This window comes from Tursiops truncatus, chromosome 7 (genome assembly GCF_011762595.2).
Source record: "Tursiops truncatus isolate mTurTru1 chromosome 7, mTurTru1.mat.Y, whole genome shotgun sequence".
NCBI classification, from domain to species: Eukaryota; Metazoa; Chordata; class Mammalia; order Artiodactyla; family Delphinidae; genus Tursiops; species Tursiops truncatus.
In genome coordinates, this window is record NC_047040.1 from 65,924,057 (window position 1) to 65,988,646 (window position 64,590).

Consider the following 64,590-nt stretch of genomic DNA (forward strand, 5'->3'; position numbering starts at 1 on the left):
ACCAGTTTACGGTTTACAATCACACCAAAATGTTAACAATTCATTTTTGGGAAATCCTTGTTGTACTTAAAGTACTAAATGAACAACTCATGCACCTATTGTTAAATGGAGCACTGTACTGAGTTAGTTTTATACCTTCTTTTATCCTCCTGAGTTATCTAGAGGATCCTGGAATTCTCAATGTTTTGATTGTAGAAATCAGTGTGTTTGCTTTTTGGTATGACATTGTTTCATAGCATCTTTTTATTTATTTTAAGCAGATATTCATTTTTAATTAATTAACTAATTAATTAGTTAATTATTTTTGGCTGTGTTGGGTCTTCGTTTCTGTGCGAGGGCTTTTTCCAGTTGCGGCAAGTGGGGGCCACTCTTCATTGCGGAGCGCGGGCCTCTCACTATCGTGGCCTCTTGTTGTGGAGCACAGGCTTCAGACGCGCAGGCTCAGCAGTTGTGGCTCATGGGCCCAGTTGCTCCGCGGCATGTGGGATCTTCCCAGACCAGGGCTCGAACCCGTGTCCCCTGCATCGGCAGGCAGACTCTCAACCACTGCACCACCAGGGAAGCCCCAGAAGCTTATATTTAAAGAAAGATTCATATGAAACAAAATTAACAATTTTGGTTTTATTATATTTGAAGATATTTTAAGATTTATATGTGAAAAAAATCTTACTGCTTAATTTTTCCACATGTTATCATTACATGAATGGAACAGAAACTGTGAAAATAGAAATTGTCAACAAATGCTTAAAGACAAGCTGAAGATGCCAAATTATTCACCCTTGGATTCAAGGCAAAATGATTTTACAACTTCTCTGACATGATGTATTTTATAGAACACAGGTATTTGGGTCTGACAGACCTGCTTTTACATTCCAGCTCTATCAGCTGTGCATCTTTGAGCTATTTACTGAGATCTCCTCACCTGAAAGATGACAGGGATTTTTATGGAGACTAAATTAGATAATGCAGGAATAATTCCTGGTACAAAGATATTACTCAGTAAATGTTCTCCCTGCCCCACATCACAGGTCAAAGTAGGAAGTAAAATTTTTTCAGTACAAGAATATCAAGTCATTGCAACAGGTTATAAGCAAATTCCTTATCATCCAAAGCACTTACCAGTGTTTTTTTGTGACATAAACCACAGACTTCTGGATTCCTGCCCTACTGTCTCCTCCCACTAACGTCATACATGTTTTCCTATCCATCATTCTTTTTCATTTGAGGGGTTTGGGATAAGGGAGAGAAATGGTGTCTCAGGGAATGGAAAAACTTACTGTGGAGGGAAGGGATGGAACTAAAAAGGAATGTGTATTATCATTACCATCTTCATTGAAGAAAGCTTATAGAAGACATGAGTTGTGAATAACATACTTTCTATATGAAATGGCAATGACAGAATGAGCTTTTGTAAGATAAGAGACCAAAGAAAATCCCATGGAGGTTGAACATTCAATATAGATTTCTTTTGCATCATTTTGTGCTTATTACTATGGAAGGCCTTGCAGTGGGTGCTAGCTCTGAAGACAGAATCAGATATACAACAAACTTAATGTAAAATTATTTCTCCATATCTATACCTAAGGGTAATTTCTTTCTCACATCTATTCTTACTTATATTGAAAAACATTTTGGGGCCTCCCTGAGTCTTCCTGGGGCCCAAGAGGGCTTTGGGGCTGTACCAGGCCCGTCTGCCTCAAGATGCCTTTTAGAAGTGTTTTCTGTTCTTACTTAACATTAGGCAAGGAATAAACTTGGGGGTCTTTCTGTTCTCCGGGTTAGGGTCTATGAAGCCAGCTTCTTTTCTGCTTTCAGAGTTGCCTCACCAGTCTGTTGAAAAACATTTTGGGGCCTCCCTGAGTCTTCCTGGGGCCCAAGAGGGCTTTGGGGCTGTACCAGGCCCGTCTGCCTCAAGATGCCTTTTAGAAGTGTTTTCTGTTCTTACTTAACATTAGGCAAGGAATAAACTTGGGGGTCTTTCTGTTCTCCGGGTTAGGGTCTATGAAGCCAGCTTCTTTTCTGCTTTCAGAGTTGCCTCACCAGTCTGGCTCTTAGCGTCAAGTTTGCATTTCTGCACATCTTATTCTGCACACCATTCTGTGAATGGTGGCGCATGTGGTTGTGCAATATGGCATTTCTGTTCAGCCAGGTTACAGGGCTTCTTCTCAGGCATTCTCCCAATGCCCTCACCCCCAGCCCACCTCGCCTATCTTCTCTTTCCTCATTCTGCACACATTTTATTAAGATTTGGGGTGGGAAGAGAAAACTAGCTCCAACTGAGCACATATTCTTCAAAATATAAGGTTTATGGCATATGTTTTGCGCATTCAAGGTTTAGACTTCAAAATTCCAATAAATCCAAACCTTTGCATTTCAAAAGTTTTCTCTGTATGAACTGGGAGAGTACAAAGGGAGCAGAAGTATAAAAGGTGCTTGTTCCTGTTGAGAGATCAAATTTAGATGAAACTGTTAAATAACTTAAAAAACTCCCCCAAACGTAGTGGCTTAAAACAACAGCAAATTAATACTTCTCATGATTTACTGGGTTGGCCAGATGGTTCTTCTGTTGCTATCTGCCTGGGCTCAGTCACAAAGTTGCATTCAACGGGTGGTCGGCTGGGGTCTGAGCTCAGCTGAGCATCTGGGACAGCTGGGCCTCTCTCCATGGTCTTTCACCCTGGGCTTCTTCATGGCATAGCAACATTCCAAGAGGCTAAACACAAAAGGTAAAAAGTTTCTTAAGGCCTGGCCTTGGAAGTCACATAACATCACCTCCACCATATTCTATTGGTCAACACAGGTGGCAGAACACTCCATATGCAAAGGGTGAGGAAACAGGCTTTACCTGGTGGACACAAGGTTGTGTGTGCTGTGCCCTGCCTGCATAAAGGTATCCTGTCAAAGGACAAGTAGGGCTGAAATGCATTCTGGGCTCCATTCAGCCAGCTGGATGACTTGGAGTGAATTTATATCTGCTGGGAGGATGGGGTCATCCCCTTGCCAAGCCACGAGCCCATGAACTCCCTCTGCCTATTAGTGACATTTTCTAATTCACACAAAACACTGTTTAGGCTAGTAGAGGCCCAGCTGAATATCATCTTAGTGTGAGTCAAATACACACTGGATCTCGATGAAGGCTAAGGTCTTTCCCACAGGATTTAGGTAGTTATTACAAAGCTGCATAGAGTTTGCAGTGGGGGGAGAAGGGAAGAGGGAAAGAAATTGGATGTCGTTCCTAGTTTACCTCCTTTGCTCCCTATTCAATCCCAGGAGTGAAGCCACATTACCAGGCCTTGGAAGGGATGTGTTCCCAAGACTGCTCTTAAGCCTTCAGAGGATGTCCCACATGAATGAGTCCTTTGTGCTCTACTCTTCTCCTTCTTTATCATTTCTAAGCCCTTTAACCCCTTTTTGCAATATCTCCTTCTCCCCTCCCCTTTTCTCTGTGGTCCATCAACTCTTCTAACAGAAATAAGCACATTTCCTTCCCTAGCAGTGATTTTGTGTGTGTGGCTGCAAATGTCAGCTGCTTGTCAGGGACGCCTATTCTTGAAGCTTTGCAGAGGGGAGGAGTGGGCTGTGGTCTGTCTGCTGACTCCCTTGGGAATAGAGAACAGGTGCATTCTTATTCCGTGATTAGATGTTGGGAAGGAGCAAATGACTTTTCTGTTAATCAACTAAAAACAAAGCCACTGAAAAATATAATTTCCTTCAAAGTTTTCCTTCTAGTATGCATGAAAAAATCAATATTTCTCTCTTTAACTTAATTACAATGATGTTATTTCTTTTGGTATAATACCTTAGACCTATTATGCTAAAAGAGCATCCCTGTCTTCTATGATTTAAGTTATTTAACAAATTTCATAACCTATTTGGCAATAAATGATACCACGCCCAGGTAGTGTCTCTCCACAATTCTCTCTTCATGATACTGGAGTAAGGAGAGGGTAGGGACCAAGGGAGGAGGGTAGTTTATTTTATGCCATTGCACTGGAATTTAAAAGTATCAAGGTGATTTGGGCTGATCTTGGAGTCTCTGTAGGAGACTAGGGTCTTCAGCTGGGCTAAAGAGGTTTTGGAGAAGTGAAGAGAGGGAAGAATATTGTATCAAAAGATATATGGATTTTCAGAGGTGGGAAGCTGAGTGTGGCATGATGAGAAGATGGTAAAAGATCTGACTTTTCTAAAATAAGGGGGCACTCTACTTCCATATTTCTGAAGTAATAAGGTTTTAATCATAATGAACATCCTTTACATAAATGTTTGGTAACTAAGATTCTTACAAATAGAAAATGCTAAATTGTTTATTTTTTTACTGTTTGTCTTTGTGATATGATTCTTCTAGTGATATCGTCATTGTTTAGGATCTTGAATGATTGATACAAAGTGGCTTAATAAAAGTCAGAAGGAAATCATTACAAATGGTTCAACAGATGAAGAGCTTGATCATCACAGGATGGTTTGCAATAGCAAAATTTGGAGACAATCTTTATTATCCATAATAAATGACTGATTAAACACATCTATACACAAAGAAACCATGCAGTAATTTAAAAATAAACTGTAAAAAAGTGAATTTATTGATGTGGAAATATATGTTAAGTAGAAAACTTTGGATACAAAACAAGACCCCCAAATGATATACTTTTTATTTTAAAAACATGTCTCTGTCTCCCTTCATATCTCACATTCCTCTCCCTCCAACTTTTTCCAATAAAAAAAGATATCTGGAAAGATATATAACAGAAAAGGGTCTGGTAGTTAGTACTGATTTATCCTTATGGGAGAAATTTTGTATGTTTCAAAATTCGCCTGCATTTTTTGATTTTTCTGTAATGAACATGAATTGCTTTACAGTTTAAACAATCGTTTTACAGACAATAGAGAGATAAGTTGAGGAAAAAAGTGAGTCAGGGATACCTGGAGTACTTCTCTGAGGTCAACATCATGCAGGACTGTCCCCATCTTTTCCCACAGAATATCCTTTGGTGCCACTGTCAGAATTTAGAGCTGGCTAGATTGAACATAGCCTGACTCAGCATAGTATTTTTTTTTCTCTTATGCTAATGCTTAAAAGCTTGAAACTCTGCACTCTACTCAATCCATTTCATCAAATATTTATTGAGCACCTACTATGTGCCAAGCATTAAGGATACAAGATTAACAAGACATAATTCTGTTGCAGTTTAAGGCAATAGTGCCGTCATAGAAATTTGTACATCTTGGAAAGTCCCAGATGGTTGTGCTGATGATAGCCTACAGGGGAAAAAAATCATAAGTAAACTTCATACAAGACAATGTCCAAGAGAGTCCATACTAAAAATAATCTATCTATGTTTTCACTCATAATATTTTAAGCACAATGTAGAATTATGCTGAATCATTATTTTAAAAAAAATACCCACATATTTGTGGCTCTTCATCATGATACCAGCATCATTCCCCTTTTAAATCAATAGCCTTTCAATTCTTTTAGTAGAAATTATTTCAATCTGTTTAGTCTTTGAGCCAAAACTCTCAATTTGACTTTGAGATCCTGAACTGGAGACTCCAGTTCCCACATAAGGCAAAATTGTTTTTAAAAGTTAAATCAAGGCAGTACATTTCAAACTAAAGTTGCTAAACCCTGGGTGACCATAAATTAAACAATTAACAAATCCAAAACATTTAAAGTTGGACTTAGTGAATCTGAACAATTTCACTAGTTACATTATATATTATAATTTTTGAATTAAAATTTCAATCTCAAGTAATTTACATATCCTCATATTTGTTTTCCATTACTATTCCTTTACCTAGAGGTTTTTTTTTTCCCCTGACAATTATCATGGCATTTACATGAATCAGTGTGTAAAGGAATTGGCAATCACATTATACCATTATCTTATTTTGTGGAAGAGAAAATGTAAGCCCAGAAGTAACTCATAGGAGTGTAAGTTTCTTTGCATAGCGCCTTTTGAAACATAAGTATATGATAACTGGTAACTACTGTTATTAGAAGCTTGGCCCTCAGATTCCTAGTCCATTACTCTTACTTGCCCGGATTATTTCTCCATACTGTTTAAGGCATTAGACTTGTACTCTGCTCAAGACACTCTGCATATTGGTTTTTTCATGGTATTTAATGGATCTATTTATTCATTTAACAAATATTTATTGAGTACCTACTAAGTGTCAGATACTGGTCTTGGCATTAATTTACATGTTAACAGAAATGATTAAACAGTGAGTATTATTTTAAATCCATATAAACGAGCATTTGTGGTTAGTCCTGTGTGTGTGTGTGTGTGTGTGTGTGTGTGTGTGTGTTTTCCTGCGGGGGGCCGGGGGGAGAGAGAATGTCTGTCTTCCTTCCTGTATAAAATGTTTGGTTTTCTATCTTAACTGCCATTTTATGCCAAGCATGTAGTATTAAAATAAGCTTGTTTCTGAGAAGCATGTCTACACTGAGTCTCCTGGATTTTATTTTATGATGAAATACTAATTTCCCCTTTATAAAACAAATTCTCTATTCCATAATTTTGAATAGGATGATACTTTCAACTGATTGCATTTAGGACATTAAACATTTCAGCATGACAATATTTTTCTCTGGGCCTGCAGCATTTTAATTTTATTATTAAGTAAGTAACTTTCATTAATTTTAAGACTTTGCTTTCAGACGTAATGCTAATAGGTATGCCAGACACAGAAATATTGTTTTCCTTATTTAAATTATCCGTCTTCATCATAAAACTGACAGTCAATTTTTAGTAATTTCTGATTTTTATATTTTTTCCTGTTCTTTTTTCACTCATGCAGCATTTTGGTCCTATTTGCTTGTTCTCTCTTTTTATAGGTCTCCCCTAGCTTCTCTTTTCAGTTATTATTTGGCTTTACTAGTCTTGCTGTCAATGCATTTCAGTCCTTGGATTCCAGATTGCTATTCTATATTCATCTGCTCTGTTCTGCTCTGTCAGTGAAAATTCTGGCTCTTTGCTTGGTGGGACATCAAAAATCTGATAGGCTTTGGCTCCTGCTTCATTTAGGGATGAGTAGTACAAAACAAGAGATACAGATACTCCTTGGTTATACATTTAAGATTTCTCCCAAATTTCCCAAAGACTAACACTCTAGTCTCCATTTAAAAGCAAACAACAAAGAAAGTGGCAGAATATTTTTAAGAAGGAGGAGGGTGGTGTAGAATTTAGGTAGTGTTTAGCTACGGCTCTAAGGACAAATATTATCTAGTTGGTATGGTAATGCACATAAGTAGCTCCTGAACTTTTGGGGGGAAGAGGGGGAGAGCTTAAAAATTGCAGGTAAGTACTGATATTAAAATGTCATAAACATATTGATGCTTGCAATATGATGCTTCCTTGATGCTTGCAAAGTAACCATAATATACAAAACAAACAACTAACTAAAGTTTTAAATCCAATTCATGAGTGTAATATAAAATAGTACTGTGGATGCTAAAACCAATGTCAGACTAGCTGAGTCCTAAAGCTACACCTGTTGATACTGTACTAACCAGTATTTCCAAACCTTAACTTTAGGTCACACATAACACTAATATACCAATAAATGGGAACCATAAGAGCATGTGTCAAAATACAGGAGGAAGGCCACAGGCAAACTTTATGGACAATCTGCCAACATGTAATTAAGCATGCCACTAAAACATCTGCAGCTCTTTTCATATTTATATTCCTGTGAACATTGAAGATAGAGCCAAATAAATGAATAAGTTCATAGGAAAGTAGAAAGGTCATTTTAAGTCCTGGTTTCGAGTGTGTCAATGTTTGTTCAGAACAGCAGAAGGAAGACAAACAGAAAGGAATTAAATTTTTTTTTGTCTTAGAAACAACGGCAAACCCCACCATCTCCCTAGAGTCTGCGTTCTCACCTTGCCAATAGATGTTGGGTTTAAGCACACCACCAGGAGAAGCAAGCCCTCTCTAGGAAACCACAGTGTCTTTTCAAACAAGGACAGCGGGTTTTTCTCTATTGTCGCTGCTTTCCCTCTCATCTGGGAATTGGTTTGCCTTTCGATAGCAACTCAGGAAGGGGTGGTGCGCCCCAAATTCGCGAGGCTCTGCCAAATACCAGAGGCTCTTCTTTGGAAGAGGGAGGCTCCTCCTTTGGACGTGAGGCGCCCCTACCAGAGCGCGCGCTTGCAGAAACGGAAACCACTAGCTGCGCTGAAGTGAGTCAAGTGATGAAATCAAGACTGCATGGGAAGGAGGCTCACCCAATAGCTCACGAACCTAAGTGGTGACAGACGCTGCTGAACCCTGCTCGTGGAAACCCTACGAGCCAACCACTGCTGCCGTCATGAGGTGGTCCTCGGAGGCACGGGGCCCCCGGATCTCCGGGCAGCGCACCCCTTCATTTTGGCAAAACGCAGAGGAAGGGAAGTGTGTGTGAGGGAAATCTAGACTCTCTGGTTCCCTAAGGACGCAGACCGTGTTCTGGTTACAAGGTGACCCCTACCACCAGGTCAGAGCAGGACTCCCCAGGGCAGACGGGCTGAGACTCGCCTCGCGCCGAGAACCAGCCTCGCCTCCCGCGGAGAGAGGAGCCGCGCAGCGGCCGCGCCCGGGCAGGGACGGCGCCCTTGCCCCGCGCGCAGTCCTCGGTCCTCACCTGGAGCGCTCAGGTAGGGCTTGGGCGGGGCGGGAGGCTGGCGCGCACGCGCGGGACGGGGGCCTCGCCCCTGCCGACGTCGCAGGCTGGAGCTCACCTGGGAGACTCCGAGAGGAAGCCGAGCCTCGGTTCGGCCTCTCCCTGGCAACGCCGGAGGCCCCGCGGGAAGGCAGGAGGCGGCGGCGGAGGAGGAGCTGGACTAATCGGCAACTGTAGCTACAGTCACCGGAGCCGCCGCCGCCGCCGCCGCCACCTGCACCTGGCGCCCGGCCCACGTCCAGCGCCCGCCCGGCCGCCGCTTCCCGCCGCCTTGCCCTGCCCACCCGCCAGGTAACTCGGCGGGCCGGCGCTCGGGTCGGGGCGGGGGACCCGTTGCCCCTGGGCAGCGTCGGAGGTGTGTGTGTGGGGGCGGGGGGGGCGGACAGACGCGGGGGCTCACTTGGCGGAGAGACGAGGAAGGTCCCGGTGGCCGGTTTTAGATGGTCTCGAGAGCGATGTTTCAGTTGGCCCTCGGGAGAGGCCGAAAGGGACTCCCGAGACCGGGGAGGAGGTGGCGCTCCGGGGGTTGCCCTGTCCTGCCTGTCACTCGCAGTGCCCCCTGTCGGTCTCTGTAAGGAGGCTTCAGAAGAGCCGGACCCGGGCCGAAGTCCTGGGGGCCCCGAGCTGGTCCCTGCGAGGGTGGCCTAGTGGGGGGTGGGAGGGGCAGGGCCGGGCGCGAGGCTGCGGGCTCCTCTCGGGCTCACAGGTTGCTGGTCTCCTGCCGCCCCGGTGCGGGGGCCGGAGGGGCGAACCCGCGACGAGAAGGGCACGGCTTGGCCCGGCAACTTTCCCAGCCGGACCCCAGACCGTCCTAGGCTGGAAACCGCGGCCGCCCGAGCCGTTCAAATGGTTTCCGAGTGGTTTGGAAGGCGCTCTGCGGTCGGGACGCGGACATCCTTCTCTCTCTCTCTCTCTCTCTTTTTTTTTTTTTCTGGTCTCTGTACTTTTCCGGGTGCGCTCCCTAAGCCAGAGCTGCGCCCACTTTCCGGTTTGATCGAGAAGTTATTTTCTTCGTGGCAGGAGGAAATCTAACTGCCACTCACCAACCGCACACCATCGCGTTGAAGGACCTGTTGACTAAACGACCTGCCTATCGCGGCTTTGGTCTGCCTGTGGCATATGAGTCAAAGGTTCAAAAAAACTTTGTTTCAGGAACCTGCCACGTCTGAACCTGGGTGTGCCAGGCCCAAATTCCTTTCCCTGCCTAATTAGGCTTTTCTGAAGCCTAAGAATTGAGGGTGAAACTGGTGCTTACCTTAGACTTTATTTCCTTTTCTTTCAAAGCCCATCAAAGCACTTCCTTCTCTCTCAAATATTCACCCAAACACCTCACTTCAAATTTATCAAATAACTATTTCTGTTTTTAGAACTCCAAGGAGTTACCAATTTCTCTGGCTTCCAGAAAACCTTATTAAGTGAACATAACTTGCTGTAAAAGTTATACTACATAATGAAGACATTTAAATTCAAATTGTATTGTTAAAAATTCATTTATTTGAGAATTTCTGGTTGTGGGAAAATCTGTTGCTTCTTTTACTGTATAAATTTTTCTTTGAGTTTCTGTCTAAAATACATGAGGTTAAAGTCATACCCTACAAATAGACTTCTTTAAATTTAACTTTTAATATCTGAAGTCTAGCATACATATTAGTTAAAACATTCTGAAGAGTTTGTACCAAGCATCTTTCTTTTTGCAATGCTTTAACTAACATTTTTACATAGAAATTTTAATAATAAATGGCAATCTCACTGCCTATATTTGTTTAGTTCTATCTTTGCTAATTTTAAAAAATATATTTTAAATTGCACACTTAACATAAAATGCTGTAGGAAACACATATAGTTGTTTTTTTAAAAGGTGCAGTCAAAGTTAAAAAGTCAACCGCAGCACAAGAGGACATAATTATTTATGATACCTTTAACCAGTGCTTTCTGTTTTTCTTAAAAGAGCCTCACCCGTCCTCTTAATCGTGTCTCCATATGGAGAGATATATGTGCTAAATACTATTTAAAAATTAGATGTAGGTATTGCTCTCTGAGTGTAGGGTATTAATTTAATCTTCACTGATTATTGGGCCAGATGTTATTAGATTATCTTTACCCTTAATTTTAGGGAGAAATGTAACATATTTGCATTAGCTAGAGTAACAGGGTGTCTCAGTTAAACTATCTGTAAAATAGGAAAAATAATACTCCCCTAGATTAAGATAATGAGGACTTAAATCAGGAATCTCTTCTAGCCCTAGCATTCTTAGGATCCCCTTCTCACTTTGGATGTCTAGTCAACCCATCCAGTTTGTGATAACCTGAAGCTGAGAGAGAGATTCTAACTTCAGTTCACCCAGCAAGTTAGTGGTAGACATGGCATTATTATTTGAGTGGCTTGACTCACGACTCATGTTATCTGTACTTTTCACCACCTACATTCTCATTTATCATAAGATTTTTACCTTGTTGTGTCTCATATAGTTTGTAAGGCCTTTGTAATTACAGAATAGTCAATTGTTCTTTGTCCAGCTCTGATTTACCCTAACTTCTACTTGTCCAGATGATGCCTGACTCCAGGGAGATTGAGGCCATAATTCTTCTCCTGTCATTGTGGATCACATGTGTATTGAAGATGCCATGTGGACTGAGATTTTTAATCCTTTCTTGGTATTTCAGAGCCACAGTTAATTTTTTGAGTCAACTCGGACAACATAATTTAGTCTTCTGATCTTTTATTATATTGGCTTAAAATATATTTTATGAGGCAGCAACCCAGGGTCATCCTTCCATTTGCAACACTCTAGATTTTTGGTTGGCAAGCACACTTCCTTAACATCAGTGTTTTTTAAACTGTTTTTTGTTTTGGACTGCAATCCTTAGAAATGCATTCTATTCCTCAACACAATACACTCAAGTATGTGTACATATAAATGAAACAAGGTTTACAAAACAATACTTAATCCTACAGCATGGATGTTCTCTATTATTTACTTTTAAAAAACGTTGGTCTTAAAACACTACATTGATTTTCATCGATTTTCTGACCACAATGGGCTGGAACCTACAATAAAAATAGCGGTATCCTATTGAATTTACATTTTTTTTAAGGCTGATTTTTCTACCAGTTTACTGTGTCTTACACACACACACACACACACACACACACACACACACACACACCCATGCATTCACAGAATAGAAAATCAAACTGTACTTTTAAAAATACATAAAATTATACTATAATCCTTATTAAACATTTCTTGGAGGGCTTGAGACTCTAGGATCTGGTGCTAGACTAAAACTCTCAAACATTAAGAACTGTGTGAAATCTTATTGTACATTATTGTATCTTAAATGGCTTCTCAGCATACTGTAGTATTTTGGGGATAGAAAAAACTGAAAAGGTTTTTCTGAAGGGATTTTGATGGTAACTATTGAAGTTACCAAGTATAATCTTGATAATACCAAATATTATCAAGTGAAAGTTTGAGAGAGAAAAAATTCTGTCCAGCTCTATTATAAGTTCTAAATTTTATGGGTGAGTTATAATGCTGGGTGGAGTCTGAAAAAAATCATTAAACAGGCAAGTTTATTACTTGGTTTGTAGTTTGTTAATATATATTTTGCTTTCACAATGAGACAAATATGAGACATATTGTGGGAATCATACCACTCACCCCCCAAAAAAGATTGAGAAATTAAGAAATTAGATCCCTAGGACCTGTAGGGATGTAGGCTTGGAAGCTCTGATTGGATGATTACGCCTTCCATAGAAGCTTTTAATTTTAACATGCCTTCAGATTCCTGGTAAAAGGAATTTTTCTCCAAAAGAAAATATTGATGTATTTAATATTTTGGAAATGATCAATGCCCAAATCATCTTCAGACATATTCAATTTTCTGGTCCATAAAGTGTAAAAATACATTTGGTATGCCAGATCTTTTATGATTATAAAATTGAGAAGGAAGTATTTTCAATCACCTATCTAATTATGCATCTAGTTAGTATCAGAATAATTAGTTTTATATGATTTGGGTAATCTTAACACAATTAATATACTGCCAATAGCAACAATTAATTCAAATCAATGCCAGCAAAGGCAAAAGACCAAAGTGCATTAACTTATGGCAAAGCAGAGACAAGTAGGGCTCTGAATTCTAGGTCATTAGTGACTACTGGCAATTAGATGAAGTCTCCTTCAGTCATTCTCTAGGTTGGGCTCATATTTTTTGGCACTAAATAGAGATTATTTTCCCAGCTACACTTTTTTCCCTATAATTGTTTCAAACTGCCCAAACTAGTTTGCTCATCTCATCTATCCCGTTGCCTGCTGGACATCTTTAAGATGTCATAATTACCTGAGATTTTACATTTGTAAACCAGAAACTCTATCGCATCAAAACAGCAACAACCACAACAAAAAACAATGTTTTACTTCCTGTATTTTATTTATGAGTATTAGTACATTTACCGTTTCTTATCCACAATTCCAAAACCAAAAAATCTCTGATAGCAAAAATTTTTTTGGTTAACTCAGTTTTCAGCAAAACTTGAATGCATTTGCTGTAAAACCTGCGAGAACTGTCAGGAAGCTATTTATCATCTACTCTGCTTGGAGGATGTGTCTTACTGCAGAAATAGTTCTGTGTTTGATTACATGGTACCGTCCCAGGCCCTGCTGGGGGGTACACTGTTATATTGGGCATGTAAACGATATCTCCTTTCTAACATCCAAAATATTCTGAATTTTGAAACACATTAGGCTCCTGGGATGTTGGAGAATGGGTAATGGATCTGTACTACCATCCAGGTATCATGCCAGAAATCCAGAGGTCATTTTTTACTCTTTTCTTAACTTCTACAACTATCAGATCACCGGATCTGCTCAAGGTTTTCCACCTATTTTCACAAATTCCTCTCCTACTTCTACTGCCCTAGTTCAGGGTTTCATCAACTTTTGACTTTGGTACCACGGTCACCTGCTACCTGATATCTCAGTGGATAGTATTAAGCTTGAATCCATCCTCAGCAGAACCCCTGAGGTGATGGATCTCTTTAAAAATGTAAACCTGAACTTCTCTCTCCTCTACTTCAAGTCATGTAGTGACTTTTCATAGCTCACAGAATAGAGAACCTATGGCCCTTAAAATGGTCCCACAGTATATGACCCTTGTTTAACTACGGATTTATACTCCGTAAACCAAAATTTTTTATTCCGACAACAGATTTCGTTGTTTTTTTCTATTGTTGTTACTCTCCACCACTGAGAGCTCCTTTCCTCTTATCTTTATTTCTATAACTTTTTCCGGTTCTTAAGAGTCAACTGAGGTCTCACCTCATTGAGGACACTGCACAACCCAACCAACATTCCTCCACATACACCTGAGCTGGGTGAGGTATCCTTTTATCATGTGACTTACATATGTGATATAATACAGTCTGCTTTTTCACCTGTGTACACACACACAACTTGTAGATTATTTGCGGAGCATGTAAAATTTCTCTTTCTTCTAAGACTATTGTAGAGTAAAAATATTAGAGTAAAAGTGGCACAGGAAGGGGAGAGGCATTGGGCAGCAGTATATTTGCCTTTTTTATGGACAGCAACTGCAGAAACTGGGAAGTAGGAAACTTGTTTCACTGTACTTAATTAATTAGGCTGTTTAATTTAGGTTGCTGTTATTTCCATCTCATTCCTTTGTGATGTTATTTCTGCGCCTCTGTTCCAAGATCTGGATTTTACCATTTAGAAGTGAAAAGTTAACTTTGTGATTGAAATGTCTTACAGCTTTTATTTGCAAATATTCTACAATTGAGTACATTAGTATTGGTGAGAAGTTTAGGAGGTCAGCTTTTACCTGAAGAATATAATTTAATTAGACTAGACCAAAAAAAAAGGCAAAAGATTCCTTCCTAGGAGTCTCTCTTCTCCAAGTTCTGTCAGTTTTACCTCTTAATTAATATTTCTCAAATCCATTTACTTTTCTCTATTCCTAGCACTACCATCATCTTTTGCCTGGACTTTCGCAAGGTCCTCCCTGTTGCCTATATGAATCTTTCTAAGTGATTCTTCACACTGCACCCAGAGGGATCTTCTCAAAGTATTTGGTCTTGTTACCCCCTGCTTAACAGGATAAGTCAAACTCCTTAACGTGGCCTAAAGGCCTGGCATGATTTAGTTCCTGCCCAGAGCACACCTCTCGCATCATCACTCTCTGTTCTAGTTCTATTAGCCATTTTTTTTATTGCCAAGTTCCTCCTGCCTCTAGGTCTCTGTAAGCGTCATTCTCCCTACCTGGAGCTCTCTTTCCTCCCGTTGTGGCCAATCTAACTAAAATTTATCTTCAGATTCCAATTTAAGCTCTTACTATGACTGGAATTTTTCATGGGTCTTCTCCCTCTTCCAACTGTGGATTAAAGTGAAGATTGTAACCTAAAGAAATAAAGTCCTACTTAGTACCTGGGAGTATTAACTTAAAAAAAAAAAAGAAGTTTCCTCACAAAAGGAGCAGAATTTAATATGTGGCTCATATGTTTAAAAAATAGATTTTAGTTATTAACACCTTTATATTTTTATCAAGTAACAGTAGTTAATACTTATTGTCTTAATAAGTATTAGTCCCTAGTTACTGTTTTACTACTGAGCAGTTATGTGCCAGGCATATTTTAAGCAACTTACATGAATTAATCATTTAATTTTCAAAGCTGCTCTATGAGGTGCATATTATTTTTCCTCTACTTTAGAGATAGGAAAATTGAAAGAGTAAGTAATTTGCCTCTATCTACAAGGCTAGTGAAATGTCAGAGCCAAGATTCAAATCTAAGCAGTCTCATTCCAAAGCCTGTACTTCCCCCTGACTTATATGTAAATAAAATTAAGTAAGACTATTAAACATTTTACAACAGCAACAGAAATCCACTCAACCCTCATCTCCCCCAGTCCTGCTGTGTAAAGGCAACCACTTTCACCTCTTTTAGATGTTTCTCTCCATATTTACCTTTTGAAATAATATGTTTATACTGCTATTTCTTAATGTATCAATATTTGACATTACCTACTGACTGTCCATTATGGTAGATAAATATTAAGCTTTTTCACACACATACCCTTTGCCCTCCCTTTCTTGACTTCCCAATAGATGTCGCAGTATAATTCTCACATTTCGTTTGCATTTTAGTATGTATTTATTATTGTGTAAATCTTGTTCACTGCTGAGCCAAGCACGTGTATTATGAACATGGTTCCTTACTTGTAGAATTTTTTAAAATCGTGGAGTTAATAATAAACTCACTTAAGAAAAGAGAATGTGCCTAGTTTTTCCATGTATGAATTTCTATTTCTATATAATCCAACCCTTTCTCAGTAAGATTTTTCCACATAATCAGACCTATCAGATTTACAGGTCCCTTCCTGGAACTCTCTGTCCTCTTGTTTCTATTTGGACTATTGCTTTCTAGTCCTGTTCCACAGCAATTGTTTGGGATTTTTCTTTGCTGACATTTCTGACGGAGTTCGTATTTCTTAGATACATTGACTTCTGGAGTTTATTTACTCCCTAATATGTATGGAACCCCGCCCACCCCGCCCACCAACCTCCCCCCCCCCCCCGCCCCCCCCCCCCCGGCCCCAGTAGCCCTTTTCCTTTCCTTGCTGCCCTCTGATTCACTGTTTTCCTCTCTGGAGGCAACCAATGCTTTTTTTTTTTTTTTTTTTTAAACAAAAACAATATATATTTTCTCTGTTTTTGAAATGCAAATAAATCTTGCTTTTTTTTTCATTTAATTATTGTGGAGTTAACACCATATCAGCATATAAAGTTGCTTCTTTGTTTTTAACTTGGCATACTGTTCCATCATAGGACTCTATCATAATTTATTTATCTAGTTCCCTTTTGGTAGAGTTGTAGGCTGTTTCAACCTTTTGATATTAACAAAAAATGCTTTAATGTGCAAGCTTACACGTTGTCATTTCACTTGAGTACCAGCATATCAGTGGGATAAATTTCTAGAAGTTATTCTCATACCTGATTGATACCTTGACGGAGACTGGAGTAGTGTGAGACCTTGCATGTTTGATAATTCTGCATCAAATGGGATAAGAGTAAAGGGTAAAAGAACACCTGGTAGTAAGTGGGCCCTTCTGGAGGACAATTAATAGTGCAGAGAGGGTTTCTAATGCAAATTGTTGTCTTTGAGCTTTTGACCATGACCTTTGTTTTTTCAGAAATGACTCATCTTTTTGAACTTTGTCATCACCTCCTTTAGTGTTCATGGCTTCTTGCTCCATTATTTTAGCTCCAGGTCTACCTCTGCAGATAATCCAGAGTAGAGAGCATGTCATTAGCTGGTCCTTTTCAACAAGTCAAGAACCCATATTTAACACACTTTATAATTTAACAGCATCCCCAGCCTCCACACTGATTTATTTGTTGAGTTCAGCTAACTCTACCTTCCAAATCATATCCCAAGCCTCCACACCCCTTCTACTCCTCTCTCACCTAGATTGCTCTTAATAGCTTCCTAATTGTCTCTAGCCTCCTCTCTGGTCTCCCCACCCCCCTCCCCTGAGGAAAAAAATTCCATATTCAGCACAGCTTCAAGAACAGTCATTCTAAATTTCAGTTCTGATTAGGTCATCACCCTGCTTAAAATCCATTAAGGCCTCTCCCCTTTGCCTAAAGAATTAAGTACAAATCCCACAGAATTAGGTACCCCTCCCTTCCCTATGTGGAGCTTGGCATTCAGCATGTGTCTCATAGGCCTCAGTGTGTGGTAATTGTCTAGGTATGGTCCTGATGAAAATTATCCTACTTGAGGCCAGCTGTTGAAAGAAAAATTAAAGTTTAGCCTGACATTGGTTTATTTCCAACTGAAACATATATTAAAAGGGTCTTTTCATACTTTAACCATGAGGAGTGGGTAATGCAGAAATTTCAGATGGTAACTGGGTCAGTGGCAGGATATTGTGTGCTTCAAATTAGGCACATGTCTACCCTAATCTTAAAGGCAGACATTGCTTTTGTGCATAAATAAAAAAATAATGTTATGGATTTGTGGAGAATATATTTTGTTCTTTTATATCTGGGGATGTGGCAGCTAATGGAGAAGGGATAAGTAAGGGAAATATATAAATGTTGAGATGGGAGTCTTTTTGAATTTCTAGACTGGGGGATTGGCAACTACAGCCCTTGGGCCAAATTCAGTCTACTACCTGTTTTTGTAAACAAAATTTTATTAGAACCAGCTATGCCTTTTCATTTATGTATTGTCTATAGCTGCTTTTGCACCACAAAAATAGAGTTGAGCAGTTGCAATAGAGACCATATGGCCCACAGAGCAAAAAATATTTACTATTTGGCTCTTTACAGAAAGTTTGCTGACACTTTCTAGAGGGGAATGCAAGTTGAGAGGTGGAGAATGAGCATTTACTCAATGAGCTGTGCATAAACCTATAGAAAGGTGAATGCAAAGTGATAGCAATTTGAGCAAGCAATCTTACTCCCCTGCTCCCGTATCCCTTAATGCTATGAGGCCTCAAAAGGAGAATGAGTGGACAGACATTGTCTACTACTTGTGAGTTTTGGGACTCCTTCAAAAAAGGAATGTTTGACTAGATTTATTGTATGCAACTTGTACACCCATCTTCTACCTATATTCCATGACAAGGCCCAGTACACACTTCCGTCATTAAAGTATTGAGAAAAAACAATGAGGGAACCCCGGCACTGGTGAAAAAATTCTGTAGCTGCTCTCCTTGGTAGCCCATTGAAAATTGGCTCCCTGATTTCAGCGGAGGTGGTGGGATCCCATAGTAGCAGAAACCAAGTGGCAGCACTTAACCAGCACAGATGAAGTAGGTTACCTGTACAATAATGGAAAGCAGGGACATAGGTGTAATCAGAAGGCGTTGGCCCACAGATGGTTCTGTGGGTAAAGTCTAAGGTAAATTCATCAGCAGACTTCTCGTGGCAGGTAATGAATGAAATGAAATAGATGGCAGTCTCCAGTGTCACTTCATGTATATAACAGGAAAAAGTCTAGATCTGGTAGCAAAAAAGTTGACTTTAGTTGCCACAGTTGAGAGTCATGACCTTTCATCCAGTTTCCAAACCCAAGTCAGTTCACAGATCCAGAGTCATTTGATTGAAGTGGAGGCCTGTTCCCCTTGAGCAAGAGCACTGCATCACTGCCTCAAGCATACACCATAAACCCTCCTTTAAGCCTTCCCCAAAGGGACCTGTAGCCATTTGTTAGATTGCACTTTGGGGAAAAGGAAATAATCAGAACTTTCATACTTTATTCCTGAGGCCCCAAAGTATCCTTGTGGTCCACTAGTCAAAATGGGGATTTAGAGTGGCCAAGGAATAGATGGAGTCTTAGCTCAAGCCTGACTCACAGTGTGCCCAGGTGGTCAGAAGATCCACTCTGTGCTTATTTCCCCAGTTTCTTAAAGTATAATTGGAATAGACATACAAGATAATTGGCAGAATCCCTATATTTGCTCTCTAAACTATGGATCTAGGACCATTGTGGAAGGAGAGCTAAGTGGAAGACCTTAGAACTTCTCCCTTCTAAGACAGTAGATCAGAAGTAATGCCGTATCCTGGAGGGAATTGATGAGATTAATGCCGCCATCAAAGATTTGAAATAAGACTTGTGATGTTTGTCATATCTCCATTTACCTCACTTATTTGGCCTGTATAGAAGTTGGATGGATCTTAGAGAATGACTGGACTATCATAAACCTAATCATTGGCCGATTCCAAATACTATACAGCTAACCTTTGAACAATGTGGGGATTAGGGGCACCAACCCTCCGAGCAGTTGAAAACCTGAATATAATTTATAGTCGGCCCTCCAACTATGTAGTTTCTCTGTATTGGCAGCTCTGCATCTGCAGATTCAGCCAAACTCAGATCACATAATACTCTAGTATTTACTATTGAAAAAATACACGTGTAAGTGGACTCATGTAGTTCAAAGCCATGTTGTCCAAGGATCAACTGTAGTTGCTGATCCAGATACAACGTCTTTACTTGATCAAATCAACACAGCCCCGGGCTTTTGGTGTGCGGCTATTGACTTTATGAATTTACCAGGACTACCAAAAGCAATTTGCCTTTTTTAAAAATTAATTATATTGGAGTACAGTTGCTTTACAATGTTGTGTTAGTTTCTGCTGCAACAAAAAGTGAATCAGTTACACGTATACATATATCCCCTCTTTAAAAGCAATTTGCTTTTATTTAGCAGGGCCAACCATATATTGTCACAGTTTTGCCTCAGGGTCAGGTTAGTTCTTCTGTTCTAGAAATCTTAATCATCCCAACGTTCCACAAAACATCACACTGCCCTACTATTGATGATATCATGTTGATTGTATCCAATGAGCAGAAAGTAGCAAGTACTTTAGATAGCTTAGTAAAGCATATGAGAACCAAAGGGTAATAATCCAGCCCCACAAAAATTCAAGAGCACTTCAGTAACATTTCTGGATATTCAGTGGTCCCTATGCTCAAAAGGCCCTTTTGGATTTTGGAAGTGACGTATACTACATTTGAACATGCCCCTTCAACCTATCTACAGAGTAACCCATAGGACTGCTGGTTTTGAATGATGATCAGAGCAAGAGAAGGCTGTGCAGCAAGTCCAGGACACAGTGCATGCTGTGCTACCAATTTGGCTTTAAGATATAGCAGATTCAATGATTCTCTAAGTGTCTGTAGCAAATAGGGATTCTGCACAGAGCCTCTGGCTAGAACCAATAGCAGAATCACAATGCAGATCTCTGAGATATTGAAGAAAATCTCTGACTTCTTCAGCTAACTATTCACCCTTTGACAAACTGCTTTTGGCTTGCTACCAGGTAGATCCTGAACACATGACCATGGGGTGTCAGTTTATCATGTGGACCGGGCTTCTCATCTTTAACTGGGTGTTGTCTGACCTACCTGGCCACAAGGTTGGCCATGCCCAGCAGCAGTCTACCAACAAGTGGACATGGTATTGTTGGGGAGGGGGAAATATCCCCCTCTACTCCTCTTGAGTTCTGTGGCTGGACTAATAATAAAACTGACACAAGAGAGATTAACAGGAATAAAAGAAACACATTTTAATTTGTGTGCATGAAGCTCTCATAGCAAATGGGACCTAAGAAGTGGCCAGAGCAGGCAGCTTTTATACTTTTTAGACGAACAATAAATTTGTGAGGAATTGACAGGACAAAGAAACTTAGGCTTTGGGTGCTTAGTGAAGAATCTAAACAGAGTTTGGGCTTGGAGTAGTAAATTAAAGAAGTAACAAAGTACTTTTTTTTTTTTTTTTGAATACAGGCTTCTTGGCCCCAAATTCCCTGTCTCTGGCGATAAAGTTGTCCTTCTACCTCCAGATGCAGGGAGTGCGCCGTTCACATGAGAGATTTATTTCCTGCTTTCTGGGAGACAGGAAGGTCAAAGTGTCCTTCTTGCATTGGATGTATGCCATTGAGGCATATTTTGGGGGAGGCCTGCCCTGGGCCCCAGTAGTATGTAAGAGGCAGAGCTTGGGCAGCTCTGGAAAGTACAAGTAAGTTGTACAAGCAAATGACTCAGACTCCTTTGATAGCAACTCCTGCTGTATTGCCTCTTTTCCTCCAACCCATGCCTTTGGCCTCTTGAGAATTTCCTTAGTCTAGTTGATAGAAGAAGAAAAACCTCAAGCCTGGTTTACAGAGGAGTCTACAGGTTATTCTGGTACCATTCAAGAGTGGACGGCTGCAACACTACAGTCCTACTCATAAGTAATCGTGAAGGACAGTGGAGAAGGAAAATTCTCCCAGTCAGCAGAATTTTGAATAGTAGATAAGATTTGTATACAATATATGGAATGAGAGAGGGCCAGAAGTAAAGATATATAATGGGCCATGGGCAGTTCCTAATGGTTTGACTATGTGGTCAGGGACTTGGGAGGAACAGGGTTGGAAGATTGGTGACAAGGAATTTTGAGGAAGAGGTATGAGGATGGACCTTTCAAAAAGAGTAGACCCTGAAGAAATTCATGTCCCATCTTAATGCCTACCGTAAGACATCTACTGCTCTTAATAATCAAGTGGGCAAAATTACACACTCTGTGGATGTCAGTCAGCCTTTCTCCCAGCCACTCCAATGCTTATTCAGTGAGCCCATGAACAGTGGCCATGGTGGCAGAAGTGGAGGCTATGTGTGCATGGGTTAAGCAACGTGGACTTCTTCTTTCTAAGGTTGACCTTGCTAGCACTACTGCTGAGTTCCTCCTAGTCAATGAGAAGCCAACATGGAGTGCCTACAGGCACCAGCCAGCCACTGGGTGGCAGGTTGTTTAGATATGACATTTTCCATCATATTGAGGGAGCAGATTTTTCCTCATTAAAACAGACAAATATTCTGGATATGGATTTGCCTTTTCTGCCCACATCAACAGCATGGAATGCCTGAGGACAGGGTAAATTCAGAATGGGTAGTGGAAGAAGGAAGACATAGATATCAGTTATGGCCTTGCGGCCAATTAGATAAATGAGGATTGTAGTAGCTTTGCACATTTTTCCTTTGCTTTTTATATGTATGTGTTTATTTGTATATGCTACTAATTTTATTCTTTCCTTCCCATTTTATTTTATTTTTTTAATTTTTTTGGCTGCACTGGGTCTTCGTTGCTGCACGCAGGCTTTCTCTAGTTGTGGCGAGCAGGGGCTACTCTTCATTGCAGTGCACGGGCTTCTCATTGCGGTGGCTTCTCTTGTTGTGAGCACATGCTTTAGGCACGCAGGCTTCAGTAGTTGCAGTTCGCGGGCTCTAGAGCGTGGACTCAGAAGTTGTGGTGCACGGATTTGGTGCACGGACTTAGTTGCCCCGCGGCAAGTGGGATCTTCTCGAACCAGGGCTTGAACCCATGTCCCCTGCATTGGCAGGTGGATTCTTAACCACTGGACCACCAAGGAAGTCCCCCCACTTTCTTTTTAAAAAAATATTACATAGAAGTTGTTAGAGGTTACAATTTAGTCTTTAGGTGACAGAATATTAGGTGGGACTGTGACAGAATTTGAGAAGTAATTCACATAGTCACAACAATGGATGCAATGGCTGTTGGCGCTCTGTGTCTCCTCATTTTGAGGTCTCCCCTTCACTGGTGAGAAGGATGCTTGCGTCTTGTTAGGCGGAATATAAATTCATTCATAGGTGTACATGTGGCAGGAGATAGTAAATAACAATTACTTTGTTATTGTCCAGGAGTTCAGATGTGTGGCAGAGAGGCTGAGTCATCAAAAGGGCAGACTGTGCTGCTTATCAATTTATTTTCTCTCAGCTCCAAAGTCATTCTGTTTGCCTGCTTGTAATGATGGAGCTGGGCCCTGTAAATATTTCTCCTGAGCCTTTTCAGCAGACGACACTGGAGGGACACTGAAGGTAGAAGGAGCTTCTCTTCCTGGTTTCAGGGTGGCTCACTAGCCAGGTTCTTGCTGGGCACACTTTTCCTCTACTGCCCCACATGGTTTTCTCCAGTGCTAGGTAACTGCATGGCACAGCTTTCTCTGGAGTTGGCACCTCCTTGCCCCCTGCACTTTCTCCAGAGATTGATTTGTGTACTGGCTGCAGCCACAGACACCATGGACCTATTCCCAGCCGAGATCACCATTCCCCATACTCTTTCTTTAGCCCTACACATGTACACACTGGGAGCCCCACAGCACTGGGTGTCTAGGGAGCCTCGCTGCCCAGCTTTTATCTCAGGTACCAGCCTGGAGCTACACTGGCCCAAGATGCACATGAAAGTGCACTAGACTCCTACAGAGGACAGCTTTCCAACTCCATCAGCAGCCAGCAGTTTTCCTCAGCACCTAGCAAGTTCCAGGGTTTGACACCTCTCTCTGAATGGCTTCTTCCAGGATCCAGAGGGAGTATCACCAGTGAGGCATCTCTGTGACTCTTCCACCATCAGGGAGCCAGTGCTCTGCCATCTCCATTAAGATCTCTGGATCTCAGCCCTCAAGAAGGGATGGTTCTTCCTTGGGCCTTCATCTCAGCCTTAGGGGTGGTGGTTGCCCCTTATATCTACCACTCCTGTGTTCTTCAGCATTCTTGTTAACTCTTACTAGCCAATTCCCTGTTACTCCAGTCCTCTCTTAATGATAGATAAAACTTTCCTTGTTCAAATCACTATGTAGTTTCTGTCTCCTTACTAATCCAAAGCCATCAACTATGTTTCAAGGTAAATAGTTAGACGGACAGATCTTTCAAAATGCAGTGCTTCTGCCTGGGGGAAAAATCAGTTAAGTGGACAATCTGTGGAACCCCTGGAATCACTCCAGTAGAGGAAAAATTCCTCTACCCTCTAGTGTGCCATAAATAATGTAGTATATCTTTTATATGTTATGTGAAATTCATTCATAGGTGCAGATGTGGCAGGAGATAGTATGTGAGCCTCCCTCCCCACTTACCCTGTTACCCCCATGGGTAAGTGTAGCTCTGTAATTACTTGTTTCTTCCAAACTGAAAAGATAGATTGGCTGGTCCACAAATCAAGATCCCGGCTACAACGTTTCACCTAAGATAAAGTTAATGGAGATATTTATCTGACCAGGTGTGGCTGAGAAGCTGGATGTCAGACTATGCCCTTTTCCTTATTAACCTGTGCCTTACAGTTGCTGGAAGTCAAATCTGTCACTAGGCTTTTTGTCTCATAACCTGAGGATACCTAGGTTCAGAAGTCGTCCTACTTTATGACAAAAGTCATCCTACTTTCTGACAATTTCATGCATTTAGTTGGCTGCTGGTGGCATTTTCCAGCCACGCAGAGCAGCTTTACTTGATCTTTAGCTGGGATCTTTGAGGTATGTCCGCTGCGTGCGGCTTTCTCAATGTGGTTTGCTTTGCATCAGTGTTTGTCACTTGTCATACATCCGGAAGTTACTTCCTCTCAGAATTGTTGGCGAGAATGTGAACGTGGACTAAAACATAATCAAAACTAACAAACCACAGTAGCAAATCACCATGAAATTTGATCCCATCAATAAATACAAACAGAAATGACTTCCTACCACTCCTCAATTCCCTAACATTTTCACCAGCAGATGAGGGGCACTTAAAATTTCTGCCCAAGTACTTAAGGGTTTATTATCAAGGCAAGTTTTGTTTTGTTTTGTTTTTAAATTCAGTTAGAAAATCCAGCTGATAATACATGGGAAAGATCCAATGAGTATTAATTCACAGTAGTGTACTTTTGTTAATCTACAATCTACACTGTGATTTGAGGGTGTAATTTTGTAATTTCTTGCTTTGTGTAGTTATTCTTAAGTCTTTACAGCATGCTTTAACTCAAGTTGTAAGTAAGTTTCACATAACAATTAGGCTTTGTGCCAATTAAATTCAACTGGAACCAGACCTTAAATCCCTGGAGTTGTAAATGTTTATTGTCACAAACACAGAAACAAGAAATGGAAAGAACCACTGTCCGCTTATTGTATTAAATGTTACTCTCATGTGCAGTTATGAAGTTCTACATTTCACTGCTTTACAAGATTTTTTTAGGTGGAATTTTAAAATTAAACTAACAACTAATCTTGCAGTGTGTGCTTTTTCATGTGGAAGGACAATCATGACTATAATGATGGATGATGGATCTTATCTTGATGTTTTCCCACCTGAATATTCATTTAAACAATATCCCCAGATGATTTACTGCCACATCATAGTTTAAGAAGCCATGGTCCAGATACCTGGAAGCACAGTTTTGCAGTTATATTATCTTAACTTATGAGATTTTGGTTTTTTTTCTGTTCAGATGGAAGCATATTTTTACTCCTGAGAACAATTCATTGATTTTAACCCAGTCTCACAGACTGTTAGAATGGTGCATATTGTTTTAACCTTTCAAAGTATCATTTTGTGGATATCTTTATTTATTATTAATGCCTTTTTGTAATGTCTACATATATACTAAGGTATAGATTAATATTTTTTAAGACCAGAAGTTCTCTGAATTTTATTCTAACTTTAGACATTTATAGGGATTTGGAATTTAGAAAATCTTCGAATTTTAATTTTTTTTTCTAGTTTTAAAAAACTATTTCATGGTATTCCCTTCTCTTCTTCTGCGAATGTGATCTTTTATAATTAGCAATTGACCATTTTGGATAGGCATGTTTAAAGATTTTAGAAAGAATACAAAAAGAACAAACCCTTTGTCTGCTAATCATTTCTAATGTGCAAATACAACATTTCTAATGTGCAAATATCCTGAGCTTGCTGTTGTGCTGAGTCTTTTAATTCTCAAACTTAATAATCCAATTAGAAGTTGGTTTTGGAGAGATTAGTTTTGTTTCACTGGCTGTTTTTCTTCTTTTTTTTTTTTAACAACTTTATTGGAGTATATTTGCTTTACAATGATGTGTTAGTTTCTGCTTTATAACAAAGTGAATCAGCTATACATATACATATGTCCCCATATCTCTTTCCCCTTGCGTCTCCCTTCCTCCCACCCTCCCTATCCCACCCCTCTAGGTGGTCACAAAGCACGGAGCTGATCTCCCTGTGCTATGCGGCTGCTTCCCACTAGCTATCTATTTTACATTTGGTAGTGTATATATGTCCATGCCACTCTCTCACTTTGTCCCGGCTTACCCTTCCCCCTCCCCGTGTCCTCAAGTCCATTCTCTAGTAGGTCTGCGTCTTTATTCCCGTCCTGCCCCTAGGTTCTTCATGACCATTTTTTTTAGATTCATATATATGTGTTAGCATACAGTATTTGTTTTTCTCTTTCTGCTGTTTTTATATGGTCTTCAAGTTTGGCAAGTAGTGTGGTCTAGGAACATGGTATTATTCCCAGGAATAGAAATAAAGAATCCTAGTTAATTAATTAGGATTATCTCATTAATTAATTAATTTGGATTATGTCTTTTATTGTTCAGAGTCTCAGTTTTTCCATGTTTATGATGGGAATAAAATATTTTAAAAATGATTTTACAACATCATAATTTGGAATATAACCTCAATGCCTCATTTATATCAGCAGTTAATCCCTTAGACTTTTCAGGAATCCTTGGGTCATTCTTGCTTTGGATTTTTTATCTTATCCCTCCGTGTCAAAATAATTTCCTTAGTTTACATCAAGAGTTTATTTTGAAAACCTGTCTTTGGAGTATTAGAAATTAATAATGTGGTTGCCTTTGGTTAGATGCAGTCCTTTTCTTTTTTTTAAATTTAATTTTATTTATTTTTTATACAGCAGGTTCTTATTAGTCATCCATTTTATACACATCAGTGTATACATGTCAATCCCAATCTCCCAATTCATCACACCCCCACCCCCCACTGCTTTCCCCCCTTGGTGTCCATACGTTTGTTCTCTACATCTGTGACTCAATTTCTGCCCTGCAAACCGGTTCATCTGTAGCACCTTTCTATGTTCCACATACATGCGTTAATATGCGATATTTGTTTTTCTCTTTCTGACTTACTTCACTCTGTATGACAGTCTCTAGATCCAGATGTAGTTCTTTTCTCATCAGGTGCTAATTTTGCCCAAAGTCCTGTTACCTGAACCAGTGATGCTTAACCTTTGCCACCCTTTAGAATTATATGGAGAGTTGAAAATAACAACAAAAGCAGGGCCTAAGCCTCATCCCTAGAACAACAAAAATAATTGTATACTTTAAATATGTACAACTTGTGCATCATGTACACTTCAGTAAAGCTACGAAAAAAGTTTTAAAAAGTCTCTTTTTAATAATACATAGTGATCCAAACAGCTGGAGTTCCTTCCTCTCAATAAAAGCCACAATTGTCAAAAATAAACGAATAAATAAATAATAAAAATAAATAAAATCAAATTCTGTAGAGATGGGGCCTAAGGCACTGCAGTTTTAAAGAGCTTTCTGTTCATGTGTATCCAGAATTGAAGACCACTGATGGAGATGCTTAATGTTGAGTGTAATTTATCATTAATGGAAGGCTGATATTATACATTAGCAGCAAAGAAAAGTCATACACAGTCCCTGGGGGATCTATGTTGGAATCTTCAACTGATCAGCAATCAATAAAATAAAATTATTCCCTTAGAAATAATCTGAAAAAAGCAAAGCATCATGTTCCTACTTTAGTAGACTCTACCGCTAAGCAGTCTCAGTTTCTTAACCCGCCATTGTCAAAATCTACAGTCTCATCCTCCTCGATCTTTATTTCCAAAAACATGCTCTGAAAATAGTTTTTTTTTTTCTTTTTTTTAACTCATTTGTCCAGAAAACCTCACTTGAGGTGATGTGAGGCTGTCTGTAGTTTTTTTCTCCTAGGTTTTCCCCTTACTTCCTTACATTTATAGCATCGATTCTTGACTCCTTTATAAAGACCTTACTTCAGACAACTTCAGTGAAAATCTCAGGATTTTACATCAGACCTGAGTTGGAATACAGTTGGGGAAATGCTGGTCTTCCACTTAAACTGAATGACCTTGGCCAAGCCACTCAATCTACTTGGCTCTCAATGTTTGTCAGTAAAATGGGAATAGCATAAACTTTGCAAGATTGTTGGAAAGACTAAAAGAGAACTTATGTAGTAAGTGTTAAAGTATCAGGGACCTAATCAACATTTAACAAAAGTTAACTATTTCTGATAGTAAATGAAAGCTTTGTCTTCTTTCATCCCTTTTCTAGTCAACAAACATTTATTGGGTACCCATTACGTCACCAACATTGTGAAGTGCCAAAAAAAACAACCATGAGTAAGGGAGATACTATTCATGTCCTTTATGAGCTTGTCTTGACTCTCTCATTAGAGATATCCTATATTAAAACCTAACTGAGTGACTCGCTTAAATAGATAAACATGCACACAGTATAGGATTATTACCCTATTGATGAACTCCTCTAGTTTATAATGCATCCTTAGAAAAGAACTCTCTTCCACTGGCCTCATTAATTCAATCCTTCTTTCCAATTCCCCATCCTACCCACAGATATGATTTCTGGCATAAAATGTTTTGGAAAACCCATCACTACTGTAGAAGGATCTCACTCTGGGGCTTCCCTGGTGGCGCAGTGGATAAGAATCTGCCTGCCAATGCAGGGAACATGGGTTCGATCCCTGGTCCAGGAAGATCCCACAAGCCACGGAGCAACTAAGCCCGTGAGCCACAACTACTGCGCCTGTGCTCTAGAGCCCACGAACCACAACTACTGAAGCCCGCATGCCCTAAAGCATGTGCTCTGCAACAAAGAGAAGCCACTGCAATGAGAAGCCCACACACCGCAACGAAGAGTAGCTCCAGCTTGCTGCAACTAGAGAAAGCCCTCGCGCAGCAATGAAGACCCAATGCAGCCAACAAATAAATTAATTAATTAATTATTTTTTAAAAAAGAGAAAGATCTTGTTCTGTCATCTCCTTCTACTCTATACTTTCCCGGGACTCTTTCCTGTTCTATGTTGTGTTAAAACATTCTAAGGAGACCACCTCATTCCTTCTCAAATTCCTAATCTAGCTTATCCTGGCTACTGAAGAAATTTAGTATCACTAAATAGCACTGGAGAAGGGGATATTTGATGGTTGTCTCAGAGACAGAAAGGGGGATGAACATAAGTTAATTTATATCTATCTGTTGTCAAGCATGAATATATATATATATTTTTGTGTGTGTGTGTGTGTGGTACGCGGGCCTCTCACTGTTGTGGCCTCTCCCATTGCGGAGCACAGGCTCTGGACACGCAGGCTCAGTGGCCATGGCTCACAGGCCCAGCCGCTCCGCGACATGTGGGATCTTCCTGGACCGGGGCACAAGCCCATGTCCCCTGCATCGGCAGGTGGACTCTCAACCACTGCGCCACCAGGGAAGCCCCAAGCATGAATATTTTATGCAGAAATCATATTTGTGGGTAGGCCATTAGAAGAGAGAAAGGTGATCAGGTTGTATTTCATAAGTTGGGGAACCATTATCCTATGAAAACTCAACATTTTGGCCATCCTTATCTCCCTGGAACCTCTTAGATCATTGTTGCCCCATTAGTCTGAAAGTGTCCTGAATCCTAAGCCCTAGGATCTTGGGGGCATGACTACAACTAGCCTATTGGATTCTCTGCCAAAGTTCATTTCTGGTTTGCACTAAAGCCCATTGGACCAGGTCTCGTGAAGTTTACTTTTAAAGATCAACCACTGTCAAACAATTAACATCTCTCAAGGGTAAGATGTAGATTGTATCCACTTGACATGGATACATTATCTGACAATCTATTCTCCCTTGATTCTCCTTTGTTTTGTTTTCTCATTCCTTTTGCTCTTTCTTTCCAGTTTCTCTTTTTTCCTCCCCTAACCCTTAATTGTAGCTATTTCTCTGGCCTTCTTTACTTTATATACTGTAGGTGAACTCTTTTGTACCCCAAGACTGTCAAAGTTCATCTTTAGCACAGAGCTTTTCCCTAATTTTCAGTCCTATGTATCTTTTTGCTCATGGGAACTCACCTTGGAAACCCTACCAGCACCTCAAATTTGTCATGACCAAAATTGAACATCCCGTCCCAAATCTTTCTACCTATATTCCCTGCCTTTGTCAATGTCATCGCTCTCCCCATCCACCTCCCATTCTTCTCTTTCTCTCACCAAGTCCTATTCGATCTCATTTCTTGGACTCTCTTGAGTCAGCCCTCTCCATCCTTCCTGCTTCCCTCAACTCTTTGGTATACGTTACCTTTACTGGTGCCGAGGAACCTGTGGTTTTTCTAAAACATAAATATGATTACGATCCTTCCTTAAAATCATTCAGTACTTTCCATTCTATTCATTCAGGACAAAATTGGTAGATTCCAAATTCACTGTGACCTTTAACTGACCTTCCAGCCTCACCTCCTGCCCTTTCCTGCCTGTGCCCTCCACTTCTGCCGTACCCAAGGATTGACCACATCTTTTCTTGCCGTATGCCTTTGCATCGACCATTCCCTCTCTCTCCTCTCTCTTGTCCACCAGCCTAAAAATTGCTTATGTGTCAAGATTCTGCTCAGTGGTGTCATTGCTGGGAAATTTTCCCTAACATTTCTTCGTATCCTCCATGTGCTTTCGTAGTCTCCATCACATCATGCTGCTTTGTGGTTGCCTGTTGAAGTGCCATCGTTCATACTGACCTCTGCTCCTTGAAGCTTACCTTTAAGGTACCTTAATAGCCATAGCCTAGCACAACATTTGACAAGTAGGAAACGATATAACCGCAATTGTGTGGTCCGAAACTCCTTACATTATATCTTAAAATGATGTTAAAATCTTAAGAGGTCATTTTAATCCTTACCTGAGGCTCTTGAAGCAACCAAAGCTCAGAAATATTGGAATCTCATTTTTATGGGCAAAACATCATAAATGAGGTCTCTGCTGGAACCAAAGTATCCAGTCTGTACTGAAAACATATAGAGCAGTCCAATTAGAAATAGTATGTAGAACTAAGTTTTCAAGTTCTGCCTATTTTGTTTATTCAGCTTCAAATTTTTTGCTAAAGGCCAGAGAATCCATCTCAGAACTTGGTTTTCTTATTTTAAATTTAGTAATATCACTAAATTTTAAATTTAGTGATAACTTTGGAAAAGAAGTTAAATAAAGTGTTAATTTTTACTCCTATAGACATTTTTCTTAAAATGTGTTTAGGGTTAGGGAGCAAAGGCATTTTCCTTGCCCTTTTGTCTCTGCTAATTACTTGACTGACTATAATGGTGCATGGTATGTAATCATGTACTGAACCCTTCACAGTACATTTTTTTAGACATCATGAAGAAAGTCCATCTTCACTGTGATTCAGGCAGTAGTCAATGTCCTCTTTTATTTTTCGTTTCTTTTGCTCCTGATGTCCCATACTAGGGTTTGGTAAACATGCTTCTCTGTTCTTAGGATCAACTGCAAGCAGCATTTTGTTGCACCAGATACTGCTTTTATAACTTAATGATCTCTATTGCCTCTTTAGAGACACTTCCAAGTGATGCTCACTGCCATTTTTTTTTTCTATTTCTTCTTATTTTTTTGTGTTTGTGTGAGTTATTGAAAATAGCTGTTATATAACAACAACACATTATCTTAATTTTCCAGTCTTTATTGGATCTGTTAAATTCAACAAGTGCTATCAAGTGAGCAGATTTGGGAGAATGCCAGTTTACTTGGTGATGAAGCTGCTTTATCATCTTAATTGATTTAGCTGAAGTTCATAGGTTGATGGTGAACTTCTTAAAAGCCACAGTTTTAGATGTATGCCTGACAGTACCTGTCAGTGTACCTTTGCTTTCTTATGGATTACCCCTTTCTTTACAATCAGCTTAATGAAGTTCTTTAGCCCTTTGGTTATTGAGCTAAGATTTTTTTAAAAAGTAAATTTATTTGTTTTAATTTTTTTTTTGGCTGTGTTGGGTCTTTGTTCTGTGTGCGGGCTTCTCATTGTTGTGGCTTCTCTTGTTGCAGAGCACGGGCTCTAGAGCGCAGGCTCAGTAGTCGTGGCACACGGGCTTAGTTGCTCCGCGGCATGTGGGAATCTTCCCGGGCCAGGGATCGGACCCGTGTCCCCTGCATTGGCAGGCAGATTCCCACCCACTGCACCACCAGGGAAGCCCCAGAGCTAAGATTTTTAAAAAAAAACTCAAAATATATTTATAAAACTCATTTATGCATATTATATGGCAGATATTAGGCAGAGTTAACAATGTATTTTTTACTGGAGAGAAGTCTCTAATATTTTATAACCCCAATAGATTATAGTTAATGATAGCAACTGTGTTCTTCCAGAAGTGTAATTTTCTTGAGGGCAAGATATCTTTGTATTGTTATTAACCATAAGAGTACATTGTTTATAGCTTATGTTCAGTTGTTGGCTGAGCGAATGAAGTGAACCATGCCCATAGGAATGAATAGCTACTAACCTGTCATTTCTGTTTATAGGTATTGCAATTTAAGGAAACCTTCTTGCCAGCAAATCTATGATAAAAAATATATGTAACAGAGGAAACTGTAACTGTTATTTGTCAAGTGACAAGCTTTTAATGTCAGAATGGCTCACCTAAAACGACTAGTAAAACTACATCTTAAAAGACATTACCATAAAAAGTTCTGGAAACTTGGTGCAGTAGTTTTTTTCTTTATAATATTTTTGATTTTAATGCAAAGAGAAGTAAGTGTTCAATATTCCAAAGAGGAATCAAGGATGGAAAGAAACATGAAAAACAAAAACAAGATGTTTGATTTAATGCTAGAAGCTGTAAACAATATTAAAGATGCAATGCCAAAAATGCAAATAGGAGCACCTGTCAGGCAAAACATTGATGCTGGTGAGAGACCCTGTTTGCAAGGATATTATACAGCAGCAGAACTGAAACCCATTCTTGACCGCCCGCCTCAGGATTCTAATGCACCTGGTGCTTCTGGCAAAGCATTCAAGACAACCAATTTAAGTATTGAAGAGCAGAAGGAAAAAGAACGTGGAGAAGCAAAACACTGTTTTAATGCTTTTGCAAGTGACAGGATTTCTTTACACCGAGATCTTGGACCAGACACTCGACCTCCTGAGTATGTTGAAGAATATTCACTGTTTAGTGTTTATCAGGAGGGTTTTCAGGGGAGGGGCATTAGTTAAGGAAGTTGCTTGTTCTTTAGTCACTTTGAGGCAAAGAATCGACAAATACCATTTATTTAACCTGTCTTAATTATTTTTTGCTTATTGTTATTGAGGCTAGATTTCTATATCTATGTTTAGTGAGGCATTGCAGATGTGAAAAATTATCATCTTAGAAATTAGAAAACTGAATTCTAGATCTGACCTCTATAGAACCACAAGGAAATCCTTTATTCTTAAATGCTTTAGTTTTCTCATCCATTTAGGAGGAAATATGAGGTGGATTTTATGGGAAATGTGGGAGGTGGAGGAGTTGTTTCTGTTCTTCTGTGTATTGCTATAGAATAGAAATATTAAAAACTGTGCCAAGATTTTGGAGCTATGATAGTTTATGAGCTAAGTCATGGACTTTGTGGCTACTTTTAGTGCTATAACTACATTTCAGAATGTCCTGTGTTTTGTAACCTTTCTTTTAAGAGACAGTATTGTTTTTTTATCTGTTTGTTTTTTGCGGTACATGGGCCTCTCACTGTTGTGGCCTCTCCCGTTGCGGAGCACAGGCTCCGGACGCGCAGGCTCAGCGACCAAGGCTCACGGGCCCAGCCGCTCTTCGGCATGTAGGGATCCTCCCGGACCGGGGCACGAACCCGCGTCCCCTGCATCGGCAGGTGGACTCTCAACCACTGCGCCACCAGGGAAGCCCGACAGTATTGTTTTAATTACTAGTTCAACTGTGATTCTTTCTCTGGAGTTTTGTTGAATAAGCTCTTGTATTTATAGAGTTTTCTCCCTTTCTCTTCTGAGAGGCCAACATTGCTTTTCATTGTCACTTTGTTTACATGTTAATCTCAAATATACAGTATTTTGATTAAAATCCCCCCCAGCCCCCGATTCTACTGTGCTGTCTCTTTGTTCTTAGTTAACCATCTTGTTATCTTTGAGGTAGTATTCAAATGCTCTATTTGAACTGAAACAGCTGAAATGAATTTCAGCACTTTTAAACAATCTGTAGATTTGTTAAAAGTGCAAGATAGACAAACTGTAAGCAAACAGTGCTTACATATTTTGCTTTCTAGTTATGAGAATTAAATTTATAAGTGAACCTGAAGAAAAGTACTTTAGTAGACTTAGGTCTATTGCTTCCTTCATATTTTTCTAGGTTTATGATCATGAATACCTGCTCCAACTATGAGTTCCTCAATATTGAAGCTGTGTAGATTAGATTTCTGTGGCTCTATTCTAATCTGTGTGATTCAAGGTTAAATTGCTCATCATTTTAAATGAATGTGTGAAGAAACAAATGAATGTAAAATATTCTAGTTGTTCTGACAGGGCATAGTATAGTTCCTTTTTTATGCTAATAGGTTAAAATGCAATATGGCCCTTTACTGATTTTGGGAGAGGTCTTGATTGAAAAGCAATTCCCATCACAAATCAAGAAGCATGATTTTTATTCTCTGACATGACAAAGGGAGCTCAGGATAAGCCTTTTCTCCAATATAGCTTTGAGAAACTGCAGTAATATTCAATAATGTTAATCAATATGTAAGTGCAAAATAGCTATGCACACAAAGAACCTTTTTTTTTGGACAGGAATGTGTACCTAGAACTGTGAAGATTTAATACTTTCATACTTTAAATTTAACTTATATCATCAAGGAACACGTTTTCTGAAGAACTGCTAATCTTTTACATGCTCATTAGAAATATAGATCCAGTCTCTCCCGAAGCCAGATGGTCTTGTGACTGATAATTTAAGCACATTTCTGGATGCCAAATTTTTCAAATGGTTTGACTGGGAATCTGTAATCACTTTGGCAAGTTATTTGAATTTCACTACTTTAAATGACATGTGAAACAACTTTTAAACATAAGTTGAGCATGCTAATTGTTTCAAAATAAATGGGGCTTATGAAATCATACTGTGAAATTTTATTATCACTTGCATTGATGATATAACATGACACTTTTACTTGATATTAGTACTTATCAGTTAAGCAAATAAATCCTTGCTTAAACTGAGGGAAAGCCTTGTGAGATTAAGGAGATAACACTTTATTAGTGTGAATTTTTTTTTTTTTTTTTTTTTTTTTGCGGTACGCGGGCCTCTCACTGTTGTGGCCTCTCCCATTGCGGAGCACAGGCTCCGGACGCGCAGGCTCAGCGGCCATGGCTCACAGGCCCAGCCGCTCCACGGTATGTGGGATCCTTCCGGACTGGGGCACGAACCCGTGTCCCCTGCATCGGCAGGCGGACTCTCAACCACTGCGCCACCAGGGAAGCCCTAGTGTGAATTTTTGTAAAGTGTCATACTTTAAATCTTCAAAACCTTTTCATAATTCTATATTAATACTATATTAATTAGTCACGTGGCAAATAAATATAGGAAAAAAATTTTTTTAAATCCCCAAACTCACTCCCCAAAATGCTTATAAGACAAAATTATAAATATTTTTCCTAAAAAAGAAATACTATAGTATGGAGCTTTTCATAATTTTTACTTATACTTTTATGTTGGCTTATAAGACTTTATGTATTAAAAATACAAGCTTATATTTAGTCATTTGTTTCCGTGTAATTTTAATTGGAAGATAGATAAATAGGTAGTTTGTGTTTGGACTTTATTTTTAATTGATAGTTTATCCAAAATTCACTTTAGAATAAATCATTTGCTTTCATCTACCAGTGAGGATGAATGTGATTATTTTCTTCTGGCTATGCATGTATGTTACACTTTAAAATCATGATGGTCCTAGAAAGCAAAATCAGTTTCACCTTCCTCCTCTTTTCCTACTCAGTGGTGTTGACACCCTTTCAATATTTTATCCCTAATTTAATTCCTTTCTTATCACTACAAATATTTCGACCTAAAGACGTCCTCTCAGGAAAGGATTTGAAACACATTCATACTGAGGTATGGCTGTAAATGTAGTAATTAATGAGAGTTTGTAGAATCTCTCTTTTAGGGTGGCTTTCCCAGGCCACCATTCTGGGGGCTCTGGTTTCCCCATTGGCCCTGGCAGGGCAACCAAAGTGTGCTGGGCTCCTATCTCCATGAGTGAATGGTTTACTTCCTTACCTTTGGGTTTGAACAGCACTGTTTGATTGTTCACACACTACTTATAGTGGCTTTTGACTGTGTAGGAGGATTTCATAGTCTGTTGTCTAAAATTGTACAACCATTTATGGTTATCAAAGATCCAGTTATTTTACTTATTTATCTCTACCATAGATCACACATGTTTTATGTCCCAGCTTCACTCTGTTTGATTTTACAGTGTTTTGAAGCCCTCTCCTATATGTTATTTCATTTGATCCTCACCTCAACTCAGCAGGTGAGGGACTGTGGTCATCTCCATTCTCAAAGCCTGGAGATTGTACAGACCCACACACACCCCAATGGCTTCATATGAAGATTATTTTCATTGAGGATGACATTGCTATCAAAATGAATTCAAGATAAATTTATAACTAAAGTTTTTAGTGAATGAGTAATACCGCTAATCAGTCAAAAACTATTTAGGGTCTCTCTCCTTACTGGAGCAAAATCTTTAACACAGCATGGCATGTGACATATGGTAGGTACTTAAGTTTTTGCTGAAGGATATAGGATTTTTAGTAAGCAATTTTTTCCCCTTTTGGTTCAGTTACCGGTTAAGGAAATTGATTAAACTTAGAAAATATTACATTCCTAGGAAAGTATCTAATTTAAGATAATCTCTACAAAGATGAATATTCATTTAATAATTAAAAATTGCAAATGTTAAGAAAAATGCATGATTTCTACAAGGAAAGAAAAAAACTTGGTTTGTATTTGAGCAGTTACAAGTATTTGCTATTTTTACAGGTTGTCTCCCTTCTAGGTTATTTTTCTTATTTAAAATGTTATTTGTATTTAAAATTATATTATGGAGAAAGCTTACAATAGCATGTTTTAATTCGTGACATGTGATCAATATCAGTGGACATGATCTCTGGGTAAGTGGTCTATTTGTAAGAAATTTTGTTTTGATCTATTTGCCTTTATATAGCATTAAGATCATCTTACATATAAATAAAGTGTCCACTATCATTTCTATTGTTTTAAAGGTTTAAATAATGATAATTTAGTAATGGTATAGCTGTGAAATAAAGTAATAAAATTCATAATTGTTCTTCTACTTTGACTTTTTCTAGATGTATTGAACAAAAATTTAAGCGCTGTCCTCCCCTGCCTACCACCAGTGTCATAATAGTTTTTCATAATGAAGCATGGTCCACGCTGCTTAGAACTGTCCACAGCGTGCTCTATTCTTCACCTGCCATATTGCTGAAGGAGATCATTTTGGTGGATGATGCTAGTGTAGATGGTAAGAAAGCACATGCAAATTACATTGTTTCCTAAATAAATCCATGTGGCGTTGTCCAAAGTCTATTTGGGTATATGGTGCTCTCTGTATGCCACCTCAGATCTTGAATATAGTGTCTTGGATGCTATATATGATGGATGAAGGGAGAATCCAAGGAAGTCCATATTCAAATATTTTGGAGTTCAGAAATGTGTAAAACGTGTGAAACACCATTATTTATAACTTTGTAGTCCTCAATATGAGACTTTTATTGTAAGACATAGTGGTTAAGAGCACACACTTGAGCCTTGAGTTAGGCTGCCTTGATTTGAATCCCAGTTCTGGTCCTAACCAGCTATGTAACTTGGGAAAGTTATTTAACCCCCTTATACCTCAGTTTCGTTATCTGTAAAATGGGGGAAATGCCATATTTCATCAAATTTATTGTATAATACATCATTAGTTTACATACCAGTAGAATAAAAGACCCTTACAGCCAATTAAACGAACATGCCATCGCTTATAAGAAGTATATAATTGTATAGCTTAGAAATGAGGGAATACATTAGTATATAACTCCTAGGGTTGTTTTAAAGATTAGAAGTATTCATATAAATAATCTATTAATTAATAATATCAAAGAGTAGTTAAAAATTACTGAAGAGTTACCACATCCTGTTTTATTTTGGCGCTTTTAAATATTCCAATACCATTTACAAAGCTAGCCAAAATCTTTAATGAATTTTCACTTAATTTTATGTCAATAATCAGTTGCTAAGTTACACATTTTAAATTGGACTCACAAGGATAATCAGACAAATACTATAATTTGCTGAGTTTTCAAACATTACAAGTATTTTAAGTACCAAACAAATACATATTATTTCAACGATTGCAAAATTTATTCCTGAAAGAGCCCAAGTTTGGAACTAGATTCCTTAAAGTCAAATTCTAGCTCCAGCACTAATGAGCAGTTTCCTTATATCTGTAAACTGAGGATAACACTCTTCCGTCAAATCCAAAGCACCATCTACTGTAAGGTAAGTCATTACTTTACAGACCATGGGGAAAAAAAACCCACTACCTATTAGATGACATGTCATCAATTAGTTATAAGATGTATCCAGACTTTAGACGTGGTTGTAAGTGAATAAAGCATAACATTTTTAACCTAATGTTTCAACCATTTTAATCTTTTCTTTCCTAATCACTGTCTACATAAACATATAATGTTTATCTAATTATATCCATGTCAGAAATCTAGTTTTGAAATCTGACATTTTCATGTAACATTATTAGCCTGTTTCTGTTACCTTCAAAACTTTAATTTTAATGACAAAAATGGACTAGATACATTTTACTTAACCATTCACTTTTATTTACCCCTTAGCCTTACTATATGTAATACTACAATAAATATCCTTGTGCTTATGTTATTTTCTCTTTTTTTGAATTATATCCTTAGATAAGTTAGGAGAGGTAGGACTGCTTGGTCAAAGGGTCTGAGTATTTTTTATAATTCTTTATAGCAATCAACAATAGATTTGGAAAAGTTTTCTTGGCGAGGGCTATCTTTGAATAGTAGTGTAATTTGTCTTATTGAATCAGTCAAAGAACTATCTAATGAGTCCCCCACTGTGGAAAATGTGTCCCTCGTTACCACAGAAGAGCTTGTGAAGTAGAAACCATAGTCCCTGACCTCAATTTGCTTAAGGAAAAGCAGCATAAATATGTAGGTACTCAGTTAACTGATAGCTAAATCCCAATGATAGCAAACAAAATATAATTAAGATTTTCAGAGCATAGACCATGTGCTAGTTAGTTCTTGTCTTAAATGTTTTATTTGTACAATAATCTCTCATTGTATCCTCCTAACAATTCCCTGTGAGGATTAGTCCTATTAGCCCCATTTTTTCTATTATCTCACTTTATAGGTAAAGAAACCGAGGTACAGTAAGGTAAAATAATTTGCCCAGGGTCACATAGCTAAAAGTAATGGTGCTATAAATCAAACCCAGGAAATCTGATTTCACGGCTTTGTGTTTTTAACTTCATAAAATTAGGGTGTGGATGGGGGCTAAATTTAAAGGGCAGGTAAGAATTTATAGGAAGTTCAGAAGTTGTGGATGAATAAAAATTTCTTAACATATGAACAGTGGGAGGGTTTATTGAAGGAATCTGTAGTGACTCCGTTTTAAAAATCAACTCCCATTAAGACCTTTAAAATGTTTCTATTTTTAAGTTGCTGCTCTATAAGTCTATGATTAAAGCAGAAATAGCTATGATTATATTTTTAAGACAAATTACAATCCTACTTGTCTTTCGGAGTATTAATTCTGAGGTACTTAGAAGGTGTTAAATAAGTTAATCTGTTACTCTGAGACGATAATGTTTAGATAGGCTTATTTTTCCGCAAAAGTTATTCCTGGACTCTTACCTCCTTCATGAATGTTTAAGCTTTAAATAAGCAACTCTCTTATCTGCACCACTGGAGAATTTTTAAAAATATGTAATTACAGATAAAGTCAAAGTCACCTGCAATTGCTTCTGAAATCTGGTAGAAGCAAACATCTACCCAGGATGTTTGCTGGTGTTCTCAATATTCCCAAATCTTTTTGAGTCTGTGCTATGGGTCCAAGAAGGCCACTTGAAGAACTGCATTATATACTCAACAAAGAGTCAAGAATTCAATGGTGAACAAGCAGGATTAAGACATTGTTTAAAAATATGGACAACACTTGATTGACTTGATTGATGTGTTTTTCTTTTACCTGCTATTTTAACTCTTGCCTAGTATGTATGTCATCCAAATTGGACTATGGAGTATCTTAAATTATACACACCCATGACTAAAATTTTGCCTGTTTCTAACCTCATTCCTGATTTACATACTCTTTTCTTCCTTCATATTTTTACTGGAAAAAATTCTGTGTCAGGAGACTCTAGAGTTTTCAAAAATTTTTTGCTGATTCTTTGTAGAAATATTCCCAAACTGCTGTAGCCCTGGATTTTCCTACTCATCTTTCTCTCAAGATTTTGGTCTTAAATTATTTTGACCACTGCCTAAATATCAGATAATTTTTTTGATACTTGAAACTTTTCTATACATTTGCAGATTTAAATGCCAATTTAAATAAGAATCAAATATCTTTTTGGCCAAATTCAGTTTCTTTCACTCCTTTGTCCCTTTCCTCTGGCCTCTAAATGAGTCTTCTTAACTCCTGGGGCCTATTCCTTTGGAAGTCTCCCCCTCCAAACACATTGTGTTTACTGATATGACATGGGCAGGATAACTATGTGTGGTAATGTCACGCATTATAATCGTTCAAAAGTTAAGATCTGTATATATAATTTTTGTTTTCCAATAAGAGTTGAAGATATAATTTTTGTCTTAAGGATGGATGTGTACAACCGTTAAGATTATGCATGTGGAGGACCCATTGCTCTGTGGTTTCTTTATTAGCTTTCATATATATGAAAATATACTTAGAAAGGAGTTAATCTTGATTTTTTTTCTTACAGAGTACTTGCATGGTAAACTAGAGGAATATATAAAACAATTTTCTATCGTAAAAATAGTCAGACAAAAGGAGAGAAAAGGTCTGATCACTGCAAGGTTGCTAGGAGCAACAGTAGCAACAGCTGAAACACTCACATTTTTAGATGCTCACTGTAAGTATACAAGTATAGACATAGTTGTAATATTTTCCCTCCCCCTCCCTCTAACTTAAAAGGTAAGGAAGCATTTTCTTTAAATGCCTAATTGCATTTTCTTTAACATCATTTTCAGCTAGTGATTATAGCAGTGACAGCCCAAGCAGATTACAGCTCTGGGTAGGAAATTCCTTTCACTTATTCAAAGATCTTACGTCCTTTTGTTTGAGGCTCCTTAACTTTATGGCCTCCAGTGAACAGCTTCCCCAGCGACTTATCCATGCCTAGGATTTTTTCATATGCTCATTTTGTCAAAAAAATGTGGTTTTCCTTATTATTCTTGATTACTACACTTTAAAGTGAGTGAAAGTTTTGTTTAAGTGTAGTCAACCCTATCATTAAACTTTGTCCTAACACTTTTACTTTTTATATTTCAGGTTTTTTTTTTCCCCCAAAGATTCACACACTCCTTTTTGTGCCAAGTTAGGGGTGCCCCTTTACAGCTTCTGGTATCTTTCCCATGAATGTTGTTAGTTTTTGTTGCTGCTGGGGTTTTTCTCTTTGTATTTTGATTTTTTTTCAGTGTCAGTGATTTTAAATAAAGTACTTAGACAGTATTTTTAGAGTCAATGTTTAATGTACATGTTAGGTATTATTAAAATGTCACTTATTCCCTCGAGCTCTAAGTTTAGTGAGTTTTACTCTTTGTGTGAGTGTTTAGCTTTGGATTGGCCAGCCTTTAGGTTATGTTTGACCAAGCAAATGGTTTTGAGCATACGCTAATTTTTACAGAAGGGCTTTTGGATTTGCTTGAGTCTCTTTAGAGCTTTCACATTCAGTATTCTCTTTTTTTATTCTTTTTTTTAAATGGTAGAATGGGAACTGCCTTGTCCTGTGACTATTTTTTTTTTTTAATAAATTTATTTATTTATTTTTGTTTGTGTTGGGTCTTCGTTTCTGTGCGAGGGCTTTCTCTAGTTGCAGCGAGGCGGTGGCGGGGGGGGGGGGCGGGGGGGGCACTCTTCATCGCGGTGCGCGGGCCTCTCACTGTCTCGGCCTCTCTTGTTGCGGAGCACAGGCTCCAGACGCGCAGGCTCAGTAGCCGTGGTTCACGGGCCCAGCCGCTCCGCGGCATGTGGGATCCTCCCAGACCAGGGCTCGAACCCGTGTCCCCTGCATCCACAGGCAGACTCTCAACCACTGCGCCACCAGGGAAGCCCTCAGTATTCTCTTAATACCCAGCATTTAAGAAAGGTCTAAAGGTAATCCAGGAGAGGTGTTTTCAAAAGGAAATGGCTGCTTCTCCAGCATTCCCTCTCCTGGTCCAAAAATTACAATACTGTCAGACTGGGCATTCTTCCCCTCCAGGCAAATGAGTCTGATGGTCCTCCTGGACCATGACTGCCAAACTCCACTGAATGATGGGAAGCCCTGAGTAGCATTGTACATGCCACATCTCCTGAACTCTATGTGTGATGTGAGACAGCCTGGCCTGGGGCCAGAACCCAGACCTTTCATGCCACTCCTCCACTCTCTTTCATTAGCGCTGGGCAGGTTTGAATGGTACTTCGTCTCCAACTGCTAAAATCAGAATATTCTGATTCCTTTACTTATTTTCTCCTAAGAACCTGTCAGAGAAATAAAGATTTCAGTTACTCTACTCAGGGAGACAAGTTTAAGTAAATCAGAACACTTCTGGAGCTAGGTGGTATGGATCAGCAAAACATTATCCTTGATTCATGGCCCATTTTAAACAGAAATACACAGTCTGAAACTTAAATATATCAGTATCATTTTGCTTCCATTGTAAGGTTAAAAAAATCAGTCATTTCCTAACTATGCTTAATCTTGTCTTATATTTTTCATCCTACCCTTATCTCACAAGAAACCTTTAAGAAATCTCCCCTATATAAATGTTCAAAACACTAAAGACTTGGTTATTCTCATTTCTCTGTAAACCCTCTTCCAAAACACAAAAGGAAAAAAACCCTGAGTGTTTTCATTGAATTAATTAAAATTGTATTCCTTCTAGGTGAGTGTTTCTATGGCTGGTTAGAACCTTTGTTGGCCAGAATAGCTGAGAACTACACTGCTGTCGTGAGCCCAGATATTGCATCCATAGATCTGAACACGTTTGAATTCAACAAACCTTCTCCTTATGGAAGTAACCACAACCGTGGGAATTTTGACTGGAGTCTTTCATTTGGCTGGGAGTCACTTCCCGATCATGAGCAGCAAAGAAGGAAGGATGAAACTTATCCAATTAAGTAAGATGATTGCTCTCAAAGTCTTATATACAGTTCAAGTATTTGAATATGTATGCATTCTTTGCTTTTTACAGTAATTTCTACAAAGGTAATTCACATTAACAAAATAAAGAATACACATATTCTGTATAGAAGGAATAGGAAAGTCATTTATATATTTATGTACTTGTTTATACATGATGTTACTGAGTAGGAAGTAGAATTAAGTGAGCTCTTATGTCTTCCTTATAATCATTACTTAAGAATCTTTTTTGTTTTTGGCCGAGCCATGAGGCCAGAATCTTGGTTTCCTTACCAGGGATCGAACCCGGGCCCCCAGCAGTGGAAGCACGGAGTCCTAACTACTGACCACCAGGGAATTCCCTTGAGAATCTTTTAAGTTTGGTTAGAAGACACAATAATTTTGTTCCGCTAGGGAAGGATACTTAAAGTTCTTCCTCCCCATCCCCCAAAACTTGACTTTGAAGATAGCATTTTTAGTTTTTATTAATCTATATAAAGCCTTGAAATTGTCATCTCTCTTTAATTTATTTGTACATTTGATTCAGTTGCTCTTAAAATATGTTTTTTTCCTTATTTGGTTTTTATAACAAAGTTTAACAATGGATTATTTTTCAGAACACCCACTTTTGCAGGAGGCCTTTTTTCCATATCAAAAGACTATTTTGAACATATTGGAACTTACGATGAAGAAATGGAAATTTGGGGAGGTGAAAATATAGAAATGTCTTTCAGAGTAAGTTTATAAATATAGCGCTTATACTAAACAATGAAATATATATTTCTAGTTGGCTGATACAGATTATCATGGATGAATGTAGTCTTTACTTTTTGTGCTTTCTAAAATTTAATTGTTAGAAATTTTAGAATAAATATATTTCCTCTTAAAGTGTAACTTAATATATTTATTTATTGCTGCCAGTGTAACAAGAAGAATCAGTTAAACGCCTGTGTCCAGGCAGTAACACCAATTAATGCACTTGTAGCTACTGAATTCCAGCCAAGATAAATATAATTAAATCTACTGCTTCAGGAAATTGGTTGATTATCAAGCGAGTCAGCATGGAAAAACATTTATGTATAATTTTAAAGGACATTGAACTTAACTCTTCGGATTAAACAAGCTTTTTTTCCCTATACATATTAAACGTTAATATGAGAAATAAAAGAAAGGTGTTAGATGGTCTCCACATATACGTATTTGATTTCATGAGTTCATTTTCTACAATGATTTTGTCATTCATTTCTTATCACTTAGGCTGGAATGTAGTGGAAAAAGAACTGAACTAGGAGTTGGAAGATTTAAGTTTTGGCTCTGGCTTCATCACATAATGGCAGTGATGATCTTGGCCAAGTTTGAGCTGCTTAAGGCCAGGGGTCTTGTTTTATTCATTTAAGTATTCCTAACCCCCAGCACATGTTGGATCTTAAGCAGTCTGTTGAACAAAACATATCACCAAGCTTTCTCACTTGTTTAAAAAAAAAGAGAGAGAGAGAGAATACAACCACTGCCCTAATATTAGCACATATTATTAAACATGACTTTTAGATTTTTCATTTATGGCAGAACAAACTGTCAAGATATTTAAGTGAGTAGGTATTGATTTAGTGATTTGCCATTTTAGAGTTAATGCAAATAAGTTCTTTGACCCTCTATCTCTAAATAGTATGAAGTTTTTATAATGATCAAGTTTAATAGATTGTGCTTTGGTAATAATGACTGTCTGGAATTTGTTTCTTGATCACAAAATTGAATATACAAGAGATAAATAGAGTCTGGGCTCACTTTCTCCAAGTCTGCTGTGGAAGTCAAATGCAGAAGAGCCATTGGTCTTCTGTGTGGATACTAGATAGCTTGAATAATTTTTGCAAAAAAAAAAAAAAGAAGAAGAAATTGTGGACTTTTACTTTTATGAGAGATCTGAAATCACTATTTTGTTAAAGTAATTTCTGAAAATGTGAGGGGTTTTTGTCTCTTGGGTCTGTACCATTTAATAATAGTTCTTTATCTTTGAGAACTTAAATTGAACTGGCAGTGAACAGAGACTATTTGTAAAGCTGCAATAAATCTCTTATTTTGTTTTTATTAGTATCTTAAAGGTGAACTTAAAAGCAACACTTTGATTTTCCTAAAATACTGTAAATTTAAACAAATATCATTAATTATCAGGTGTGGCAATGTGGTGGGCAGTTGGAGATTATGCCTTGCTCTGTTGTTGGACATGTTTTTCGCAGCAAAAGCCCTCATACCTTTCCAAAAGGCACTCAGGTGATTGCTCGCAACCAAGTTCGCCTTGCAGAAGTCTGGATGGATGAATATAAGGAAATATTTTATAGGAGAAACACAGATGCAGCAAAAATTGTTAAACAAGTAAGTTAGGACTAAATAATTAAATTATGGTAAAAATCCACAAGTTCACATGTCCTTTTACCTGTTTGAGTCAACTCAAGCCTAAAACATTTTTTTAAAAAGTTATTTTTAAAGCTGGGCTTTTGAACTCAAAAATATATAACTCATTGATGTCAGTTTTCTTTTCTTTCTTTCTTTTTTTTTTTTTGAAAAAGTCAAGTAAACTGCATTTAAAAAGTTGAGGCATTCTACCTGATGTTACCCTTTTAATATGGAAGATATTTAGTTTTTGTAACTGCTTTGATTCAGTATTTTACTCAAAGAAAATAAGATTAAGTGGAACTGCTTTTAACTGGTTTTAGGTGATGTGATTAGCACCTAAATCAAGGTGCTTAGTGACATTTTGAACTGGAGAGCTAGACAGTGTCAGAATGGGGCAGGAAAATGAACCAGAAGTATCAAGCTTTCTTATTTCCAGTTCTGGTTCCACTGCTCCCTGGAGGGGTGACTTTGGCAAAGCCCCTTGAGACTGTGAAATGGTTATGGTGCTTCATAGGGTGGTTGACAGATTGGCCTGACATGGAGCATGTGCTCCACCACGTTTCTTCTCTCTCCCTCCCTGTCTTGAGATAAAATACTTGCCTGCCTCCCAGAGCAGCTGTGAAATAAGGAAATAATTGCTAACAAATGCATGGCACTGTGGTTGTTATTGACCTGTCCTAGATCAAAGCTCTGCAGAATCATCATGCCTAATGCATTAGAACTGAGTCCCAACAGTTTCAACATTGGATGTGGTAAATAAACTGGAGAGTTTAAGGACATGCTTCGGCAAATGGCACCGAACTCTTTGTAAGAAACAGTGCCGATTTGCAAGCCGGTATATATTGGGATTAAAGGGCATCAACATTTCGAATGTCATAAAGAAAGATCTGGTTACCTCATTTCACTTTTTCTTTGGTCTCTGGTATCTCCCTGTAACATGTCAGTACCATGCAAAGTCAGAGCACTATGGGGTCAGATTGCTAACTTTTTACCCAGGGCCACCAAAACAAATCGGGCAGATTGTGTACTGCACAAAAGTGCTTGGCTAACCAGGCGAGTGGATGCTAAATACAGTTTATGCTCTCTTGTCACCAACAGAGGGGCAAGTGAGCCAGCAAACCCTTGTTCTTAACATAGGGCAAGTAGATCCATACGGTAAAATGCATAAGCTACCCAGAAGTCCTTCAGAGTTTCATACTTTTTGCTAAAACACCTGGGTTCAAAACATTGAAGGTGGCAGAGAAAATATTTTCCTTAGTTGAACTGATAAGCTTGAGTATTTACTTTTTCATATATTTAGGCACCCACTGTAAATTTTCTTTAAAATTTTGCCTGTACCAAATACCTTTTCAATTTTAGTGCTTTTTTTTTTTTAAGTTTTCTTAGTCCTTTTAAATAAGGTAAAGGAAAATAAAATACAATTGATTAAAAACTTGACTTTTTCTACTAAAACATTGTTATTGTTAGGATATTATTAGAAGATAGTGTTAGGAGTAAGCAATACCCTTAAAACTAGAAAAAAATATTCCCAACTGTGTTGCTTTTTGTGGTCTTGACTGGAGAAGAGATATGTTACATGATGCACAGTTGGCACTGTTTCTCTGTACCTGCTTTCTCACACCACACTTTACAGACCACTTTTGCGTATAAAACTAGGATCAGTTTTGGATGCCCCCACTACCATTTTTTGCCTTCAGCATTTCGCTAGGGATCTTTGTCCCATGACAGAGGTTTGTGGCACAAAGGAAGAATAAAATAGCACTCGGTCGGCACTGCAGTGGTCCTTGATTCTCTTTGAAGCCAGAAGTGAGCAGCCAGGCATACTTGTTGCCTGAATGAATGGTGACTGTAGTTAAATCGCATCTTATATTTTGGCCCAGAATTTTTTTTTTTAAGACCTAAATGTAAATACAAATAGTAGCATTCGAAGTACTTTATCAGTTCTGTTTTAATTAAACATCCGCCTTCACTTCTCATCTTTCTCCAGAAGTCATTTGGTGATCTTTCAAAAAGATTTGAAATAAAGCACCGCCTTCAGTGTAAAAATTTTACATGGTATCTGAACAATATTTATCCAGAAGCGTATGTGCCAGACCTTAATCCTGTTATAGCTGGATATGTGAGTATTTTCCTGTTCCTTTTTAGTTGGTATATTCCCTTCCACCAATATTTATGTGATTCAGAAAAATTGCTGAAATATTTTCTGTTTTATTGCTTTTGAGATTTTACATTATTATTAACACCACTTCCTGAAATTAACTGCGAAAAAATATAAACCACATAGATTTTTAAAAAAATTTATAACTTGAAAATTTCCCTTTAGATTAAGAGTCTTGGTCAGCCTCTATGTCTGGATGTTGGAGAAAATAATCAAGGAGGCAAACCATTAATTTTGTATACATGTCATGGACTTGGGGGAAACCAGGTGAGCACTGCACTAAAAATCCTCCCTTCTCTTTAGTACCTACAAACAGAAGTAAGTTGTTGCGCGTTTTTCAGAATCCCTAAATCAATTTTATGTTCCGGTAAACTGGTATGTGAAACGTTTTTAGATTAAGTTTGGCAATTCATATAGAAGTTGTAGAGTACTTTATTTTGATTTTCACTCTGCCTCTGAGAGCAGTTTGAGGTTGCTTACCCATTTAGTAGAAAGGTAAATGAGAAAATAATAGAATAATACCATTTGAAATGAAAAACAGGATCTTCTATGTGAATCTTTGATGTTGCATGACTATTAGCATGGTGATTTTGCTAAATTATACGTAAAGGCTATATTTAACTGGATTTGACAGCAAATAACATCATGTTCATACTGTATTTTTGTGGTTCATGATATTAAAAGTTTGATGGAGGTACACACACACACACAGATATATACATATACATATACATATATGTACATATATGTCGATGTGTATATATATTCATATCTTAAAATTTTCCTTATACACTATATATTAGAAGAAAACATAATTATATAAGTAGTTACATTCTTTTAGAAATAACACTGGACTATCCTAGTAAAAATTAAGGTTTTGAGCAATGAGAAATATTTCCTCATTTGTAAAAATCTTATCACTAAATATAAATACTTATAAATTTATTTCAGGCTTCTTCTAGCATTACATCTATTTTATCGTAAAAGTTGAAGATATATTTTATACATTGTTCTGTCTGTTTTTCTCCTATCATTGCCATAAAGATGTTTTTATAGTTCTGTCTCTAAAATAATTTTTAAATTATAAATAGCATATAGCCATCTTTTAGAAATTTGGGGATGCTGAAATAATTCACATATTCTTTCAACAAGTGTTTGTTTGGCGCCTATAATGTAACTCACACTCTTATAGTAGTGAAAAAGACAAAGTCTCTATCTTGTTGAGCTTATATTCTAGAAGGAAAGGAAAAAATAAATATGTAATTTTAGGTATAAAGAAAAATAAAGCAGAGTAGGGGGATAATGTGTGTGCGGGGGGGTTGTTAATTTTGGAGGTTCAGGAAGACGTTTTTGAGAAGGTGACCTTAGAGTGGAGGCCTGAGGAGTTGGGAGAGGAACCATGTTCCAGGAGGAGAGCATCTTGGCAGAGGACGCAAGGCCAGAGGCCCAGCGGCAGGTAAAAAGAGCAAGCATAAAGCCAGTGTGGCTGGAGCAGAGTGGTCCAGGAAGAGAGGGGTGGAAAATGAGGTCAGAGACATGAATTAGGGGCCAGGTCATATAAGGCTTTGCTGGCCTCGTTAAGGAACTTGAATTTAATTCCAAGTGTGACAGAAGCCACCTGAGGATTTTGAGCTAAAGAATTATATTTTCTAGTTTATATTTTGAGAAGATAACTCTGGCTTCTATCACCCTGACATAGCCATTGATTTTATTTTGATTTATTTCCTTTAAATGTTATTTTCAATCAAGCATTGCATTTAAACTAGTTTGGGAATTGTAGTTCCTTGAGTGCTAGATGTTTTTGAGATATCATCTAACTCGATCATTTCCTCATGTTCCCTTCTACTGTTTTGACCAGATAATGATATTTTTTTTATAGCATAAAACTCCATTGTAACAGTATTGCACTATGCCAAATGAAAATAAGTATTCTGATAATGTGACTAAATTGACTAATATACTGGTGCAGTGCCGTTTAATTCATTATGGCTTTGTAACACCATGCTTTGCCTCTTCCCCTTTCTCTTCCAGTGTAGTTGTCCTGGTTCTAAGGTAAAATTCTCTCCAGTGTTCTCAACTAGATAATAACATACTCTTTGGTTGTCTAAGTATCTTCAACTATTCTCCATTCCTTATAACTTCCGTTTTAGTGGTTTTTAAAAAATAATATGAGTAATGTAAAGTTCTGGTCAGCCTTTCTTATCATCTTTGAAATCCTAAGGTTTATCTTTCTTAAAGAAGTACAGCCAGAGTGCTGTTCTCATGATCTAAACCCATTTTTTTTCAATGTCTCCATCTGAAGAGCTATCAGTTATAAAAATGATATTATATTTATGGAATGAGATAAATTAAGCATGAGGCTAAGACCAGGGGAACTCAAGATTAATTCGGCTAATGTTTGTGGAGTGCCTACTCTAATACACATAAAGGGTTTAGAACAGTCCCTGCCTAGCACATAATAAGGGCTCAATAAATATTAGTGCTAAGACTAATAATTTCACTATTGAAAATCAATTATGTTCACTCATTTTTTCTTTGGAATGTCAACATTATGAAATATTTGATGTATAATGGATGTTATTACTAGATACACTGCCTGACTTTGTTCTATGGTGAAGTCAGCTAGCTACACACACAATTCCAATAGAGTGCTATGAAGGTTATCTCTGATGCACTATGGGAAGCCTGAGAAAAGTGTAATTTTGTGCATAAGACAAATTCAGGGAAAACTAAAGAAGGAAAGTAATATTTGAATTGGCTTTTGAAGGATCAAAAGGAGTTAGCTAGGCAGAAAAGGACCCAGAAAGATATTCTAGGGAGTAAAGCAAAGTGGAGTTATGGATACATATGTTCTGCATTGGTAGAATTGTGTGAAAGGAGCATAGTGTATAATTGGGACAATGGTTGGTGTTAGACTGAAAGTGGAAGATTTCACGTACCGATTAAGAAGTGTGGGGGCTTCCCTGGTAGCGCAGTGGTTGAGAATCTGCCTGCTAATGCAGGGGACACGGGTTCGAGCCCTGGGCTGGGAGGATCCCACATGCCGTGGAGCAACTAGGCCTGTGAGCCACAACTACTGAGCCTGCACGCCTGGAGCCTGTGCTCTGCTACAAGAGAGGCCGCGACAGTGAGAGGCCCGCACACCGCGATGAAGAGTGGCCCCCGCTTGCCACAACTAGAGAAAGCCCTCGCACAGAAACGAAGACCCAACACAGCCAAAAATAAATAAATTAATTAATTAAAGTACCCTTAATTTAAAAAAAAAAGAAGTGTGGACTTCATCTTAGCAACAGTAGTGATTGTGAATCACTAAGCAGGGAATGTAAGGGATCAAATCAATGCTACAAAAGAATAACTGGCAGCAGAGTGGACCAAATTATAGGAGCAGAAATTGGAGGTACCTGGAGGTATTGCAGTAGAGATTTTGAGTGCCTGAGCAAAAGAAGTGAGGATGTGGAAGTAAGGATCGGTGGGATGGTAACATCTGAGAGGAAACTTCAGTAAGACTAAGGGGCCACTTAATTGGACATGTGGGGAGAGAGAAACATCAATAATAGTAACAATAGCTAAAAATGTATTGAATGCTTACCATGTACCAGTTATTGGTCTAAATGTTTTACATGTATTAAACCATTTATCTTCATAACCCTATGAGGTAGGAGTTATTAAATTACCCATTTTACAGGCAAGGAAACTGAGGCAGGAAAAGTGTCATCGTGTGCCCCCCGCCCCCCACCTTCGTGCGGCTTGCAGGATCTTAATTCCCCAACCAGGGACTGAACATGGGCCATGGCAGTGAAAGCAGAGAGTCCTAACCACTGGACCACCAGGGAATTCCCAAGAGTACCCTGTTCAAATGTTTCTAGTTTAAATGAAAATGCCATTAATTGAGATGAATAAGAGAGAAGAAACACTTGTGGAGAGAAAGAGGTAGTTAATGGGCTTGCTAAACGTTTCCAGACTCTTTTCTGTGGCAAACCTATTCTAGCCTCCATCCTACCTGATAGCTTCCAATTTCTGACATGGGAAGGAAGACAATGCCTTCTTAATTAAGTAACTATCTGTTGGTGATAGGCTGGAGAAAGGCTATAATATCTTCTGTCCCAAAAACTCAGGTTACGATTCTGATACTTACTTCATTGTATTATTTTGGTGAAGTACACCTGACTCCATTATTCAGTGAGTTGCTGATTTTTTTTTTTTTTTTGGCTGACAATTTTGCAACTGAGGATATAGAGCACTCTCGTCAGTAACAGCATTCTTCCTTTCACAGTACTTTGAATACTCTGTTCAACATGAAATTCGGCATAACATCCAGAAGGAATTATGTCTTCATGCTGCTCAAGGTGTCGTTCAGCTGAAGGCATGTGCTTACAAAGGTCACAAGACATTTGTCACTGGAGAACAGATATGGGAGATCCAGAAGGTACCTCAGTACAATTAATTCACCCCTTTATGTAATTATTTTGATTAGCTCTAATTGCTTATCTGGGAAAATACATGAAACATACTGTATTGATATTATCTGTCAGAATTTCTGTCTTTGTTAACTTTGTCATTACGTATGTCTACCCATGTGGTAAGAAAGAAGATATCTATGAATTAAATACTCTTAGGAGCAAAATAGTTATAAAATATCTTACAGCATGATTTATGCAGTTCAACATGTCTGTGGATTATTAGTAATATTTGTTTGTATATGTTTTAGAATTTCTTATGATGCTTCTTGTGACAGTCATACTTTTGTTTTCCTGGCAGAGAAGAGAAAAATAATTATTTTTTCTTACCTAAAGTGATTAATTCTTTTCTTCCCTATTTTAGTACTTTTTCATGAATCTAGAATTGAGAGAATATGTGAAAGGCTTTTTTTCTGTTTTTAAACATATGTTTTAAAACTTAGCTGGAAACTAACAGTTCCTACCTGAATATTGTTTTGTGTAATTCTAGAACACTATAAAACTGACTTTTATGACTGGATTTTTTAGAGTTTTATCACTTATATCAATGAAATATTTGTTATTTGAGAACTTGATTGAGACCTTTTTCTGCATACCTCTCTTCATTTATATAACACCTTCTGTGAATTGAACAGTGGTGGCATAAATGATGTTGCCTACACCAAAAACCAACAAGATTTTATCAGACATAGTAGATATTAGAAAGATTAAAAGTTAAGAATGGTGTATATTCGTTACATAAGTCTCTCTTTGGCTTCCATGAGACCATAAATTGTTTTTATATTTCTCCGTTAACTTTGAGTTTTGAAACTTAATGTCTGTTGTATTTCTTTTTATTCTAGGACCAACTTCTATATAATTCATTCTTTAAAATGTGCCTTTCAGCAAGTGGAGAGCATCCAAGCTTAGTGTCATGCAATCCATCAGATCCACTCCAAAAATGGATTTTTAGCCAAAATGGTTAAGTGTTCCTTAAAATTAAGGAGTTGAAAAAGGAGATATTCTTTCTTATAAAACTGTGACTAGGCATACACTGTAGTTTTTGAAAATTATGCAAAAGCAGCTAACTGTAACTTATTCCAAGTGCATTTTTCTTATTTATATCTTAAAATGTCTATGTAGCACCGCTACAGAAATCCCTTAAGTTTCCATTTCAAAGCACAATAGCTAGTAATACCAAAGACTATTTTGAAAAGTCCAGATGCAGAGGAAAAGATGTTTACAGTATGATGAAAATAATTTTCCAAGTAAAGTGATGTTCGTGTGCTTTGTACGCTTGAGAATATGCATAGCTACATTCACACACTCACAATTAAAAATTTTTCTTCTAGTTTTTTTGGGGGGGAGGGAGAAAGATTTGATACTGTATTTTTTTAACTACATAGAAATGGATCAATGAAGGTCAAAAATTGGCCTTTGTGTAAAACCAGGAAATTTTTTATAGAGCTAGAATTTATTATATAAAAATGCAGGTAAACTTCTTTTGCATTTTGTTAACTTATCTGTCAAATATTTCCTTAAACATGAAATTAAATGAATAAGGAGAAGACTATTTTTAACACTTCAATTTCTTGGCAAATTTAAAAAATTTCTTAGTCTAAAGTTCACTTGACTTGAAGCAAAAGACTTAAAAAAATAACTATACTGTGTGTTTTCCCAAAGAAATTTAAAAAAAACCTCTAAGTCGCTATCTGTTAAAAAGGTGTCTTTTTCCTTTCTGTTAGTCTTTTTTCCTATCAAAATTCACTAATCTTGAATGTTTATGAAATTGAATTTCAAATGCAGAATACTTGACTCATTTAAAGCAAAAATTTTTTTGTTACTGATTCAATTATAGATTGTCTTTGTAATGAATTTTTTCACCAAAAAACCTTATTACTATCTATGGAAAACACAATAAAACAAATTCTTATCACTATTGTAACTATTTGTTTTTTTATTTTTTGGATAAAATATATAATTGATAATAGCTAGGGAAAGCATGAATTTTGTATCCTGAATTTCTAAGCACCCACTGCAGAGTCATCAGATATTTCTGAAGGGAAAAAACATTTAATAGTAATGGCATAAAAAGTGGGGAATGGAGAAGATTACGTGTTAGGTATTTAGAAAATTTTGTACCAATTTCTGATAACTTTCCTTGAGCATATGATAGAGTAATTTTTTAAAAATGTGATGCTTACTGAGAAGATTTAACAATTTTTGGTCATTTTATATATAGATCTATTCTTATTGAAGAAGTAATGTATGATTGGCTTTATGTTTTAAACCTGGTTTCAGTTGTACATAAGAAAATATTTTACAATTATTGACTCCATCTTCTCATTGTTTGTACTTTGAACTTACATTAAAAAAAAACTCTGCACTCTTTAATTTATTACAATGCCAACTTTTATTTTAATTCAACTGATATTTATTGTGTGTCTAACTTTGTGCCAGAAGTTATGGTAGGCATAGTAAGACTTATATTGCCTTTGAGCTTAGGTCTTATGGAGCAGGAAGACAAATAATTTTGAAATAGCACAGTGAGTGACATTATGATGTTATATTTTATGATGCAAATGACAGTTCACTATTCATATTGAATATTTCTTTAGTAAGTAAAGGTATTTCTTTATTACTTTTTCTAATACTAATTCTGAAATATACAATAGAGCCCACATACATGTATAATTTCTGTTTCTCAATTTATTAACTCTAGAGTGAACATCCAGGAGCAAATATTGCTCTTAGAGTTCATTGTATCTCACAAAACAAAACAAATCCCCAAAGGTATTTTATAAATTATGAGCTTAAGTCAAGCATATTAAAAAAAACCAAAAAGCAAATCTGAGCTCCCTCTGTGTATTAGTCATGTATCGTCATGTTAAGATCCAACCAAAATCTATATAGGTTAGGTTGATTTTATTATGTCTTCATTATATGCATTCAAAGGGAGAATCCTTTTTACCTGATTTGGGAGCCTCAGGCTGTTGCTCAAGGGTCATATAATTCATTTCATTAAGAATTTGCCCTTCAGGGAGAGGGTAGTATCTTTTAAAATCTGAATTTTGAAACGGTGCTAGCAGGAAGTTATTTATGGAATCTGGTTGCCATCTACCTGAGAGATTTGAATGCACTCAAGTGTGAAATTGTGGAACTCTTGTTCAGTTTGACGCTACCTGGGAAATGATCTAGTGGCTGCAGAAGACCTGGTATGTTGCCTTCATTCCAGAGGACCAAACCTACTCAGGTAAACCTTATGGGTGTAAAGCCGTGACGTGACCACACAATTAACCACAGTAGAAAATAAGCAGTAAACTAAAATTGCCTACTACTACAATTGATGGTAATGAACTTTTAAGTCCCTGTATTGACAGAGAGCTGGCCTTACTGTTGATAGACAACTTAATTAAATACTATGTGAACCATCAAAATATAAGTTCAAAAAGATAGGAGCTACTATTTCTGAGAAAATAAAGTTGGATGCTTTGAAGAAGCTAGAAAAAAGTCAAATTATTTTTAAAAACGTTCCTAAGTTATGTGTGGATAAGAATTAGAAAAGAGAAAACAAAAATCAAATTGCTTCACAACTGACCTTAAAGAAAGCAAAACAAAGTATCTTCAGATGATACATTTTTAGTGTGGTTATGCAGAAAACTTGTTGTATAATTCTTGTAAACCAATTCATATTTATTTAATGCTTCTTGTATACCATTCTGTTATTTCATGAATGCAATTTTTCTTTTATTTTGCCGAGAATATTAATGGAATTTGAAAATTTTTGTGTTTTCATCTACTGTATTGACTGTTTCCTCTGAGCTACATTTTTCCCATATTGTTTTACTTTCTGCATTTCATAATGGATACTTTCCTTAAATGTCTGGTGATTCTTTATTGTCTGTTTATCTTTAACAGAGAATCACTGAATACTTATTGGAAAACTTTGTAGTATGGGGAGGGCTTGTTGACTGTGGTCTTTTGTAGTAGATGACATTACTGGGACTCTTGTACTAAGAAACAAAATGGCTGGTTAGATCCCCAGAGAAGAATTTTCCAATCACCTTCCTGGAGGGTATAGACCCAAATGTCCTTGGGAGAAGAAGACTGGGGGTATGTTTCCAATATAAGACTCCTGTCCTCAACTGTGCTTTGTGTTACCTGTTCTAGATACCCTCTCTGTTTCACCCTCTCCAGTGAGTGAATCTCTCAGCTGCTGCTTGAGTACAGGAGAGGAACTAGGGGTCTACATGTCTGGCAAATAGACTTTTAGCTAGTCCTCCTTTTTCGACTCTATTTTCTCCCTCACTTCCAGAGGCACCTAGTACCAACAGTTCTTTATTATTTCAGTGGACTTGCAGTGTAAAATGGATTACTGCTCTGTTTTCTCCACTGCTAGCTTTGAATTAACCTTCCTTCATTCTGTTGACACTCACTACTAATTGGTTTGCTTTCCAAACTCTGAAATTTTGTCACTGAAACTCTTCTCTTTCTTCCTATGAACTTATGAACTTTCTCTATATCTTTACTGTCATTTTCATAGGACTTTGGATGTTACCAGAAGAGAATGAGGGTCAAATCTGGTATTCTTAATGAAAAACTTCCATTCATTCTTCAATGACCTCCAATCTACCTCTGTCACTGACAACTTCCAAGTTGCCAAATCCAATATCCCTTTTCCTGTCCTCATATAACTAAGCACCGCAACATGTGAAATGATTGACTACAACCTCGTTTTTTAAAATTTTTGAAACCCTTTTGTCTCTGGGCTTCTCTGGCACCACATACTTCTATCTCCAGTCCTACTGCCCTTCTCCAAACCATCATATCTCACATGGAGTAAGATGATCTTTTAACTAAGTTCCCTGATTTTTTTTGTCATCCTGACCCAGTCCATGCCTCTTTCGTGCCTCATCTATGACCAGGTTTCTCTGGCTCGTTGGGCTCCAGACACAGCAGTTGCCTCTTCCATTTGTCTCATGTCAAGCTTGTTCTTGTTTCAGAGCCTATGCTTTCTTTGTCTGGATGCTCTTCACAACAGTATCTTTTACATGCTTCAGGTCTTAGATCAAATAACATATTCTCAGAAGAGATTACCTTTATAAAGTAACTCAATCACTACTCATCACCCTGTTTATTTCCTTTATTACATTTACAATTGCCTGAAATTATTGTCTTATTTTATATGTGAACTTGTCTTTTATCTCCACTAAGTGTAAGCTTCATGAGGGCAAGGTAAGAAACAATGAAATTCATGTCACATTACAATTTAGGTAATGTGTACATCTTCTACATAAAACCACTCTGTATTTTAAACACAGAGTGGGTGCCAGTGAGGAAGGGCTATAAGCATAGGAGTGGAGGATGCGGAGGAACAATGGGCAAAAATAAAAAGAACAACAACAAAGAAAGGATTGTGCTTGGACTGATGAAGATAGATACAAATTTTTTAAAAAGTCTTGATAGGAGGGCTTCCCTGGTGGCACAGTGGTTGAGAGTCCGCCTGCCGATGCAGGGGACGCGGGTTTGTGCCCCGGTCCGGGAGGATCCCACATGCCGCGGAGCGGCTGGGCCCGTGAGCCACAGCCGCTGAGCCTGCGCGTCCGGAGCCTGTGCTCCGCAACGGGAGAGGCCACAACAGTGAGAGGCCCGTGTACCGCAAAAAAAAAAAAAAAAAAAAAAGTCTTGATAGGAAAAATTATCTGAGTCTATACATTATTTCTTCAAAAGATGTTTTACAGAGAGCATAGATTTATTTATAAAATCCTATAGTACAAGAATTTATGGAACCAAAAAATAACAGTACTAATTCACATAGCAAACAGTAAATTTATAAAACTCATTACCTAAAGAGTTTATGTACGTGGAAATTTTGCGTAGATATAAAATAAACTCAGCAAAATTGATGGTTGATCAATTCACAATTGATAAGGAAAGGTAAGATGTTTAGCATGCTCCCAAGATTTTAGGGTGACACAAAGGCTGATATCCCTTGAGCACATCAGTCACAGACGCTTCTTTGAATGTTAGCTATGAGAGTGCTTTTTTCTATTTAACAGTTTCTTAGTTTTAAGGTGTTCCTTTGGAACCTCAGCTATCCATTGTGTGAATTATGGAGATGTCTATTTTTTTTTCCGGTGGATATTTTGAAAATGTCTCCCCTTTTAAAACAACATTAATTGTGAAAAACACTTTTCTTTGAAAGTATGAGAGGAATCCAAGGTGTTTAAAAAAAAGTTATTTTCAACGACTTAATTAAAAGAACAAAAAAAGACCAAATAACTTCTACTTATTTGTAAAATCTTGTTAACTGAAAGGACCAGTATTTCACATTCTGTATTAGAGTGCTTTTATTATTTTATTTTTCCATCAAGTTCTTAACTCCGGATGATTTCTGTGGAAAAGGAATTTGTTGAAAGGATACTGAGTAGGTTCACAGAATCATTTGGAACACTGGAGATAACGCTAGAAAAATGGGCAGGACAAAGCAAAGCGTGTAGCTTTGAAGCTAAAATCATGCTGCAGAAGGATGCTGGTGAGGATACCATTTCCACTACTACCAAACACCAGATGAATGGTTTGCCCCTCTTACTCACCTGGCATTGGCATTGGCCACTGCTGACACTGGCTACTAGATGACCCTCCTGCTATAGTTGTGACTGGATTCCCGAAGTTACTGCCATGGCTGCTAGCGTGAATTCCCACTGCCAGTATCCAGGCTGTTCGTGTGCCCTCCCCGCAAGGGAATGGAGCTTATGAAAGTTGGTATCTGGCTTTGGGGCTTCTTCAGCAGAAGGCAGAAATTTCACAGGCATAGGAAGGGAGTTCAGATGCCAGGGAGCTAAAAAAAAAAAAATGACAGATGACTTTAGAACAAATCCTAGGATTTGTAAACTATAACATGATTTCTTTCCTTGCTATCTTTTCCTTTAAAGTTTAAAGCACACATATTTAAATGATTATACATATTATATGTATGAAAATGCTTCCACTTAATCATATTGTGAGCACTTTCTCACTGTCCTCTTTTTTGCCTCTCAAGTCAAAGATATTCTATTTTTTTCATTCCTGTGCTGTGTAGAGTTAGATAATTTGTTTTCTACCAGTAGAAATTTTTAGTTTGTCTTATAAAGTTAAGTTTTTATTGAGACATAATTTATACACAATAAAATGCACAGAGCTTTTGTTGTCCATCATAATGTTTTTGAGATTCATCCATGAAGTTTTATGTATCTGTAGGCTTGCCTTTTAACTGCCAAGTAATATTCCATGTATGGATACACCATGCTTTGTTTATCCATCTTCCATTGATGGACATTTCAGTTGTTTTTAGTTTTTGGCTATTTTGAACAACAGTGCTATGAACATTCACGTACAAGTCTTTCTGTGAATGTATGGTTTTACTTCTTTTAGATAGATACCTAGGAATGGATCATAGATTTGATGTATGTTTAACTTTAAAAGATACTGTCAGTAGTTTAAAAAACATTTTTTATTTATTTTTGATTTTATTTATTAATTTTTTTGGTCACACCACGCAGCTTACGGGATCTTAGTTCCCCAACCAGGGATTGAATCTGGGCCCCCAGCAGTGGAAGCGTAGCATCCTAACCACTGGACCACCAAGGAATTCCCCAAGTAGTTGTTTTTTAAATGGTTGTAATAGTTTATATTCCCACTGGCAGTATATGAGAGTTCCCACTGGCTCTGAGTCCTCACTAACATTTAGTATTTTCAACCTTTTTGATTTTAGGCATTCTAGTGAGTGTGGACATGTATCTTATGGTGGTTTTAATTTTTATTTCTCTGATAAGGAATGATTTTGAACACCTTTTCATGTTCATTTTGGACAGACATATCTTTTTTGGTAAAGCGTTTAAGTTTTTTGTGCATGTTTATTGAGTAGATTTTGTTATTATTGATTTGTAGAAGATCTTCATATATTATGAATAAAAGTCCTTAGTTAGACATACGTATTGTAAATATTTTCCCCCAGTCGGAAGCTTGATTGTTTATTTTCTTAATGATGTGTTTTAGTGTACAGAACTTCTTTTTATTGAAGTGTAATTTTTCCCATTTTCTTTTCTGTTTCTTGCTTTGTGTGTTCTAAGAAATCTTTACCTGCTCCAAGGGTGTGAAGATATATTTCTATTTCTTCTAGACACTTTATTGTCTTAGCTTTTATTTTAGGTGAATAATTCATCTTGAAATACTTTTTATATATGGAGTGATGTAGGAGTTTGAGATTTATTTATTTAATTTTCATAAGGCTAGCTAGTTGTTCTAATATCATTTGTGAACTTTCTTTCCCCAAAGAATTACATTGGTGCCCTTTTTGAGAACTCCGTGCACTCTGTGTGTCTATTTGTGGGCTGTCTAGTCTATTTTATCTAGATCTACATGTCTTTCCTTATGGCAATACTACACTATCTTGGTTACTACAGTTCTATAATAGGTTATGAAATCCTGTAGAACAAGTTGCCCAACTTTATTATTCCTTTTCTCGAGATTGTTTTGGCTATTCTAGATTCTTGATCTTTGATTTTATATCCTGTATTTGCATTTGCATTTATCTTGTAGGCTGCAAAGTTGCTGAACTTGTTTATTAGTTCCAATAGTTTGTTAATGAAATACTTAAGGTTTTATGTACATAAGATTGTGCCATAACTGAATAGAAATAGTTTTACTTTTTTCTTTCCAATCTTTATGTATTTTGTTTCTTTCTTGTCTAGGTGCTCTGGCCAAAACTTCCATTACAATGTCCTTTTTATATATCAAAAGATTTAATTTGCCAATACTTTGTTAGGGATTTTGTATCTATGTTCATGAAAGACATTCGTTTGGAATTTTCTTGTAATGTCTTTGTTAGGTTTTGTTATTCAGGTTATGTTGACTCATAAAACTATTTGGGGGCTTCCCTGGTGGTGCAGTGGTTGAGAGTCCGCCTGCCGATGTAGGGGACGTGGGTTCGTGCCCCGGTCCGGGAGGATCCCATGTGCCACAGAGTGGCTGGGCCCGTGAGCCATGGCAGCTGGGCCTGTGCGTCCGGAGCCTGTGCTCCACAACGGGAGAGGCCACAACAGTGAGAGGCCCGCGTACCACACAAAAAAACAAAAAATCAAAAAAAAAACAACTATTTGGGAAGTTGTTTCCTCCTCCTTTATTTTCTGAAAGACCATGTGTAATAGAAATATTATTTTTTCCTTAAATGATAGGATTTACTAGAGAAGCCATCTTGGCCTGGATTGCTTTCTTTTTTTAAAAATTTTGACTCCTTTCACCCATTTTACCCACCCCTCCCCACACTCTATTTCTGGAGCCTCAATCTGTTTTCTGTATCTTTGAGTTTGGTTTTTTTTTGGGGGGGGGGGGTGTTCCATGTATATGTGAAATTGTAAAATGTTTGTCTTTGTTTGTCAGACTTATTTCACTTAACATAATGTCCTCAAAGTTCATTCAAATTGTTGCAAATGGCAGGATTTCCTTCTTTTTTATGGCCGAATAATAGTCCATTTGTATATATACCACATTTTCTTTATCCATTCATCTCTTGGTGGACACTTAGGTTGTTTTCCTGTCTTGGCTATTGTAAACACTGCTGCAATGAACATGGGGGTAGAGATATCTTTACAAGATAGTGATTTTGTTTCTTTTGGATATATATCATATGGTAGTTCTAATTTTTTTTTTTTTTTTTTTTTGGTACGCGGGCCTCTCACTGTTGTGGCCTCTCCCGTTATGGAGCACAGGCTCCAGACGCACAGGCTCAGCAGCGATGGCACACGGGCCTAGCCGCTCCACGGCATGTGGGATCTTCCTGGACCGGGTCACGAACCTGTGTCCCCTGCATTGGCAGGCGGACTCACAACCACTGCACCACCAGGGAAGCCCTAGTTCTAATTTTTTGAGAATCATATGATAGTTCTAATTTTTTGACGAACCTTCATACTGTTTTCCACAGTAGCTGTACCAATTTACATTCCCACCAATAGTGCACAGGGATTCTCTTTTCTCCACATCCTCATCAACACTTCTCATCTCTTATATGTCTGATGATAGCCATTTTAATGGGACTGAGGTGATATCTCATTGTAGTTTTGATTGGCATTTCCTTGTTGATTAGTGATGCTGAGCACATTTTCATGTTGTACCTGTTGGCCATTTGTATATTTCTTTGGAAAAATGTCTATTCAATTCCTCTGCCTATTTTTTAACCTTTTTTTTTTTTTTTTGGTTTCGTTTTGCTATTTTTTTGCTGTTGAGTTGTCTGACTTCTTTTACATATCTTAGAGATTAACCCTCTCTTTTTAATGAAGGGTTAATTTAGTGTTCTTTAAGTATTTCAACTTTTCTTATATCAACTTTGCTGTATACTTTTGAGGAATTAGTTTATTCTCTCTAAATTGCAAATTTATTGGTACAAATTTATCTAAAACATCCCCTTTATCATCCTTTTAATATCTGGAAGATTGCTAGTGATGTGCCTCTTTTATGCCTGATACTGGTAATTTACACTTTTTTTTCTTACTCTTTTGATTAGTCTTGCTATATGTTTATCAATTTTATTAATTTATATCAAAGAACCATGTTTTGACTGTTGATTTTCTTTATTTTTCTATTTTCTGTTCATGTATTTCTATTCTTATTGGTTTCCTTTTTCTATTTAATTGGACTTTAATGTGTTCTCTCTCTTTTTTTCTTTTGGTTTTTCAAGATGGAAGCTTAAATAGTTGATCTTAAATCATTTTTGTTTAAAAGCTATAAATTTCTTTATTACTTCAGGTGCATCTTACAAATTATGATGTGTTTTCACTCAGTTCAAATTATTTTCCAATTTTCATTTTACAATTTGTATGGAAACACAAAAGACCCTGAATAGCCAAAGCAATCTTGAGAAAGAAAAATGAAGCTGGAGGAATCAGGCTCCCTGACTTAAGACTGTACTACAAAGCTACAGTAGTCAAGACAGTATGGTACTGGCACAAAAACAGAAATATAGATCAATGGAACAGGATAGAAAGCCCAGAGATAAACCCACACACCTATGGTCACCTAATCTATGAAAAAGGAGGCAAGAATATACAATGGAGAAAAGACAGACTCTTCAATAAGTGGTGCTGGAAAACTGGACAGCTATATGTAAAAAAATGAAATTAGAACACTCCTTAACACCATACACAAAAATAAACTCAAAATGGATTAAAGACCTAAATGTAAGGCCAGACACTATAAAACTCTTAGAGGAAAACATAGGCAGAACACTCTTTGACATAAATCGCAGCAAGATCTCTTTTGACCCATCTCCTAGATTAATGAGAATAAAATCAAAAATAAACAAATGGGACCTAATGAAACTTAAAAGCTTTTGCACAGCAAAGGAAACTATAAACAAGATGAAGAGACAACCCTCAGAATGGGAGAAAATATTTGTAAACAAAGCAACTGACAAGGGATTAATCTCCAAAATATACAAACAGCTCATGCAGCTCAATATCAGAAAAACAAACAGCCCAATTGAAAAATGGGTGGAAGACATAAATAGACACTTCTCCAAAGAAGACAAACCAGTGGCTAACAAACACATGAGAAGATGTTCAACATCACTAATTATTAGAGAAATGCACATCAAGACTACAATGAGGTAACACCTAACACCAGTCAGAATGGCCATCATCAAAAAATATACAAACAACAAATGCTGGAGAGCGTGTGGAGAAAAGGGAACTCTCTTGCACTGTTGGTGGGAATGTAAATTGATACAGCCACTAAGGAGAACAGTATGGAGGTTCCTTAAAATACTAAAAATAGAACTACCATATGACCCAGCAATCCAACTACTTGGCATATATCCAGAGAAAACCATAATTCAAAAAGACACATGCACCCCAATGTTCATTGCAGCACTATTTACAATAGCCAGGATATGGAAGCAACCTAAATGTCGATCGACAGAGGAATGGATAAAGAAAATGTGGTACATATATACAATGGAATATTACTCAGCCATAAAAAGGAACGAAATTGGGTCATTTGTAGAGATGTGGATGGACCTAGAGACTGTCATACAGAGTGAAGTAAATCAGAAAGAGAAAAACAAATATCGTATATTAAAGCATATATGTGGAAT

The 64,590-nt window shown here is 37.7% G+C and overlaps 1 protein-coding gene and 1 long non-coding RNA gene across 6 annotated transcripts; one reads left to right on the top strand and one right to left on the bottom strand.

Annotated features, from left to right (window-relative positions):
* Nucleotides 1-2,285: 2,285 nt before the first annotated feature.
* On the bottom strand, nucleotides 2,286-9,763 carry LOC109547893 (uncharacterized). Of its 2 annotated transcripts, none has more exons than XR_004527423.1 (2): nucleotides 9,068-9,763; nucleotides 2,286-2,713 (listed from the first exon to the last, which is right to left on the bottom strand). It is a non-coding gene; the product is annotated as an uncharacterized lncRNA (long non-coding RNA). The 2 variants fall into 2 exon arrangements; XR_002173875.3 differs by lacking the exon at nucleotides 9,068-9,763 and adding an exon at nucleotides 4,921-8,152.
* GALNT3 (polypeptide N-acetylgalactosaminyltransferase 3) lies at nucleotides 8,533-54,861 on the top strand. 4 transcript variants are annotated; one of them, XM_019922943.3, is made up of 11 exons: nucleotides 8,533-8,641; nucleotides 32,559-33,182; nucleotides 37,405-37,577; nucleotides 41,079-41,228; nucleotides 43,243-43,477; nucleotides 44,096-44,213; nucleotides 45,648-45,848; nucleotides 47,857-47,988; nucleotides 48,193-48,294; nucleotides 52,301-52,453; nucleotides 53,327-54,861. In XM_019922943.3, exons 2-11 carry the CDS (start codon nucleotides 32,668-32,670, stop codon nucleotides 53,447-53,449), a joined length of 1,902 nt encoding a protein of 633 aa, XP_019778502.1. In that variant the 5' UTR covers nucleotides 8,533-8,641; nucleotides 32,559-32,667; the 3' UTR covers nucleotides 53,450-54,861. The 4 variants fall into 4 exon arrangements, with proteins under 4 accessions (XP_019778502.1, XP_019778501.1, XP_073663720.1 ...); XM_019922942.3 differs by lacking the exon at nucleotides 8,533-8,641 and adding an exon at nucleotides 8,821-8,958; XM_073807618.1 differs by lacking the exon at nucleotides 8,533-8,641 and adding an exon at nucleotides 9,004-9,022.
* Nucleotides 54,862-64,590: the final 9,729 nt, after the last annotated feature.

Excerpts from the sequence above, each read along its gene's own strand:
- GALNT3 (XM_019922943.3), top strand. The coding sequence starts at position 32,668 with ATGGCTCACCTAAAACGACTAGTAAAACTACATCTTAAAAGACATTAC. Across the intron at positions 43,478-44,095 it reads GATGAAACTTATCCAATTAA|AACACCCACTTTTGCAGGAG; the intron begins GTAAGATGATTG and ends ATTATTTTTCAG. Across the intron at positions 45,849-47,856 it reads CAGCAAAAATTGTTAAACAA|AAGTCATTTGGTGATCTTTC; the intron begins GTAAGTTAGGAC and ends ATCTTTCTCCAG.